Below are 72,089 nucleotides of genomic sequence, written 5' to 3'. Positions count from 1 at the left end.
CATGGATTGGGGAAGGTGATGAGTGTCACGGATCATCACCTTCTCCATAATTAAGCGCGAATGAACATCTTAGATAAGAACAAGCGTGTTTGAATGGAAAACAAAGTAATTGTATTAATTCATCGAGACGCTGCAGAGCTCCTCACCCCCAACAATGGAGTTTAGAGACTCATGCCGTCAAAAAGTATGTAATTGAGATCTGAAAATGTCATGAGGTACAAAATAATTCTCTAAAAGTTGTTTAAATAGTAAACTAGTAGCCTGGGTTTACAGAAAATAAGTAAACTAAGATAATTGGTGCAGAAATCCACTTCTGGGGCCCACTTGGTGTGTATTGGGGCTGAGACTAAAGCTTCTCACGTGCTTGGGCTGTTTCTGGAGTTGAACGCCAGGTTGTAATGTGTTTTGGGCGCTGAACTCCAACTTGTAGCCTGTTTCTGGCGCTGGACGCCAGACTGCAACATGGAACTGGCGTTAAACGCCAGTTTACGTCGTCTATCTTCGCGTAAAGTATGGACTATTATATATTGCTGGAAAGCCCTGGATGTCTACTTTCCTACCCAATTGAGAGCGCGTCAATTGGACTCCTGTAGCTCCAAAAAATCCATTCCGCGTGCAGGGAGGTCAGGATCCAACAGCATCAGCAGTCCTTTTTCAGCCTAAACCAGATTTTTGCTCAGCTCCCTCAATTTCAGCCAGAAATTACCTGAAATCATAGAAAAATACACAAACTCATAGTAAAGTCCAGAAATATGATTTTTGCCTAAAAACTAATAAAATTCTATTAAAAACTAATTGAAACATACTCAAATCTACATGAAATTACCCCCAAAAAGCGTATAAAATATCCGCTCATCATGGAGCTCTGCTGTACCTCAAGTTTCAATATAATTACTATTACTTTTTATTCAATTCTCTTTTATTCTTATTCCAAGATATACGCTACACTTAACCTTGATGAATGTGATGATCCGTGACACTCATCACCATTCTCACCTATGAACGCGCGTGATTGACAACCACTTCCGTTCTACTCTAGGCCGGGCGCATATCTCTTAGATTCCCCAACAGAATCTTCGTGGTATAAGCTAGAAAGATGGCGGCATTTATGAGGATCCGGAAAGTCTCACCTTGTCTGTGGTATTCCGAGTAGGATCCTGGGAATCCGGAAAGTCTAACCTTGTCTGTGGTATTCCGAGTAGGATTCCAGTAATGAATGACTGTGACGTGCTTCAGACTCGCAAGTGCTGGGCGTTAGTGACAGACGCAAAAGAATCAAGGGATTCTATTCCAGTAGGAGCGGGAACCAACCAGTGATTAGCCGTGCTGTGACAGAGCGCGTGAGCGTAGTTTTCACTGCGAGGATGGGATGTAGCCTTCGGCCAGTGTGATGCCTCCAGACGATTAGCCATGCGAGTGACAGCCGCAGAGGACCATTTTCCAGAGAGGATACAAAGTAGCCATCGTCGAATGGTGAACCCCTATACACAGCTTGCCATGGAAAAGAATAAGAAGGATTGGAAGAGAGAGTAGTAAAGTAGAGTTTCAAGAGGAGCACAGCATCTCCATGCACTTATCTGAAATTCCCACTATTGACTTACATGAGTATTTCTATCCCTGTTTATTTTTATTAAATATATTTGATTTTCTAAATTCCATAATTTTATCCTCCTGACCGGGATTTACAAGATGACCATAGCTTGCTTCATACCAACAATCTCTGTGGGATCGACCCTTACTCACGTAAGGTTTATTACTTGGACGACCCAGTACACTTGCTGGTTAGCTGAACGGAGTTGTGACAATAATTGGTGCCATAATAATGATTCCATACAGCAACAAAGAATCCTACATTGAAGTGATCACAATTTTTCAAAATCTTTTTCAAAAATCATATCTTTTCCAATTTTTCCTCTTTTTTGAAAATTCCAAAAATCTTTTTCAAATTATTTTCAAAATCTTTTTCTTATCTTTATATCTAATTTTCGAAAATTAGCTAACAATTAATGTGATTGGTTCAAAAATTTGAAGTTTGTTACTTTCTTGTTAAGAAAGGTTCAATCTTTAAGTTCTAGAATCTTATCTTGTAGTTTCTTGTTATTGAGGTAAGTAATTTTAAATTTAAAAATTAAAATCTTTTTATCTTTTCTATCTTATCTTTTCATCTTTTTATATCTTATCTTTTTAACATATCTTTTTCAAAATTTTATCTTTTTCAAAAATTTGATTTTAAAATATCTTATCTTATCTTCTTATCTTTTTATCTTTTCAAATTTGACTTTAATATCTTTTTCAACTAACTAATTAACTTTTTGTTTGTTTCTTATCTTTTTCAAAACCACCTAACTACTTTTTCCTCTCTAATTTTCGAAAATATCTCATCCCTTTTTCAAAAATTTCTTTTTTATTTTAAATTTTAATTTTAATCATATCTTATCTTTAATTTTCGAAAATTACTAACCTCTTTTTCAAAATTATTTTCGAAATCTCCCTTCTCTTTTCTTCTTCTATTTAATTATTTAATTACTAACACTTCTCTTCACCTCTCTTCATCCAAAAATCCGAATCTCCTTCTTCATTCTTCTACCCCTTCCTTCTTCTACTAACATAAAGGAATCTCTATACTGTGACATAGAGGATTCCTCTTCTTTCTTTGTTTTCTTCTCTTTCATATGAGCAGGAACAAGGATAAAGGCACTCTTATTGAAATTGATCCAGAACCTGAAAGGACTCTGAAGAGAAAATTAAGAGAAGCTAAATTACAACAATCCAGAAAAAATCTTTCAGAAATTTTCGAACAAGAGAAGGAGATGGCAGCCGAAAATAATAATAATGCAAGGAGAATGCTTGGTGACTTCACAAAGCCCACATCCAAGTTTGATGGAAGAAGCATCTCCATTCCTGCCATTGGAGCCAATAACTTTGAGCTGAAACCTCAGCTAGTTGCTTTAATGCAACAAAACTGCAAGTTTTATGGACTTCCATCTGAAGATCCCTATCAGTTCTTAACTGAGTTCTTGCAGATCTGTGAGACTGTAAAGACGAATGGAGTTGATCCTGAAGTCTACAGACTCATGCTTTTCCCTTTTGCTGTAAGAGACAGAGCTAGAATATGGTTGGATTCACAACCCAAGGATAGCCTGGACTCCTGGGATAAGCTGGTCACAGCTTTCTTGGACAAATTCTTTCCTCCTCAAAAGCTGAGCAAGCTGAGAGTGGATGTTCAAACCTTCAAACAAAAAGATGGTGAATCCCTCTATGAAGCTTGGGAAAGATACAAGCAGCTGACCAAAAGATGTCCATCTGACATGTTTTCAGAATGGACCATATTAGATATATTCTACTATGGCCTCTCTGAATTTTCGAAAATGTCATTGGACCATTCTGCAGGTGGATCTATTCACCTGAAGAAAACGCCTGAAGAGGCTCAAGAACTCATTGACATGGTTGCAAATAACCAGTTCATGTACACTTCTGAGAGAAATTCCGTAAACAATGGGATACCTCAGAAGAAAGAAGTTCTTGAAATTGATGCTCTGAATGCCATATTGGCTCAGAACAAAGTGTTGACTCAATAGGTCAACATGATCTCTCAAAGTCTGAATGGATGGCAAAATGTATCCAGTAGTACTAGAGAGGCAGCTTCTGAAGAAGCTTATGATCCTGAGAACCCTGCCATGGCAGAGGTTAATTACATGGGTGGACCTTATGGAAACACCTATAACTCATCATGGAGAAATCATCCAAATTTCTCCTGGAAGGATCAACAAAAGCCTCAACAAGGCTTTAACAATGGTGGACGCAATAGGCTGAGTAATAGTAAGCCATATCCATCATCTTCTCAGCAACAGACAGAGAATTCTGAACAAAACACTTCTAATTTAGCCAATATAGTCTCTGATCTGTCAAAGGCCACTTTCAGTTTCATGAATGAAACAAGATCCTCAATTAGAAATTTAGAGGCACAAGTGGGCCAGCTGAGTAAGAAAATCATTGAAACTCCTCCCAGTATTCTCCCAAGCAATACAGAAGAGAATCCAAAAGGAGAGTGCAAAGCCATTGATGTGATCAAAAAGGCCGAAAGCACAAGGGAGGAAGAGGACGAAAATCCTAGTGAGGAAGACCTCCTGGGACGTCCCTCAAGCAAGAAGGAATCTCCTATTAAGGATCCATGGGAATCTAAGGCTCATATAGAGACTATAGAGATCCCAATAAATCTCCTTCTGCCATTCATGAGCTCTGAAGAATATTCTTCCTCTGAAGAGGATGAAGATATAACTGGAGAGCAAGTTGCTCAGTATCTAGGAGCTATCATGAAGCTGAATGCCAAATTGTTTGGTAATGAGACTTGGGAAGGTGAACCTGCCTTGCTCATTAGTGAACTGAATACATGGATTCAGAAAACTTTACCTAAAAAGAGACAAGATCCTGGCAAATTCTTAATATCCTGTACTATAGGCACTATGACCTTCAACAAGGCCCTGTGTGACCTGGGGTCAGGAATAAATCTTATGCCACCCTCTCTAATGGAGAAACTAGGGATCATTGAGGTACAACCTGCCTTATTCTCATTACAATTGGCAGATAAGTCAGTAAGACAACCCTATGGATTAGTGGAGGACGTGTTAGTAAAGGTTGAAAGCCTTTACATCCCTGCTGATTTCATAGTATTAGACGCTAGGAAGGAAGAGGATGATTGCATCATCCTTGGAAAACCTTTCCTAGCCACAGCAGAAGCTGTGATTGATGTCAAAAGAGGTGAATTAGTCCTTCAATTGAATGGGGACTAACTTGTGTTTAAGGCACATGGCCATCCCTCTGTGACAAAAGAGAGTAAGCATGAAGAGCTTCTCTCAGTTCAGAGTCAAGAAGAGCCCACACAGTCAAACTCTAAGTTTGGTGTTGTGAGGCCACAACCAAACTCTAAGTTTGGTGTTGGGACTATACAACATTGACCTGATCACCTTGTGGCTCCATGAGAGCCACTGTCAAGCTATTGACATTAAAGAAGCGCTTGTTGGGAGGCAACCCAATTTTATTTATCTAATTTTATTTTTATTTTATGTTTTATTAGGTACATGATCATGAAGAGTCACGAAAAAAATCATAAAAATTAAAAACAGAATCAAAAACAGCAGAAAAAAATTTTCACCTTGGAGGACGCACAGGCTGGCGTTCAACGCCAGTAAGAAGCATCTGGCTGGCGTTCAATGCCAGAACAGAGCATCATTCTGGCGCTGAACGTCAGAAACAAGCAACATTCTGGCGCTGAACGCCAGGAATGTGCCTCAAGAAGAAAAGCTGGCGCTGAACGCCAGTAACAAGCATGAAACTGGCGTTCAACGCCAGAAACATGCTTTACATGGGCGTTGAACGCCCAGAATGTGCACCAATGGGCGTTTAAACGCCAGAATGGTGTGCCAAGGCATTTTACATGCCTATTTGGTGCAGGGATGGAATTCCTTGACACCTCAGAATCTGTGGACCCCCACAGGATCACCTCAGGATCTGTGGACCTCATAGGATCCCCACCTACCTCGCCCTCTCTCTCCTCATTCATGGTCATCCCTTCTGTTTTTCATTCAGCACTCACCTCTATCCACTCTTCCCCATAAACCCCACCTACCTTCAAAAATTCAAAACCAATTTCCCACCCATTCCCACCCAAAATGGCCGAATACATACTACCCCCTCTCCCTATAAATACCCTTCCTTTCTACTTCATTTTCACACAACACAACCCCTTCTTCTTCACCTAAGCCGAACCTACCTCTCTCCCTCTCTACCATATTTTCTTCTTCTTCTTCTTCTCTTCTTTCTTCTCTTGCTCGAGGGCGAGCAATATTTTAAGTTTGGTGTGGTAAAAGCATAAGCATTTTGTTTTTCCATTACCATCAATGGCACCTAAGGCCGAAGTATCCTCTAGAAAAGGAAAAGGGAAGATAAAAGCTTCCACCTCCGAGTCATGGGAGATGGAAAGATTCATCTCCAAGAGCCATCAAGACCAATTCTATGATGCTGTGGCAAAGAAGAAGGTGATCCCTGAGGTCCCTTTCAAGCTCAAGAAAAATGAGTATCCGGAGATCCGACATGAAGTCCGAAGAAGAGGTTGGGAGGTCTTAACCAACCCCATGCAACAAGTCGGAATCTTAATGGTCCAAGAGTTCTATGCCAATGCATGGATCACTAGGAACCATAATCAAGGAATGAACCCGAGTCCAAAGAATTATCTCACAATGGTTCGGGGGAAATACTTGGATTTCAGTCCGGAAAATGTAAGGTTGGCATTCCACTTGCCCATGATGCAAGGTGATGAACGCCCCTACACTAGAAGGGTCAACTTTGATCAAAGGTTGGACCAAGTCCTTATGGACATTTGTGTGGAAGGAGCTCAATGGAAGAGAGACTCCAAAGGCAAGCCAGTCCAACTAAGAAGACTGGACCTCAAGCCTATAGCTAGAGGATTGTTGGAGTTCATTCAACACTCCATCATTCCCACTAGCAACCGATCTGAAGTTACTGTGGATCGGGCCATCATGATTCATGGCATCATGATTGGAGAGGAAGTAGAAGTTCATGAGGTTATCTCCAATGAAATCTACAAAATAGCCGACAAGCCCTCACCTATGGCACGGCTAGCTTTTCCTCACCTTATTTGCCATCTATGTTACTCAGCTGGAGTCATCATAGAAGGAGACATCTTCATTGAAGAGGATAAGCCCATCACCAAGAAGAAGATGGAGCAAGCAAGAGAGACCCCTCACGGTTCTCAAGAGATGCATGAGGAAGCTCATCATCAAGAAATCCCTAAGATGCCTCAAGGGATGCACTTTCCTCCAAACAACTATTGGGAACAACTCAACACCTCCTTAGAAGATTTAAGCCACAATATGGAACAATTAAGGGTGGAACATCATGAGCACTCCATCATTCTCCAAGAAATAAGAGAAGATCAAAGAGCAATGAGGGAGGAGCAACAAAGGCAAGGAAGGGACATAGAAGAGCTTAAGAACATTGTTGGACCCTCAAGAAGAAGACGCCACTAAAGGTGGATTCATTCCTTGTTCTTTATTTCTTTCTGTTTTTCGGTTTTTAATAGTGTGTTTATCTATGTTTTGTGTCTTTATTTCATGATCATTAGTATGTAACCATGCCTTAAAGCTATGAATAAATTCCATTAGTCCTTCACCTCTCTTAAAAGAAAAATGTTTTAATTCAAAAGAACAAGAAGTACATGAATTTCGAATTCATCCTTGAATTTAATTTAATTATATTGATGTGGTGACAATACTTTTGTTTTCTGAATGAATGCTTAAACAGTGCATATTTTTGATCTTGTTGTTTATGAATGTTAAAATTGTTGGCTCTTGAAGGAATGAAGAACAAAGAGAAATGTTATTGATGATCTGAAAAATCATGAAATTGATTCTTGAAGCAAGAAAAAGCAGTGAAAAGTAAAAAGCTTGCGAAAAAAATGGCGAAAAAAATAGAAAGAAAAAGAAAAAGCAAGCAGAAAAAGCCAATAGCCCTTAAAACCAAAAGGCAAGGGTAAAAAGGATCCAAGGCTTTGAGCATCAATGGATAGGAGGGCCCAAGGAAATAAAATCCAGGCCTAAGCGGCTAAATCAAGTTGTCCCTAACCATGTGCTTGTGTCATGAAGGTCCAAGTAAAAAGCTTGAGACTGAGTGGTTAAAGTCGTGATCCAAAGCAAAAAGAGTGTGCTTAAGAGCTCTGGACACCTCTAACTGGGGACTTTAGCAAAGCTAAGTCACAATCTGAAAAGGTTCACCCAGTTATGTGTCTGTGGCATCTATGTATCCGGTGGTAATACTGGAAAACAAAGTGCTTAGGGCCACGGCCAAGACTCATAAGTAGCTGTGTTCAAGAATCAACATGCTTAACTAGGAAAGTCAATAACACTATCTGAAATTCTAAGTTCCTAGAGAAGCCAATCATTCTAAACTTCAAAGGAAAAAGTGAGATGCCAAAACTGTTCAGAAGCAAAAAGCTACAAGTCCCACTCATCTAATTAAATTAATATTCATTGATATTCTGGAATTTATAGTATATTCTCTTCTTTTTATCCTAATTGACTTTCAGTTGCTTGGGGACAAGCAACAATTTAAGTTTGGTGTTGTGATGAGCGGATAATTTATACGCTTTTTGGCATTGTTTTTAGGTAGTTTTTAGTAAGTTCAAGCTACTTTTAGGGATGTTTTCATTAGTTTTTATGTTAAATTCACATTTCTGGACTTTACTATGAGTTTGTGTGTTTTTCTGTGATTTCAGGTAATTTCTGGCTGAAATTGAGGGACTTGAGCAAAATTCTGAAAAAGGCTGACAAAAGGACTGCTGATGCTGTTGGAATCTGACCTCCCTGCACTCAAAATGGATTTTCTGGAGGTACAGAACTCCAAATGGCGCGCTCTCAACGGCGTTGGAAATTAGACATCCAGAGCTTTCCAGCAATATATAATAGTTCATACTTTATTCGGAAATTGACAACGTAACTTGGCGTTGAACGCCAAGTACATGCTGCTGTCTAGAGTTAAACGCCAGAAAAACCCTTGGGGGCTGGCCATTCGGCCATGCCTGAACCTTTCACTTATGTATTTTCAACGGTGGAGTTTCTGCACACCATAGATTAAGGGTGTGGAGCTCTGCTGTACCTCAAGTTTCAATACAATTACTATTACTTTTTATTCAATTCTCTTTTATTCTTATTCCAAGATATACGCTACACTTAACCTTGATGAATGTGATGATCCGTGACACTCATCACCATTCTCACCTATGAACGCGCGTGATTGACAACCACTTCCGTTCTACTCTAGGCCGGGCGCATATCTCTTAGATTCCCCAACAGAATCTTCGTGGTATAAGCTAGAAAGATGGCGGCATTTATGAGGATCCGGAAAGTCTCACCTTGTCTGTGGTATTCCGAGTAGGATCCTGGGAATCCGGAAAGTCTAACCTTGTCTGTGGTATTCCGAGTAGGATTCCAGTAATGAATGACTGTGACGTGCTTCAGACTCGCAAGTGCTGGGCGTTAGTGACAGACGCAAAAGAATCAAGGGATTCTATTCCAGTAGGAGCGGGAACCAACCAGTGATTAGCCGTGCTGTGACAGAGCGCGTGAGCGTAGTTTTCACTGCGAGGATGGGATGTATCCTTCGGCCAGTGTGATGCCTCCAGACGATTAGCCATGCGAGTGACAGCCGCAGAGGACCATTTTCCAGAGAGGATACAAAGTAGCCATCGTCGAACGGTGAACCCCTATACACAGCTTGCCATGGAAAAGAGTAAGAAGGATTGGAAGAGAGAGTAGTAAAGTAGAGTTTCAAGAGGAGCACAGCATCTCCATGCACTTATCTGAAATTCCCACTATTGACTTACATGAGTATTTCTATCCCTGTTTATTTTTATTAAATATATTTGATTTTCTAAATTCCATAATTTTATCCTCCTGACTGGGATTTACAAGATGACCATAGCTTGCTTCATACCAACAATCTCTGTGGGATCGACCCTTACTCACGTAAGGTTTATTACTTGGACGACCCAGTACACTTGCTGGTTAGCTGAACGGAGTTGTGACAATAATTGGTGCCATAATAATGATTCCATACAACAACAAAGAATCCTACATTGAAGTGATCACAATTTTGTCCACCAGCTATAAATTGAATCTTTGACTAACCAAGCTCTCACTTAACATACATACATTCTATATAACTCTAGAATCATGCCTAGCTACCCAAAATTTCCCACTTTTTTGCATTACATACTCATGCATCAACTTTCTTTTAATTTTTATTACATATGCATTGATTTTTTTTCATTAACTTAACTTAGCATTGGGGTGATTTTGTCCCCTTATTTATTTAGATATTTATTGAATATTTATTTATTTATTTATTTATTTAAGTAGGAAAATAAACATAGCTTATCAATGCACATGGATTTTTAATTTTTCTAGTTTCACATGAGTAGGTACCCAAATTCCCATTATTTTATCATGACACATTTCCTTATTAACCCTTGTTCCCACAATTCTCCCATACTTAATAAACACACAATTTCTATCTTAAGCTAACTAAAGATTCAATTGGGATATTTAATTATTTTTCCGCTTAAAGCTAGTAATATGGTAAAATATAGAATAAATAGGATTAAAGGCTCAAAGTGGCTAACAAGGGTAATTTAAAGGGTAGGCTTGTTTGGGATAAGTGAGCTAAAACCAAATAATGGCCTCAATCATATGCATGCATATAACACATTAAACATTGGACATATAGGATGAAACAAAATAGAGATTACAATCATAGAGAAGTAAACACACAAGAATAAAATATTTATGGTTAAATAATATAACCATGTAATTGAGCTCAAATCTCACAGGTTGTGCGTTCTTAGCTTTTTAAACTATGTTCCAAATACAACTTCAAACAATTTTAACATAAAAGTTTTGATTTAAATTAGTGAAAATTTTCAAAAATAGGGTCTTAGAAGAAACTTATTATTTTCAATCAAGTAGAACATGTATGCAAATAACCTATTTCTACGCAATCTATCCTATTCTAAACAAAAGAAAAATTAACTAAATATCCTATTTTATTGGTGTTTAGGGAAGAGAATTTATCTCCGGAAGTTAGGTACTGACCGACCTCCCCACACTTAAGGCTTTGCACCATCCTCGGTGCCATCTGTCAGGAACAAAGAGGGGATGGTAGCAGTATCTCCACCATCGGGACCGTCATGGCTCCCTGTGCTGGTAAATGAAGTGGAGTCCGGGGTGTCTGGGTCTTTGTCAGGTCTGTGGTTCCCCATAAGTAGCTCTTTGAGGTATGTAAATCGGTGCTAGTTACGACGCTCTCTTAGTTTTGCTTTGTGTTCCTGCCGATCCAACCTTTCAAGTATTTGATGGAGCAGTTGGTTTGTTGTAGGTGCTTGTGGCGTGGAAGGAGGAATGTCTTCAGCTGGTTCTGTGCTTCGGTTGATAGTGGCTGCTGGAGGTCTGATATATTTCCCGTTAGGGACGTGCTGATCATCCCGTGGAAGCATGGCTTTGGTGTCCCCAGCCCTGTAGGAGACTTTGGCTGCTGAGACAAGATCTGAAACCAAGGCGGGAAAAGGTAGGTTGCCTACAATTTGTACGTGTCCCATAGCATCCTAAATGTGTCTTGGTAGGTTTAGAGGCTGGTCTGTAAGGATACACCAGAGTAGAACAGCCATGTCTGCAGTGAAGGAGGACTCGTGAGTGTTCAGAAAGACGTAATGAGACATAATCTGTGCCCATACTCGAGCCTCCAAGGTAAGTGCTGAAGCCGATATGCCTTTAGGTCGAGAACAATGGTATCCATAGATCCATCTGCTGCCAGGTTGTGCTATAATTCTGAGAACAGCGTCCCAGTCAAATTGGTATATCTGGCGCTTGAGTGAGGCTTCTTGGAATGCGTCCAATCCTTCTAGAGCAGGGGGGAGATCTAAAGCTTGTTGTATGGCCTCTTCAGTTATGGGGACTTGCTTCTGACGGACATAGACAGACTGCATGGTTGGCATGTGAAAACTGGAGTAGAATTCTACTACCCATGAAAGATTATCCTACCGTGGCTGACGATCGAATTTTCTATCGGTAAAGAAATTCACAGATATAATCGCGTTGTAAGTATAGTTTCTAAACCAACAGAGAATCCTTTTGTGCAAAAGTTTTGTTTGTCACTAAAGCAAACCCAATAAAATTTATAACCGAAGTATTTAAACCTTGGGTCATCTTCTCAAGGAATTACAGGGAAGTATGATTTATTATTGGTTATGGAAAAAGTAGAATTTTGTTTTGGGTTTTTTGAAATAAAGAACAAGTAATTTAAATGATAAGAAAAATAAATTAATAATTAAGAAAATCTCTTGGCAAGGTATGAGAACTGGAAATCCTATCCTAGTTATCCTTATCAGGTGTGATAAGAATTGGATTTTGCTCCCACTTAGTTAACCCTTACTAAATAAAAGAAAGTCAAGTGGACTAATTAACTTGATTCCTCAAGTCCTAGTTAACTCCTATGGAAAGACTAGCTTCAGAGGAATCCAAATCAATCAGCAATCCTAATTTCAATCAACTGCTGAGTTTGATAACTCAAGTGTCACCAATTACTCAACCAAAGCCAAAAGAGAAGAAAATCTACTCGAATGAAAATAATTTAGATAAATCGAAAGCATCCATAACATAAATAAAATAAAACAATCTTAAATCTGAAATACTTCAAATTATATTAAATAAAGACATCAATCCTAACATAGAAAAGTTCATAAACCAAATTGGAAAGATAAATAACAATTAAAGTAATAGAATAAATAAAAGTAGAAAATAATATTAAAGGAACATTGAACCTGTGATGAAGAGAAGTAATCCTAAAATTAAGAGGAATCCTAAATCCTAATCCTAAGAGAGAGGAGAGAGCTTCTCTCTCTAAACACTACATCTAAATCTAAAATTGTGAATTATGAATGCTGTCTGAATCGTTCTATGCATTCCCCTACTTTATAGCCTCTAATATGTGTTTTTTTGGGCCAAAAACTGGGTCAAAAACAGCTCAGAAATTGCCTCCAGCATTTTCTAGTACATACAGGTCGCTGCAAAGTCACGCGGAAACCTCGTTTACACGTTTGCGTGGATTGCATTTTTGCCAGGTCACGCGTCCGCGTGATCCATGCATTCGCATCGCATGGCTTCGGGGCAGCTATGATAAATTATATATCGTTGCAAAGCCCTGGATGTTAGCTTTCCAACGCAACTAGAACCGCATCATTTGAACCTCTGTAGCTCACGTTATGACCGTTTGAGTGCAAAGAGGTCAAGCTGGTCAGCTTAGCAATTTCTTCAACTTCTTGTATTCCTTCCACTTTTGCATGCTTCCTTTCCATCCTCTAAGCCATTCCTACCCTGTAATCCCTGTAATCACTTAACACACATATCAAAGCATCGAATGGTAATAAGAGAGGATTAAACATAGCAAATTTAAGAGCAATGAAGCATGTTTTCAATCATAGCACAAAATCAAGACGAAAATTGTAAAACCCTGCATTTTGTATGAATAAGTGTATGAAAGATTGATAAAATCCACTCAATTGAGCACAAGATAAACCCTAAAAATGGGGTTTATCAGTGGCTGTCTTTGTAGGAATTCCCATTGTCTTCGCTCAATGCGGTGCTCAACAAAGTCAGCAATGTGGGTTGGGAGGATGAGAAGGTGCTCATTGTTATAGTTTCTTGCTGCCAGGATGGGGAACATCTGCTCACAGTAGCGGTTAGAAAACCGTCCTTTGCTGGAAAGGCTTTTTCTTTTTCATCGACCTTAATGATCCTCTTGATTCGTTTTGTTGAGGGTTTCACCGCTGTTGAAGATGGCTCTGCCACTAATACTCTTTTTGTTCCTCTCCTTGCTGGTGGTTTGGGAGTTGCTTTCTCCTTACCTTTCTTGGTGGCCATCCTGAAAAAGGGAAGAAGAAAGTAACTTTTAAAAAAAAACTTAAGGGTTATAGCAAGGAAGAGAATAGTATAGGTGATAATCAATGCACGGTAAAGAAGGATGTCGTTAACACATGGTCTAGACTACATGTGAAAAGTTCATTAAAGGTAACATAGCAAGTGCATGTGATGGCAATGAAATGCAAGATGTTTATTGGTATGCTGGCAAAGGCATGAGTAGCATAGATCAATCATTCAATGTCCAAGTTAGATTACCAAGCCTTTCAAACTAATAATCTGTTTGTATTGACAATTAAATTGAATTAATAAAATATAAAAGGGGTTTTGTGAAAAACAGGCATTAGAGTAGTAGAATCGAATAATTTAAAATAATGCACAATGTCATACGGTATTTTTCACAAACACTTAGCATGCATGGTAAATATGTTGTTTGAAAATATAAAATAGAACATGTAAGCAACCCTCTAAGGAAGTAATATTAATTGTCAAACAATTTTATAATAAATCACAAGCAAAAGATAGAAATAAAAAATGACCCAAATAAATTTCTAACACCAATTAAAGGAATAAGAAGAAGGAAAAAGAAAATATAGCTAATGAAAGTAAAAAGGAAAATGAATAAGAAAACATGAATAACAAAATGAAGAATAATAATGAAAAAGTAAAGAAGGAAGAAGAAAAGAACCTTGATAATAGATGTGAAAAAGAAAAATGGGAGAAAGTAAAAAGTGAGAAAGAATAGAGAAGGAAGAAGAAAAGAAGAAGGAAGTAAGAAGTGATAAGAAAAATTAGGATTTGGGGGAAGAAAAGATAAGATATTTGGCTGATCTGGATAAGCTGTGCGCCGCAAATGACGCGGACCCCCGTGAGTGACACGGTCGCGTGGTGTGCGATAAGTTCAGGTGACGCGGACGCGTGGGTCACGCGATCGCGTGGCCAGATTTGTGCGATTGGCGCGAGTGCAGCCTTGCGTTCGCGCAACTTTCTATTTCAAACTCATTTTGCCAAAGTTTAGGGTGACACGGTCGCGTGGTTGACGCGATCGCGTGAATGGCCATACTTTGAAAAATGACGCGAATGCGTGGGGCACGCGGTCGCCTGATAGGGCTGGTGCTTATAGCATCATTCCAGCCCCACTCCATCATAACTTGCTGCCATACACCTCTTTTACGTCGATTTTTAGGAGGACGCGTTCGGGTGGGTGATGCGAACGCGTGAAAGGCTTATTTTCCAAATGACGCGGTGGCGTGAGTGACACGGTCGCGTGGGCATGTTTGTGCCTAAGGCACGCCTCCAGCCACGCTCTCGCGTGACTTTCTGTTCAATTTTGTTTTCTTCCCAACGCACCTGTGACGCGGACGCGTCAGCGACGCGGACGGGTCAGCGACGCTTACGGGTCAGCGACGCTTACGCATTACGTGCATTTTTTTTGAACATATGCAGAATGCTAATGCAAACTATATGCAGCTATATGCAAGGATGATGAGAAGAGCCATTAACATCATAAAAATAAAACAGAGTAAAACTAAAGCTAAAACTGAAACGGAACGATCATACCATGGTGGGTTGTCTCCCACCTAGCACTTTGCTTTTACGTCCTTAAGTTGGACGCTTTTTAGGCTCATTCTGCTTCTATTGGTGGGTCTTCCAAGAGGAAGACCTCCAGTTCCTTATGATCCTTAATATTTTCTCCATGGTAAAGCTTTAGGCGATGTCCATTGACCTTTAGAAATTTGGAGCTAGTAGGATGACGCAGGTGGAAAACTCCGTATGGCTCTGCCTTTTCTACTCTGTAGGGGCCTTCCCATCTTGATCGCAGTTTACCTGGCATAAGCCTCAGTCTGGAGTTATATAGAAGAACTAACTCCCCTGGTCTGAATTCTCTCCTTTTTATATGCTTGTCATGGACAGCCTTCATTTTCTCCTTGTAACGCCTAGAGTTGTCATATGCTTCTAGGCGAAGGTTCTCTAGTTCTGCTAGTTGCAGCTTTCTTTCAGCACCAGCTTTCTTAAAATTCATGTTGCACTCCCTTACGGCCCAGAAAGCCTTGTGTTCCACCTCTATTGGGAGGTGGCAAGCCTTTCCATATACCAAGCGGAAGGGACTCATCCCAATAGGTGTCTTGTACGTTGTTCTATATGCCCAGAGTGCATTTTGTAGCCTGGCACTCCAGTCCTTCCTTTGAGGTTTTACTATCTTCTCCAGAATATGCTTAATTTCTCTGTTAGAGACTTCTACTTGCCCATTGGTATGGGGATGGTAAGCTGTTGCTACTTTGTGAATTATCTCATGCTTCTTCAGTAATCCTGTTAGTCTCCTGTTACAAAAGTGGGTGCCTTGATCGCTCACGATTGCTCGTGGTGATCCAAAGCGACAGATAATATGGTTTCTAACAAAGGAAACAACAGTGTTAGCATCATTAGTGCGGGTAGGAATTGCTTCCACCCATTTAGAAACATAATCTACAGCTAACAGTATATAAAGGTAACCATTAGAATTTGGAAATGGACCCATGAAGTCAATGCCCCAAACATCAAAAATTTCACAGAAAAGCATAATCTGTTGAGGCATCTCATCCCTCTTGGATATATTACCAAACCTTTTGCATGGGGAACAAGATTTACAAAATTCAGTAGCGTCTTTAAAAAGAGTAGGCCACCAGAATCCACAGTCTAGAATTTTTCTAGCTGTTCTTTGAGGGCAAAAATGTCCTCCACTCTCGGATGAGTGGCAAGCCTCTAAAATAGACTGAAATTCTGATTGAGGTACACATCGTCTAATTACCTGGTCAGTACCACATCTCCATAGATATGGATCATCCCATATATAATATTTGGACTCGCTTTTCAGCTTGTCTCTTTGATGCTTAGTAAACTTTGGAGGAAAAAGTGTGGCTAACTAGATAATTAGCTACAGGTGCATACCAAGGAACTACTTCAGATACTACTTGTAAGCTATCAAATAGGAAATTATCATTTATAGGAGTGGAGTCATCCTTAATGTGCTCAAGGCGACTCAAGTGGTCTGCCACTAAATTTTGGTTACCACTCCTATCTTTAATTTCTAAATCAAATTCTTGCAGCAGCAGTATCTAACGTATTAGCCTTGGTTTGGACTCCTTTTTAGCTAATAAATATTTTAAAGCTGCATGGTCTGAGTACACTACTACCTTAGTACCAAGTAAATAGGCTCAAAATTTATCCAGAGCAAAAACAATAGCTAGAAGCTCTTTTTTTGTAGTAGTATAATTAGATTGAGCATCATCTAAAGTTTTAGATGCATAAGCGATTACAAAAGGATCCTTACCTTCACGCTGAGGCAGCGCCGCTCCTACTGCGTGGTTGGAAGCATCACACATAATTTCAAATGGCTGGCTCCAGTCTGGTCCTCTCACAATTGGAGCTTGAGTCAGGGCGATCTTCAGCTTATCAAACGCTTGAATAAGCTCTTATTAAACTCGAACTCAATATCTTTCTGCAGCAATATGGATAAAGGCAATGCTACCTTACTGAAGTCCTTAATAAATATCTTGTAAAAACCTGCGTGACCAAGGAACGAACAACTTCTCTCACGGAGGAGGGGTAAGGTAAACTAGAGATAATATCCATCTTTGCTGGATCTACAGAAATGCCAGTATTAGACACAACATGTCCTAGTACAATCCCTTGTTTTACCATAAAGTGACATTTTTCAAAATTTAATACAAGGTTTGTACTAACACATCTGTCTAACACTCTAGATAAACTATCCAAGCAAAGGCTAAATGAATCACCATATACGCTAAAATCATCCATAAAAATCTCCATACAGTTCTCAATAAGGTCAGAGAAAAGACTCATCATGCATCTTTGGAAAGTAGCTGGTGCATTGCATAAGCCAAAAAGCATTCTCTTATAAGCATAAGTTCCAAAAGGACATGTAAAAGTAGTATTTTCCTGATCTTCAGGAGCTATATGAATTTAAAAGTAGCCTGTATAACCATCTAAAAAATAATAATGGGATTTACCTGACAGACGATCAAGCATCTGATCAATGAATAGCAAGGGGTAATGATCCTTGCGAGTAGCTTGGTTGAGATGCTTATGGTCAATGCAAACTCTCCATGAATTCTACACTCTAGTTGTCAGGAGCTCTCCATGCTCATTTCTTACTGTTGTGACTCCAGACTTCTTGGGCACTGGTGGACGAAATTGTGATCACATCAATGTAGTATTCTTTGTTGTTGTATGGAATCATTATTATGGCACTTATGTGTGGACACAACTCCGTTCAACTAACCAGCAAGTGTACTGGGTCGTCCAAGTAATAAACCTTACGTGAGTAAGGGTCGATCCCACAGAGATTGTTGGTATGAAGCAAGCTATGGTCACCTTGTAAATCTCAGTTAGGCAGATTAAATTTGTTTATGGTTTCGAAAATAAATAAAAAGAAATAATAAAAGGGATACTTATGCAGATTCATTGGTGGGAATTTCAGATAAGCGAATGGAGATACTGTATGGCTCAAGAACGCCTGCTTTCCCACTGCTTCAACCCAATCCTTCTTACTCCTTTCCATGGCAAGCTGTGTACAGGGGTTCACCGTTCGACGATGGCTACTGTGTATCCTCTCTGGAAAATGGTCCTCTGCGACTGTCACTCGCATGGTTAATCGTCTGGAGGCATCACACTGGCCGAAGGCTACATCCCATCCTCGCAGTGAAAACTACGCTCACGCGCTCTGTCACAGCACGGCTAATCACTGGTTGGTTCCCGCTCCTACTGGAATAGAATCCCTTGATTCTTTTGCGTCTGTCACTAACGCCCAGCACTTGCGAGTCTGAATCACGTCACAGTCATTCATTACCGAAATCCTACTCGGAATACCACAGACAAGGTTAGACTTTCTGGATTCCCAGGATCCTACTCGGAATACCACATACAAGGTGAGACTTTCCGGATCCTCATAAATGCCGCCATCTATCTAGCTTATACCACGAAGATTCTGTTGGGGAATCTAAGAGATACACATTCAAGCTCTGTTGCATGTAGAACGGAAGTGGTTGTCAATCACGCGCGTTCATAGGTGAGAATGATGATGAGCGTCACATAATCATCACATTCATCATGTTCTTAGGTGCGAATGAATATCTTGGAAAAAGAATAAGATAGAATTGAATAAAAGAAAATAGAATTGCATTAATACTTGAGGTACAGCAGAGCTCCACACCCTTAATCTATGGTGTGCAGAAACTTGATGAGCGGATAATTTGTATGCTTTTTGGCATTGTTTTTAGTATGTTTTTAGTATGATTTAGTTAGTTTTTAGTATATTTTTATTAGTTTTTAGTTAAAATTCACTTTTCTGGACTTTACTATGAGTTTGTGTGTTTTTCTGTGATTTCAGGTATTTTCTGGCTGAAATTGAGGGATCTGAGCAAAAATCTGATCCAGAGACTCAAAAGGACTGCAGATGCTGTTGGATTCTGACCTCCCTGCACTCGAAGTGGATTTTCTGGAGCTACAGAAGCCCAATTGGCGCGCTCTCAACGGCGTTGGAAAGTAGACATCCTGGGCTTTCCAGCAATATATAATAGTCCATACTTTGCCCAAGATTTGATGGCCCAAACCGGCGTTCAAAGTCACCTCAAGAAATTCCAGCGTTAAACGCCGGAACTGGCACCTAATTGGGAGTTAAACGCCCAAACTGGCACTAAAGCTGGAGTTTAACTCCAAGGAGAGTCTCTACACGAAAATGCTTCATTGCTCAGCCCAAGCACACACCAAGTGGGCCCGGAAGTGGATTTTTATGTCATTTACTCATCTTTGTACACCTTAGGCTACTAGTTATCTATAAGTAGGACCTTTTACTATTGTATTTTCATCTTTTGATCATGTTTTGATGATTGAACCCTCTTTGGGAGGCTGGCCATTCGGCCATGCCTAGACCTTGTTCTTATGTATTTTCAACGGTGGAGTTTCTACACACCATAGATTAAGGTGTGGAGCTCTGCTGTACCTCGAGTATTAATGCAATTACTATTGTTCTTCCATTCAATTCCGCTTGTTCTTTGTCCAAGATATCACTTGTTCTTCAACATGATGAAGGTGATGATTGACGCCCATCACCATTCTCACTCATGAACAAGGTGACTGACAACCACTCTTGTTCTACAAGCATCTGAGGCTTAGTGAATATCTCTTGGATTCCCGATTGCACGATGCATGGTTGATCGCCTGACAACCGAGTGCTCGCCTGACAAACGAGCCAACCATTCCGTGAGATCAGAGTCTTCGTGGTATAGGCAGGACTTGATGGCAGCATTCAAGAGAATCCGGAAGGTCTAACCTTGTCTGTGGTATTCTGAGTAGGATTCAATGACTGAATGACTGTGACGTGCTTCAAACCTGTAACCTACTGGGCGTTAGTGACAGACGCAAAAGAGGGATTCTATTCCGGTAGGGGAGGGAACCAAACCGGTGATTGGCAGTACTGTGACAGAGTGCGTGCATTAGCTTTCACTGCGAGGATGGGAGGTAACTGCTGACAACAGTGAAACTCTACACGAGCTTGCCATGGAAAGGAGTAAGAAGGATTGGATGAAGGCAGTAGGAAAGCAGAGAGACGGAAGGGAAGGCATCTTCATACACTTGTCTGAAGCTCTTACACCAATGATATACATAAGTATCACTATCTTTATCTTTATATTATTTTCATTCATCATCATATACATTTGAGTTTACCTGACTAAGATTTACAAGATGACCATAGCTTGCTTCAATGCTAACAATCTCCGTGGGATCGACCCTTACTCATGTAAGGTATTACTTGGACGACCCAGTGCACTTGCTGGTTAGTTGTGTGAAGTTGTAGTGATCACAATTTCGCGCACCAAGTTTTTGGCGCCGTTGCCGGGGATTGTTCAAGTTTTGAGCAAGTTTTTGGTAACAATGCCTGGGATTGTTCTAGTTTGGACAACTGACGGTTCATCTTGTTGCTTAGATTAGGTATTTATTTTTTTCGAAATTCTTGAAGATGAATTCTAGAGTTTCATGATGATTTGTTGAAATCTGGCTGGCTAAGAAGCCATGTCTAATCTGATTGGACCGAGGTTTCAACTTATCACCACAAGAGCTTGTTGATTTTAATCAATCTTGCTTTTGGAGTAGTGATCTGCTAAGGCTTGGCTGACCTTTGGTCATGTCTAGTGTTTTGGACCGAAGCTTTCTTTGAAAGCTTGGCTGGCTGAGAAGCCATGTCTAATTCCTGGACCGGAGTCTTAGACTAGCATTGCACTGATTCCTGGAATTCTCATTAAGAATTTTGATATCTTTTTCCACTTAATTTTCGAAAAACACAAAAAATTTACAAAATCATAAAAAAACCAAAAATATTTGATGTTTCTTGCTTAAGTCTAGTGTCTCATCTTAAGTTTGGTGTCAAATGCATGTTTTTGTTATACTTTTCGAATCCATGCATGTATTTCTTTGTTTTGATCTTTGAATTATTCTGGCTTGAGTGTTTATATGTCTCATATAGTGTCAGTAGTATACAAACTGCTAAGTTTGGTGTCTTGCATGCATTGTTATTTGATTCTTGTTGCATTTTGATTATTAAAAATCCAAAAATATTTTTTATTTGTGTCTTCTCAAGTCAATAATACAAGGAATTGAAGATTCAGAACATACTGCAGAGGAATTATACAGAAAAAGCTGGGCATTCAAAATTGCCCAGTGAAGAAGGCAGACTGGCGTTTAAACGCCAGCCAGGGTACCTAGTTGGGCGTTTAACGCCCAAAAAGGGTGCATTTTGGGCGTTAAACGCCAGAATGTATACCATTCTGGGCGTTTAACGCCAGGATGGTGCTAGGGGGAGAATTTTGTTTTCAAATCAATTTTTTTTCAAGTTTTCAAAGTTTTTCAAAATCAAATCGTTTTCAAATCATATCTTTTCAATCAAATGTTTTCAAAATCAATTTCTTTCCTTTTTCAAAGATACTTACTGTTCATACCCTGACCGAGCTCCCCAAACTCGGCAAAGTTCATAGAAGGTCCGACCTCATCCCCAGGCCCATGCCTGAGGTCGGACCTCGGACAATAAAGCTAAAGAAGCCCAAAAGGAACGAAGCCCAAGACCTAAAGGCCGAAAAGGCCTAGGAAAGGCGGTTCCACAAAGATAAAGATAAAACTCCCAAAAGGATAAAGATAAGATAAGAATATCTTATCCAGGGAAGATCACGGCCAACTACTATAAATACACTGGAGCACCCAGGTATAACACACACTCTAATTCTACTCAATATCTGCTTGGACCCATGCTAACTTAAGCATCGGAGTGTCATTGCAGGTACCACCACCAACCACTCGGCATACCAAGCTCGGGTCATCAATCCCCCCATCTCGGGCCTCCCTAAGACGACCGAGCTGCGCGTTTCAGGTAACCCTCAGAACATTGGCGCCGTTGCCGGGGACCTGGAAGTCATCCCTTTACCATGGCGGACGACCCTCCCAACAATAACCACGCTACATCAGAACAAGAGGAGGAAGTTGACACCGGAGAACGACCGGACAGCCCTCTATCACCACGCACTCCAGGAGGAAACAAACAGAATCGCCCAAAGACATCACTCCCAAACCAAGATCCCCAAAATCCCGAAAGCTCGGAAATTCTAGAAGCAGTTCGGACACAGCAAAACCGGCTGAAACAACTCGAAGAGGGCGTAAAAAAGCAGAAAGAAACTGAACAAGATCTAAGGAGGGAAGCTCGCAAGCGCAGAGAATTAGAAGAAAAACTACGGAAAATAGAGGCCAACCTGAAGTACCGGACGGAACGCGGCACCACCCCCGAAGGCAATCATGATCCCTTCACACGAGAGATCATGAAGGAGAAGGTACCGCGAAACTTCAAACCGCCCGATATGGACCTCTACGACGGCACCACCGATCCAAGTCACCACCTCAGCAACTTCAGAAGCAGAATGTACCTAGTCGACGCCTCCGACGCGATTCGGTGCAAAGCCTTCCCCACCACCCTCACCAAGTCGGCCATGAAGTGGTTCGACAACCTGCCACCAGGATCAATCTCCAGCTTCGAGGACCTAACCAAAAAATTCCTAACAAGGTTCTCTATTCAAAAGGACAAGACAAAACACGCCCCCAGTCTACTCGGGATCAAGCAAGGTAACCAAGAAACTCTCCGAGAATACATGGAGCGATTCAACAAAGCCTGCCTGGACATACAACACTTGCCCACTGAAGCAGCCATCATGGGACTGGCAAACGGCCTAAAGGAGGGACCGTTTAGCCAATCCCTATCCAAACGATACCCGACCTCTCTATACGAGGTGCAGGAGCGGGCAGAAAAATACATCAACATGGAGGAAACCTCCCAGCTGAGAGACTCTTCTAGAAAAGAATCAACCTACCCGCTCCGAGATCGAGATCGGGAACAGAAGAAGAAAGAAGAACCCAACTCGGACAAGCCGCGGAAGTACCACAGCTACACCCCCTCCGAGTCTCCCTAGTAGACGTCTACAGAGAAGTATGCCACACCGAAAAGATCCCACCACCCCGACCTCTAAAACACAAGAGAGCGGGGAGAGATCGGTCCGAGTACTGTGAATACCACAAACTTTATGGCCATTCTACTAACGACTGCCACGACCTAAAAAATGTTATAGAAAAACTAGCCAGAGAAGGAAAACTCGACAGATACATAGCAGAGAAAGGAGAAGAGACCAAGAAGAGAAGGAGGGGAGATAACGAAGATCGGGCAGAACGAACCTCACGAACCCCTGAAAGACACGTACACATGATAAACGGAGGTTTCGCAGGCGGAGGAACATCCAGATCCTCGCGAAAAAGGCACCTCAAAGAAGTCTACCACATCCGAGAAGACAGTCCCCTGCCCGAGCTACCTATTATCTCATTTACCCGAGAAGATGCTCAAGGGATAATACCCGGGCACGACGATCCAATGGTAATCACCATTATTCTAGCAAACACCAACTTACATCGAACCCTGATTGACCAGGGAAGCTCAGCAGATATCCTGTTCAAAGCGGCTTTCGACAAACTCGGACTTGAAGAAAAAGAGCTAAAAGCCTATCCCACCGACCTATTTGGGCTAGGGGACACCCCAATCCATCCCTTAGGATACGTCTCGCTACACACTACCTTTGGAAAAGGCGAGCAATCTAAAACGTTAAGCATCGACTACATTATAGTCGACGTCACTTCAGCATACAATGCCCTCATTGGGCGACCAACCTTAAACAGACTGGCAGCTATAGTCTCGACCCCACACCTCTGTATGAAGTTCCCCACCACAAAAGGAATCGCTACCCTAAAGGGCGACCAAAAACTAGCACGACGATGCTACAACGAAAGCCTAAGCCTAAAAGGGAAAGAGATCAACACGATAGAACTCGGACGAGTCCAAGCCCGAGAAGATCTTCGACCACAACCAGAGGGAGAAACCGAAAAAGTCCAGATTGGGAGCACACCTGAAAAAACGACAAACATAGGGGCAAACCTCGAAGCGGGCTTAAAAGAGGAACTCATAACCCTCTTAAGGGAGAATTCCGACCTCTTCGCCTGGAGAGCCTCCGACATGCCAGGCATAAGCCCCGACCTGATGTGCCATAAGCTATCAGTGTACCCGGGATCCCGACCTGTCCAACAAAGACGCAGAAAGCTCGGGCCCGAACGCATGCAAGCAATAGAGGAACAAGTACAAGCACTACTAGATGCAGGGTTCATTAGGGAAGTAAAATACCCCCTATGGCTCGCAAACGTGGTCCTGGTAAAAAAGCCCAATGGAAAATGGAGAATGTGCGTCGACTACACGGATCTCAACAAAGCCTGCCCCAAAGATCCATATCCACTACCAAACATCGACGCCTTAGTAGATGCAGCCTCAGGCTATAGATATCTCTCCTTCATGGACGCATACTCAGGATACAACCAAATCCCGATGTACGGACCTGACCAAGAAAAGACCTCGTTCATAACCCCAAGGGCAAACTACTGCTACGTAGTAATGCCCTTCGGGCTGAAGAACGCAGGGGCAACCTACCAGAGGCTAATGAACAAAGTGTTCTCAGAGCACATCGGACTACAACTGGAGGTGTACGTCGACGACATGCTGGTAAAGACACAGGAAGACAGAAACTTGCTGACCGACCTCGCCAGTGTCTTCGGCACCCTCAGAAAACACAACATGAGACTTAACCCGACGAAGTGCACCTTCGCCGCAGAAGCCGGAAAGTTCTTAGGCTTCATGCTGACTCAAAGGGGCATCGAAGCAAACCCGGACAAATGCCAAGCAATACTCAATATGAAGAGCCCGACATGTGTCAAAGAAGTACAATAACTGAATGGAAGACTGGCCGCCCTATCAAGATTCTTGGCAGGATCAGCGATAAAATCACTACCTCTCTACTCACTCCTAAAGAAAGGGAAACCCTTCTCGTGGACCCCGGAGTGCGAAAAAGCCTTTCAAGAATTCAAGGAATTCCTCGGGCGGCCACCAATCCTAACCCGACCTTTAAAAGGGGAAGAGCTCGTACTATACCTCTCGGTCGGACATCGGGCAGTCGCTTCAGCGCTAATACGAGAAAATGATCAAGGACAACACCCCATATACTTCGTAAGCAAGGCACTACAAGGGGCCGAATTAAACTATCAAAAGATAGAAAGATTCGCCTACGCCCTAGTGCTCACAGCCCGGAGGCTCCGTCCCTACTTTCAAGCCCACACCATCAAAGTCCGGACAGACCAACCCATGAGACACATCCTGCAAAAACAGACCTGGCAGGACGAATACTACAATGGGCGGTGGAACTGTCCGAGTTCGACCTCCACTATGAAGCCCGGACTGCCATAAAATCTCAATATCTAGCCGACTTCATCGCAGAATACACTGAGACCCCTGGAACCCCACTCTCATGGAACCTATATGTCGACGGGTCCTCAAACAAAATGGGAAGCGGAGCCGGGGTCATACTCGAAAGCGACCAAGGAACGCGGATAGAACTATCCCTAAAATTCGAGTTCCAGGCTTCAAACAACCAAGCTGAATACGAGGCCCTACTAGCTGGTCTAAAGCTAGCCAAAGAGGTCGGAGCCCAGAGAATCGCGATCTTCAGCGACTCCCAGGTCATCACATCACAAGTAAATGGAAGTTACCAGGCCAAAGACCCAACTATGAAAAAATACCTGGACCAAACACAGGCACAATTACGCCACTTCCCAGAAATACAAATCCAGCACATACCTCGGGAACAAAATGCCCGGGCAGACGCCCTCTCAAAGCTTGCTAGCACCAAGCCCGGAGGCAACAACAGAAGTCTTCTCCAGGAAACCTTACAATCTCCCTCCGTGCCAAGAGAGGAAGAAATACTAAATATATCCAACCAACAGCAAGGATGGATGACCCCCATACTCAACTACCTGAGGTCAGGAACTCTCCCCGCCGAAAGAAAAGAAGCTAAAAGGCTTACAAAGGACGCCCATAATTATACACTAATTCACGACATATTATACAGAAGAGGATTCTCAAATCCCCTCCTTAGGTGCGTTCCGACCTCAGAAACAAAAGGCGTCCTCGAAGAAGTCCACGAAGGCATGTGCGGGAACCATCTCGGAGCTCGGGCACTATCCAAAAAAGTAGTCAGGGCCGGGTTCTACTGGCCGACCTTGCAAAGAGACGCAACAGAGTTTGTGAAAATATGCCCCCCCTGCCAAAAACACGCCAATTTTCACAAGGCACCACCCGAAGACCTTATCAGCATCACTGCGCCATGGCCCTTCGCAAAATGGGGACTCGATTTACTCGGCCCGTTCCCACAAGGACCGGGGCAAGTCAAATACCTCATAGTAGGGGTCGACTACTTCACAAAGTGGATCGAAGCTGAACCCTTAGCCACCATTACGGCTCAGAAAAGCCGCAAATTCCTATACAAAAACATTGTCACAAGGTTCGGAGTCCCCTACTCGATCACAACAGACAATGGAACACAATTCACGGACACAAGTTTTCAGAAATTGGTGGCCGAACTAAAAATCAAACAGCAATTCACATCAGTGGAGCACCCACAAGCCAATGGGCAAGCAGAGGCTGCAAATAAAGTCATCTTGGCCGGGTTAAAACGAAGACTCCAAGAGACCAAAGGGGCGTGGGCCGAGGAGCTCCCCCAGGTACTATGGGCATATCGGACAACCCCACACTCTACAACGGGAGAATCACCGTTCCGACTAGCTTATGGGATGGAGGCAATGATTCCTATCGAAATAGATGAAGGGTCACCCAGAATCATCTTCTACAATGAAAAAGATAACCCGCAGGCACAAAGGGAAGAACTCGACCTCCTCCCCGAGGTCCGAGAAAGAGCCCGGATTCGAGAAGAAGCCTTAAAACGGCGAACGGCCCTCAGATACAATCAGAAAGTTATAAAGCGAAGCTTCTCCATCCACGACCTAATTCTAATCCGAAATGACATCGGAACACAAAAGTCGGGAGAAGGAAAGCTAGCCGCAAATTGGAAAGGGCCCTACAAGGTAACAGAAGTCTTAGGAACAGGCTATTACAAAGTATCCGACCTAGAAGGCAACGAGCTGCCCAGGGCCTGGCACGCCTGTAATCTAAGACGGTACTACAGCTAGAAAAATTTAACCCGAGGTGTACTCTTTTTCCCTACAAGGGTTTTTTAATGAGACACCCGGTTAAAATAAAACACCCGACCTAGTCAAGGGTAAACACTTTGTAAGTATTCTTTCTTTTTAATACTAATCGAATTTTTCTATTTTCTTTTCTCCTTCCTCATGACGAAACAAATCCTAGAAAGTACCCCACCAAGGCGCATTAATTTATGCTCGACAAAACGCAAAAAATCATTTGTCAAGAGACCATACAAGGTCGGCAAAGATAAAAGCGACGAGGTTCAAATTAATGTGAGAAGTTATAAAGTAACTCTGAAAAGGCTCAAAAAAAAAAAAAAGAGCCAAATAAAAAGAGATTACAAAATAACTTAAAGGGCCGACCAACGAAAAGGTCGGACCTAACAAAAGGAGGTACTCAAAGGCCCGAGGTCCGAAGAAAAGCCCGGATCCAAGGAAGAAGCCTCAAAACAAAAGTTTCAAAACGCTAAGCTAAAAAGTTGTTATCCAAAAAGCAACTAAAAAGCATAAAAGCGGAAACAAAAGCCAAAACGCGAACAAGGCTAAAACAAAGGTTTCAAAACGCTAGCTAAAAAGTTGTTATCCAAAAAGCAACTAAAAAGCATAAAAGCGGAAACAAAAGCCAAAAACGCGAACAAGGCTAAAACAAAGGTTGCAAAACGCTAGCTAAAAAGTTGCTATCCAAAAAGCAACTAAAAAGCATAAAAGCGGAAACAAAAGCCAAAACGCGAACAAGGCTAAAACAAAGGTTTCAAAACGCTAGCTAAAAAGTTGTTATCCAAAAAGCAACTAAAAAGCATAAAAGCGGAAACAAAAGCCAAAAACGCGAACAAGGCTAAAACAAAGGTTGCAAAACGCTAGCTAAAAAGTTGCTATCCAAAAAACAACTACAAAGCATAAAAAGCGGAACAAAAAGTCAAAAGCGCAAAAACACCGCATAATAAGCTAAAAAAGTTACTACAAGTAGCTAAATAGCAGAAAGGTGTCCAAAGCGTTCACGAAAAACATCCAAAAAGCAAAAGAACCCACAGGCCGGGTAAAAGGCCAAAAACAAAAGATCACAGAGGATCAAGGACCTTTCCGGTCTCCACATCAACAGAAGGCTGCGGAGGAAAAATGGAAACTGGGACTGCATCAACGACACCGTCATCCCGGTTTAAAACCTCCACGCCAGAACCATCCCCGGCCAAAGTTGAAGTCGGATCCGCAACCGGAACCTTGAGGTCGGACACCGGAGCCTTGGGGTCGGACACCGGAGCCTCATCCTCGGCAGGGGCAGGAACAATCTTTCCCTCCACAACAATGTTATCCGTACTGAATAAGCTCAGATCCAGGTCGGGAGCAAGAACCCGGATCTGATCCCTCAAATTCACAAACATAGCATCCATACCCTTGGCCACATCATCTTCCAGCTCGTAAAAATCATCCCGAGCCGATTGCAACTTCTCCTTCGTCTCCACAAGCTCGGCATACAGCTTGGTATAGTTCTCCGTCGCCACCTTCGCCATCTCCTCAGATGTCTTCGCCGCCGCCACAGCCGCGGTAGCCCTAGTTTTCTCTTCCTCCAAAGAGATCCCCAGCTCAGTAATCCTGGCAGCCTTCAGTTGACTAATCTTATCAAGATCAGACTGAGCCTTCTCAAGTCGGGAGCTGGTCGCACCAATGGGGGATTTCTTGAACTCCTGGGCAATAGCGGCATGAAGACTGGCCATCCGGACACAGCTCCGCGCCATATACTGAAAATGATGCTCCATAGACACATCATCAGTAGAAATAAAAGTCTGAGGAAGAATATGCTGTTCAATCCAACCAAGGGCATCAAAATCCTTGTCATTAAAACCCGCAAGCTCCTGAGAGGTCTTCTGTTTCTTGGGGGGAGGACCCGAGGTCGAAGGCGGGGAAAGGTGACCGGGCCCAGAGGTCGGAGGATCTTGAGTTATAGCTCGGAACTGAGGAGTCGGAATGGTCTTCGACCGAGTCTGAACACCCACAAAAGCCTGCTCCACCTCATCTAGACTCTCAAAGGTATACTTAACCGACACTACATTCTCTTGCCAACAAAGAGGAAAAGAAGGCTCCCCACTCTCATCTAGAAAGAAAGGTCGGACGTCCCCAGCAGCCCGGACCTTGAAATAATAGTTCTTAAAATCATGAAAGGACTCATCGTACAAAGTACAAAACTTCTTTCCCTGGTTAGCCCTAAAAGAGACCCAAGACACCTTCCCTCCACCCGACCCCGGTTTCGTCAACACAAACAGATAGGAAAAAAGAGAAACAGAGGGGGAGACGCCCAAAAACTGACACAAAAGTTGGAACAGCTTTAAAAACGCCCAAGAATTGGGATGGAGTTGCGTAGGGGCAAGATTACAAGACCACAGCACCTCGGATTCCAGGTCAGTAAAGGGAAGTCGGACACCCAGCTTAGAGAAAAAACAATCGTAAGCATAAAAGAAAAGCTTCTCGGAACTTTCTAAAGGCGGGAAGCACACTCTCTCCTCGGACTCCGGGGCTACTAGCTCATAATCCCGCTCAGACTCTCTATTCTCACAAATGCTACACTCCCTACGGAACCTAGCTAAATACTCAGAATCTACAACAGAAGGGACTCTTAGAGGACCAGGATCTACCCAGCCAAGACCACTTGGAATCTTGGTCGACATTGCTTGAAAAACCTTTCGAGACATAAAATTCTTGCCTACAAAGAAGAATACAACAGCAAGCAACAATCACATAAAAGCAGACAGCGAAAACCCATTCAGCAAAAACAAGAAACAAAGATCTTTATAGAAGAAAATGCAGCAACAAAATACCAGAGAAAAGCCCCCCCCATATACAAGCAAACAGAGCAATGGCGGCGCCTCTTTTCGGGGCAACCCAGGCATAGAGAAAAAGAAACAGACAAAGAGCCACACAAAAGAACAGAAGCATATGAGTACAAAAGAAAAGAGACGAACAAACCTAGAAAGAAAGAAAACGGCGAGCTCCGACAGCAAGGGGAACGAAACGGCGGCGCAGAGGAAACCCCGGAAAAACGCACAGAAAGATTTGAGGAAGAAGAACAAAGTGAAAGAAGGAGCGGTGCTCGAAGAAGAAGATGGCGAAAACTTAGAAAAAACAGAAAGGAACAGAATAAACGAAGAAAAGGAGGAAAGGGGCAAATAAATAATGCCTTCACAAAGCCCGAGCGGAAATCGAGGAGAAACGGTAAAATGCAATAAATGCAGAAACGGCCATTTTTGAATTTTGAAAAGAACTACTATGCTCGAGCTCGACCTCTCAAGGACGAACTCGAGCAGGGGCACTGTTCATACCCTGACCGAGCTCCCCAAACTCGGCAAAGTTCATAGAAGGTCCGACCTCATCCCCAGGCCCATGCCTGAGGTCGGACCTCGGACAATAAAGCTAAAGAAGCCCAAAAGGAACGAAGCCCAAGACCTAAAGGCCGAAAAGGCCTAGGAAAGGCGGTTCCACAAAGATAAAGATAAAACTCCCAAAAGGATAAAGATAAGATAAGAATATCTTATCCAGGGAAGATCACGGCCAACTACTATAAATACACTGGAGCACCCAGGTATAACACACACTCTAATTCTACTCAATATCTGCTTGGACCCATGCTAACTTAAGCATCGGAGTGTCATTGCAGGTACCACCACCAACCACTCGGCATACCAAGCTCGGGTCATCAATCCCCCCATCTCGGGCCTCCCTAAGACGACCGAGCTGCGCGTTTCAGGTAACCCTCGGAACACTTACTAACAATTAATGATTTGATTGAACATTTTTTTGCCTTTTCTATTAAGAAAGGTTTTATGTTTGAATCATATCTTTTCTTGTTAGGCAAGTCATCAAATTTTTTTAAATCATATCTTTTCAAATTGTTTTCAAATCATATCTTTTAAAATTGTTTTCAAATCATATCTTCTCAATCACATTTTTTTTACCCAATCATATCTTCTCAACCACATCTTTTTCAAAATAGTTTTCAATCAAATCTTTTTAAATTCTAATTTCAAAATCTTTTTCAAAAATCACTTTAATTCTTTTCCGCTTTCAATTTTCGAAAATTATTAACATCTTTTTAATTGAATTTTCGAAAATTCTCTTCCCTCCTTCCCACATCCTTCTATTTATGGAGTACTACTCCTTCTTAATGCACAATTCGAACTCTATCTAATCAAGTTCGAATTCTTCTACCTTCTCTTCTTCTATTTTTCTTTTCCTCTGACACTTTAAGGAATCTCTATACTGTGACATAGAGGATTCCATATTTTCTTGTTCTCTTCTCTTTCATATGAGCAGGAACAAAGACAAAGGCATTCTTGTTGAAGCTGACCCTGAACCTGAAAGGACCTTGAAGCGAAAGCTAAGAGAAGCTAAGACTCAACTCTCTGTTGAGGACCTGACCGAATTCTTCAAGGAAGAAGAACCCATGGCAGCCGAAAACAACAACAATACCAACAATGCAAGGAAGGTGCTGGGTGACTTCACTGCACCTACTCCTGATTTCTACGGGAGAAGCATCTCTATCCCTGCCATTGGAGCAAACAACTTTGAGCTTAAGCCTCAATTAGTTTCTCTAATGCAACAGAATTGCAAGTTCCATGGACTTCCAATGGAAGATCCTCATCAGTTCTTAGCTGAATTCTTGCAAATCTGTGACACAGTCAAGACTAATGGGGTAGACCCTGAGGTCTACAGACTGATGCTATTCCCTTTTGCTGTAAGAGACAGAGCTAGAATATGGTTGGATTCTCAACCTAAAGAAAGCCTGAACTCTTGGGAAAAGCTAGTCAATGCCTTCTTGGCAAAGTTCTTTCCACCACAAAGATGGAGTAAGCTTAGAGTGGAAGTCCAAACCTTCAGACAGAAGGATGGAGAATCCCTCTATGAAGCTTGGGAAAGATACAAACAATTAATCAGAAGATGTCCTTCAGACATGCTTTCTGAATGGAGCATCATAGGTATTTTCTATGATGGTCTCTCTGAACTATCCAAGATGTCCTTGGATAGCTCTGCTGGAGGATCTCTTCATCTGAAGAAGACGCCTGCAGAAGCTCAAGAATTGATTGAAATGGTTGCAAATAACCAATTCATGTACACTTCTGAAAGGAATCCTGTGAACAATGGGACTAGTCAGAAGAAAGGAGTTCTTGAGATTGACACTCTGAATGCCATATTGGCTCAGAATAAGATATTGACTCAACAAGTCAACTTGATTTCTCAAAGTCTGTCTGGAATGAAAAATGCACCAAACAGTACTAAGGATGCTTCATCTGAGGAAGAAGCTTATGATCCTGAGAACCCTTCCATGGAAGAGGTGAATTACCTAGGAGAACCCTATGGAAACACCTATAATTCTTCATGGAGAAATCACCCAAATCTCTCATGGAAGAATCAAGAGAGACCTCAACAAGGTTTCAATAACAATAATGGTGGAAGAAACAGGTTTAGCAATGGCAAGCCTTTTCCATCATCTTCTCAGCAACAGACAGAGAGTTCTAAGCAGAATACTTCTGACTTAGCAACAATGGTCTCTGATCTAATAAAGACCACTCAAAGTTTCATGAATGAAACAAGGTCCTCCATTAGAAATTTGGAAGGACAAATGGGACAGCTGAGCAAGAAAATTACTGAACTCCCTCCTAGTACTCTCCCAAGTAATACAGAAGAAAATCCAAAAGGAGAGTGCAAAGCCATAGACATGGCCGAATATGGAGAGGAAAGAGAGGAGGAGGACGCCACTGAGGAAGACCTCAGTGGGCGTGTACCAATCTCCTCTGAGTTCCTCAATGAGGAACAATGGGAATCTAAGGCTCAAAATGAGACCATAGAGATTCCATTGGACTTACTTCTGCCTTTCATGAGCTCTGATGAGTATTCTTCCTCTGAAGAGGATGAGTATGTCACTGAAGAGCAAGTTGCTAAATACCTTGGAGCAATCATGAAGCTAAATGACAAGTTATTTGGAAATGAGACTTGGGAGGATGAACCACCTTTGCTCACCAAAGAACTGGATGACTTGTCTAGGCAGAAACTGCCTCAAAAGAGGCAAGATCCTGGGAAGTTTTCTATACCTTGTACCATAGGCACCATGACCTTCAAGAAGGCCTTGTGTGACTTAGGGTCAAGTGTAAACCTCATGCCCCTCTCTGTAATGGAGAAATTAGGGATCTTTGAGGTGCAAGCTGCAAGAATCTCATTAGAGATGGCAGACAATTCAAGAAAATAAGCTCATGGACTTGTAGAGAATGTTTTGGTGAAGATTGAAGACCATTACATCCCTACTGATTTCATAGTCCTAGAGACTGGGAAGTGCATGGATGAATCCATCATCCTTGGCAGACCCTTCCTAGCCACAGCAAAGGCTGTGATTGATGTTGATAGAGGAGAGTTAATCATTCAAGTGAATGAAGAATCCTTGGTGTTTAAGGCTCAAGGATATCCCTCTATCACCATGGAGAAGAAGCATGAAGAGCTTCTCTCAAAACAGAGCCAAACAGAGCCCCCACAGTCAAACTCTAAGTTTGGTGTTGGGAGGCCACAACCAAACTCTAAGTTTGGTGTTGAACCCCCACATTCAAACTCTAAGTTTGGTGTTGGGAGGTTCCAACATGGCTCTGAGTATCTGTGAGGCTCCATGAGAGTCCTCTGTCAAGCTAATGACATTAAAGAAGCGCTTGTTGGGAGGCAACCCAATGTTTTATAGTTAACTATTTTCTTTTGTTATTTTATCTTTTTTGTAGGTTGATGATCATAAGAAGTCACAAAAACAATGAAAAAAGCAAAAACAAAATGAAAAACAGGAAGAAAAACAGCACACCCTGGAGGAGAAGAAGCTGGCGTTCAAACGCCAGTAATGCTAGCTGTTGGGCGTTTAACGCCCAGTCTGGCACCATTCTGGGCGTTTAACGCCAGAAAGGGGCACCAGACTGGCGTTAAACGCCAGTAAAGGGCAACAACCTGGCGTTAAACGCCAGGAATGGGCACCAGCCCGGCGTTTAACGCCAGAAATAGCTCAAAACGTGATTTTGAGCAACATTTGGTGCAGGGATGACTTTTCCTTGACACCACAGGATCTGTGGACCCCACAGGACCCCACCATCACTCTCTCTCTTCTTCCCCCATTCACCAATCACCTCAATACCTCTTCTCCAAAAACCCTTCACCTATCAAATCCCATTTTTCTCTTCACCACTCACATCCATCCTTCATAAAACCCCACCAACCTCACCCTTCAAATTCAAACCACTTTCCCTCCCAAACCCACCCATAATGGCCGAACCTTTACCCCCCTCTCTCCTATAAATACCCTTCTTCAACTCTTCATTTTCACACAACCTAAACACCCTTTCTTACCCTTCTTGGCCGAACACCACCTTCTCCCTCTTCCTCATTTCTTCTTCTTCTACTCTCTTCTTTCTTCTTTTGCTCGAGGACGAGCAAACATTTTAAGTTTGGTGTGGTAAAAGCGTTGCTTTTTCGTTTTTCCATAACCATTTATGGCATCCAAGGCCGGAGAAACCTCTAGAAAGAGGAAAGGGAAGGCAAAAGCTTCCACCTCCAGGTCATGGGAGATGGATAGATTCCTCTCAAGGGTGCATCAAGTCCACTTCTATGAAGTTGTGGCCTTGAAGAAGGTGATCCCCGAAGTCCCCTTTTCACTCAAAAAGGGTGAATATCCGGAGATCCGCCATGAGATCCGAAGAAGAGGTTGGGAAGTACTCACCAACCCCATTCAACAAGTCAGAATCTTGATGGTTCAAGAGTTCTATGCCAATGCATGGATCACCAAGAACCATGACCAAAGTGTGAACCCGAATCCAAAGAATTATCTCACTATGGTTCGGGGGAAATACTTGGATTTTAGTCCGGAGAGTGTGAGGGTGGCGTTCAACTTGCCTATGATGCAAAGAGATGAGCATCCTTACACTAGAAGGGTCAACTTTGATCAAAGGTTGGACCAAGTCCTCACAATCATATGTGAAGAGGGCGCACAATGGAAGCAAGATTCAAGAGGAAAGCCGGTTCAATTAAGAAGGCATGACCTCAAGCCCGTGGCTAGAGGATGGTTAGAGTTCATACAACGCTCAATCATTCCCACTAGCAACCGGTCCGAAGTTACTCTAGACCGGGCCATCATGATTCATAGCATCATGATTGGAGAAGAAATAGAGGTTCATGAGGTTATAGCCCAAGAACTCTATAAGGTGGCGGACAAGACCTCCACCTTGGCAAGGTTAGCCTTTCCTCACCTCATTTGTCACCTCTGTTATTCAGTTGGAGTTGACATAGAAGGAGATACCCCCATTGATGAGGACAAGCCCATCACCAAGAAAAGGATGGAGTACACAAGAGACCCCTCTCATCAAGAGATCCCTGAGATTCCTCAAGGGATGCACTTTCCTCCACAAAATTATCGGGAGCAACTAAACACCTCCCTAGGAGAGTTGAGTTCCAACATGGGACAACTAAGGGTGGAGCATCAAGAACACTCCATTCTCCTCCATGAAATTAAAGAAGACCAAAGAATCATGAGGGAGGAGCAACAAAGACAAGGAAGAGACATTGAGGAGCTCAAGCACTCCATAGGATCTTCAAGAGGAAGGAAGAGCCGCCATCACTAAGGTGGACCCGTTCCTTGATTTCCTTGTTCTTTATTCTTCTGTTTTTCGAATTTTTGTGCTTTATGTTATCCATGTTTGTGTCTTGTGATCATTAGTGTCTTAGTGTCTATGCCTTAAAGTTATGAATGTCCTATGAATCCATCACCTTTCTTTAATAAAAACGTGCTTAATTGAAAAGGAAAGAATTGCATGAATTCTGAATTTTATAATAGTTTAATTATTTTGATGTGGTGGCAACACTTTTGTTCTCTGAATGTATGCTTGAACAGTGCATATATCTTTTGAATTTGTGGTTCATGAATGTTGGCTCTTGAAAGAATGATGAAAAAGGAGACATGTTACTGAGGATCTGAAAAATCATAAAAAAATGATTCTTGAAGCAAGAAAGAAAGCAAGCAAAAACCGAAAAAAAAAAATTATTCGAAAAAAAAAAGAGAAAGAATAAGAGTTGTGATCCAAGGCAAATAAGAGTGTGCTTAAGAACCCTGGACACCTCTAATTGGGGACTTTAGCAAAGCTGAATCACAATCTGAAAAGGTTCACCCAATTATGTGCCTGTGGCATGTATGTATCCGGTGGTAATACTGGAAGACAGAGTGCTTTGGGCCACAGCCAAGACTCAATAAATGGCTATGTTCAAGAATCATCATACTTTACTAGGAGAATCATTAACACTATCTGGATTCTAAGTTCCTAAAGAAGCCAATCATTCTGAATTATAAGGGATAAAGTGAGATGCCAAAACTATTCAGAGGCAAAAAGATAAAAGCCCCGCTCATCTAATTAATACTAATCTTCATAGATGTTTTTGGAGTTCATTGCATATTCTCTCCTTTTTATCTTATTTGATCTTCAGTTGCTTGGGGACAAGCAACAATTTAAGTTTGGTGTTGTGATGAGCGGATAATTTGTATGCTTTTTGGCATTGTTTTTAGTATGTTTTTAGTATGATTTAGTTAGTTTTTAGTATATTTTTATTAGTTTTTAGTTAAAATTCACTTTTCTAGACTTTACTATGAGTTTGTGTGTTTTTCTGTGATTTCAGGTATTTTCTGGCTGAAATTGAGGGATCTGAGCAAAAATCTGATCCAGAGACTCAAAAGGACTGCAGATGCTGTTGGATTCTGACCTCCCTGAACTCGAAGTGGATTTTCTGGAGCTACAGAAGCCCAATTGGCGCGCTCTCAACGGCGTTGGAAAGTACACATCCTGGGCTTTCCAGCAATATATAATAGTCCATACTTTGCTCAAGATTTGATGGCCCAAACCGGCGTTCAAAGTCACCTCAAAAAATTCCAGCGTTAAACGCCGGAACTGGCACCTAATTGGGAGTTAAACGCCCAAACTGGCACTAAAGCTGGCGTTTAACTCCAAGGAGAGTCTCTACACGAAAATGCTTCATTGCTCAGCCCAAGCACACACCAAGTGGGCCCGGAAGTGGATTTTTATGTCATTTACTCATCTTTGTACACCTTAGGCTACTAGTTATCTATAAGTAGGACCTTTTACTATTGTATTTTCATCTTTTGATCATGTTTTGATGATTGAACCCTCTTTGGGAGGCTGGCCATTCGGCCATGCCTAGACCTTGTTCTTATGTATTTTCAACGGTGGAGTTTCTACACACCATAGATTAAGGTGTGGAGCTCTGCTGTACCTCGAGTATTAATGCAATTACTATTGTTCTTCCATTCAATTCCGCTTGTTCTTTGTCCAACATATCACTTGTTCTTCAACATGATGAAGGTGATGATTGACGCCCATCACCATTCTCACTCATGAACAAGGTGACTGACAACCACTCTTGTTCTACAAGCATCTGAGGCTTAGTGAATATCTCTTGGATTCCCGATTGCACGATGCATGGTTGATCGCCTGACAACCGAGTGCTCGCCTGACAAACGAGCCAACCATTCCGTGAGATCAGAGTCTTCGTGGTATAGGCAGGACTTGATGGCAGCATTCAAGAGAATCTGGAAGGTCTAACCTTGTCTGTGGTATTCTGAGTAGGATTCAATGACTGAATGACTGTGACGTGCTTCAAACCTGTAACCTACTGGGCGTTAGTGACAGACGCAAAAGAGGGATTCTATTCCGGTAGGGGAGGGAACCAAACCGGTGATTGGCAGTACTGTGACAGAGTGCGTGCATTAGCTTTCACTGCGAGGATGGGAGGTAGCTGCTGACAACAGTGAAACTCTACACGAGCTTGCCATGGAAAGGAGTAAGAAGGATTGGATGAAGGCAGTAGGAAAGCAGAGAGACGGAAGGGAAGGCATCTTCATACACTTGTCTGAAGCTCTTACACCAATGATATACATAAGTATCACTATCTTTATCTTTATATTATTTTCATTCATCATCATATACATTTGAGTTTACCTGACTAAGATTTACAAGATGACCATAGCTTGCTTCAATGCTAACAATCTCCGTGGGATCGACCCTTACTCATGTAAGGTATTACTTGGACGACCCAGTGCACTTGCTGGTTAGTTGTGTGAAGTTGTAGTGATCACAATTTCGCGCACCAAAACTCCACCGTTGAAAATACATAAGTTAAAGGTTCAGGCATGGCCGAATGGCCAGCCCCCATGATCTGAGAACTATGAGTCCCAAGATGTCTAATACATTAGTTAAATGTTCTATTTATAATAAACTAGCTCCTAGGGTTTACATGAGTAAGTAATTGATGCATAAATCCACTTTCGGGGCCCACTTGGTGTATGCTTGGGCTGAGCTTGATCAATCCACGAGCTGAGGCTTCTCTTGGAGTTGAACTCCGAGTTATGACGTGTTTTGGGCGTTCAACTCCGGATCATGACGTTTTTCTAGCGTTTAACTCCAGACTGCAGCATGTACTTGGCGTTCAACGCCAAGTTACGTCGTTAATTTCCGAAAAAAGTATGGACTATTATATATTGCTGGAAAGCTCTAGATGTCTACTTTCAAACGCCGTTGAGAGCGCGCCATTTAAAGATCTGTAGCTCCAGAAAATCCATTTTGAGTGCAGGGAGGTCAGATTCCAACAGCATCAGCAGTCCTTTTGTCAGCCTTTTTCAGAGTTTTGCTCAAGTCCCTCAATTTCAGCCAGAAATTACCTGAAATCACAGAAAAACACACAAACTCATAGTAAAGTCCAGAAATGTGAATTTAACATAAAAACTAATGAAAACATCCCTAAAAGTAGCTTTGAACTTACTAAAAACTACCTAAAAACAATGCCAAAAAGCGTATAAATTATCCGCTCATCACAACACCAAACTTAAATTGTTGCTTGTCCCCAAGCAACTGAAAATCAATTAGGATAAAAAGAAGAGAATATATTATAAATTCCAGAATATCAATGAATATTAATTATAATTAGATGAGCGGGACTTGTAGCTTTTTGCTTCTGAACAGTTTTGGCATCTCACTTTTTCCTTTGAAGTTTAGAATGATTGGCTCCTCTAGGAACTTAGAATTTCGGATAGTGTTATTGACTTTCCTAGTTAAGCATGTTGATTCTTGAACACAGCTACTTATGAGTCTTGGCCGTGGCCCTAAGCACTTTGTTTTCCAGTATTACCACCGGATACATAAATGCCACAGACACATAACTGGGTGAACCTTTTCAGATTGTGACTCAGCTTTGCTAGAGTCCCCAGTTAGTGGTGTCCAGAGCTCTTAAGCACACTCTTTTGCTTTGGATCACGACTTTAACCACTCAGTCTCAAGCTTTTCACTTGGACTTTCATGACACAAGCACATGGTTAGGGACAGCTTTGATTTAGCCGCTTAGGCCTGGATTTAATTTCCTTGGGCCCTCCTATCCATTGATGCTCAAAGCCTTGGGATCCTTTTTACCCTTGCCTTTTGGTTTTAAGGGCTATTGGCTTTTTCTACTGCTCCTTCTTTTTTCTTTTTTTTTTTTGCCATTCACTGCTTTTTCTTGCTTCAAGAATCAATTTCATGATTTTTCAGATCATCAATAACATTTCTCTTTGTTCATCATTCTTTCAAGAGCCAACAGTTTTAACATTCATGAACAACAAGATCAAAAATATGCACTGTTCAAGCATTCATTCAGAAAACCAAAAGTATTATCACCACATCAATATAATTAAATTAAATTCAAGGATAAATTCGAAATTCATGTACTTCTTGTTCTTTTGAATTAAAACATTTTTCTTTTAAGAGAGGTGAAGGATTAATGGAATTTATTCATAGCTTTAAGACATAGTTACTACATACTAATGATCATGAAGTAGAGACACAAAACATAGATAAACACAACATAAAAACCGAAAAGTAGAAAGAAATAAAAACAAGGAATGAATCCACCTGAGTGAGGGTGGCGCCTTCTTGAAGGTCCAATGGTGCTCTTTGAGCTCCTCTATGTCTCTTCCTTGCTTCTGTTGAATGATTCCTAATAATTTTGGTGTTTCTACCCTTAGTTGCTTCCAATATTTGTGTGGAGGACAATTTATCCCCTAAGGTATCTCAGGGATCTCTTGATTTGCAGCCACATATTCTACCACTGAGCTATGACGGCTTTATATGAGTCTTTCCATCTCCCAAGACTCAGAGGTGGAAGCTTTTGTCTTCCCTTTGAGGTTTCTCTGGCCTTAGGTGCCATTAATGGTAATGGAAAAGCAAAAAAGCTATGCTTTTACCACACCAAACTTAAAATATTGCTCGCCCTCGAGCAAGAGAAGAAAGAAGAGAAGAAGAAGAAGAAGAAAATATGGTAGAGAAGGGGGAGTGATGGTTCGGCCAAGGGTGAGAAGAAGGGGTTGTGTTGTGTGAAAATGAAGTAGAATGGAAGGGTATTTATAGGGAGAGGGGGTAGTGTGTATTCGGCCTTTTAGGGTGGGAATGGGTGGGAAATTGGTTTTGAATTTTGAAGGTAGGTGGGGTTTATGGGGAAGAGTGGATGGATGTGAGTGGTGAATGGGGTAGTTGGGAAGTGTGATATGGGGAAGAGTGAAATAGGATTAGGAGAGTGTGATTAGGATTAAAAGGTAAGGTGGGAATATGGTAGGTGGGGATCCTGTGGGGTCCACAGATCCTGAGGTGATCCTGTGGGGTCCACAGATCCTGAGGTATCAAGGAATTCCATCCCTGCACCAAATAGGCATGTAAAATGCCTTCGTGCATCATTCTGGCGTTTAAACGCCCATTGGTGCACATTCTGGGCGTTCAACGCCCATGTAAAGCATGTTTCTGGCGTTGAACGCCAGTTTCATGCTTGTTACTGGCGTTCAGCGCCAGTTTTTCCTCTTTAGGCACATTCCTGGCGTTCAGCGCCAGGATGTTGCTTGTTTTTGGCGTTCAGCGCCAGAATGATGCTCTGTTCTGGCGTTGAACGCCAGCCAGATGCATCTTACTGGCGTTGAACGCCAGCCTGTGCGTCCTCCAGGGTGCGAATTTTTTTCTTCTGCTGTTTTTGATTCTGTTTTTAATTTTTATGATTTTTTCGTGACTCCTCATGATCATGTACCTAATAAAACACAAAATAACAATAAAATAGAATAAAATAAAATTAGATAAATAAAATTGGGTTGCCTCCCAACAAGCGCTTCTTTAATGTCAATAGCTTGACAGTGGCTCTCATGGAGCCACAAGGTGATCAGGTCAATGTTGTATAGTTGCCAACACCAAACTTAGAGTTTGGATATGGGGTCTTAACACCAAACTTAGAGTTTGGTTGTGGCCTCACAACACCAAACTTAGAGTTTGGATATGGGGTCTTAACACCAAACTTAGAGTTTGGTTGTGGCCTCACAACACCAAACTTAGAGTTTGACTGTGTGGGCTCTTCTTGACTCTGAACTGAGAGAAGCTCTTCATGCTTACTCTCTTCTGTCACAGAGGGATGGCCATGTGCCTTAAACACAAGGTATTCCCCATTCAATTAAAGGACTAATTCACCTCTGTTGACATCTATCACAGCTCCTGCTGTGGCTAGGAAAGGTCTTCCAAGGATGATGCAATCATCCTCTTCCTTCCTAGTGTCTAAGATTATGAAATCAGCAGGGATGTAAAGGCCTTCAACCTTTACTAACACGTCCTCTACTATTCCATAAGCTTGTCTCAATGACTTGTCTGCCAGTTGTAATGAGAACAATGCAGGCTGTACCTCAATGATCCCTAGCTTCTCCATTACAGAGAGTGGCATAAGATTTATCCCTGACCCCAGATCACACAGAGCTTTTTCAAAGATCATGGTGCCTATGGTACAGGGTATTAAGAACTTGCCAGGATCTTGTTTCTTTTGAGGTAGAATTTTCTGAATCCAAGTATCCAGTTCATTAATGAGCAAGGGAGGTTCACTTTCCCAAGTCTCATTACCAAATAACTTGGCATTCAGCTTCATGATAGCTCCTAAGTATTGAGCAGCTTGCTCTCCAGTTACATCTTCATCCTCTTTAGAGGAAGAATAATCTTCAGAGCTCATGAATGGCAAAAGGAGATTTAATGGAATCTCTATGGTCTCTATATGAGCCTCAGATTCCTTTGGATCCTCAATAGGAAATTCCTTCTTGCTTAAGGGACATCCCAGGAGGTCTTTCTCACTAAGATTTTCGTCCTCCTCCTCCCTTGTGTATTCGGCCATATTGACTATGTCAATGGCTTTGCACTCTCCTTTTGGATTCTCTTCTGTATTGCTTGGGAGAATACTGGGAGGAGTTTCAATGACTTTCTTGCTCAGCTGGCCCACTTATGCCTCCAGATTTCTAATGGAGGATCTTGTTTCACTCATGAAGCTGAAAGTGGCCTTTGACAGATCAGAGACTATATTGGCTAAATCAGAAGTGTTTTGTTCAGAATTCTCTGTCTGTTGCTGAGAAGATGATGGATATGGCTTGCTATTGCCCAGCCTATTACGTCCACCATTGTTAAAGCCTTGTTGAGGCTTTTGTTGATCCTTCCATGAGAAATTTGGATGATTTCTCCATGATGGGTTATAGTTGTTTCCATAAGGTTCACCCATGTAATTAACCTCTGCCATGGCAGGGTTCTCAGGATCATAAGCTTCTTCAGAAGCTGCCTCTCTGGTACTGTTGGATGCATGTTGCCATCCATTCAGATTTTGAGAGATCATGTTGACCTGTTGAGTCAACACTTTGTTCTGAGCCAATATGGCATTCAGAGTATCAATTTCAAGAACTCCTTTCTTTTGAGGTATCCCATTATTCACGGAATTCCTCTCAGAAGTGTACATGAATTGGTTGTTTGCAACCATGTCAATGAGTTCTTGAGCCTCTTCAGGCGTTTTCTTCAGGTGAATAGATCCACCTGCAGAATGGTCCAATGACATTTTCGAAAATTCAGAGAGACCATAATATAATATATCTAATATGGTCCTTTCTGAAAACATGTCAGATGGACATCTTTTGGTCAGCTGCTTGTATCTTTCCCAAGCTTCATAGAGGGATTCACCATCTTTTTGTTTGAAGGTTTGTACATCCACTCTCAGCTTGCTTAGCTTTTGAGGAGGAAAGAATTTATCCAAGAAGGCAGTGACCAGCTTATCCCAGGAGTCCAGGCTATCCTTGGATTGTGAATCCAACCATATTCTAGCTCTGTCTCTTATAGCAAAAGGGAAAAGCATGAGTCTGTAGAATTCAGGATCAACCCCATTCGTCTTTACAGTCTCACAGATCTGCAAGAACTCAGTTAAAAACTGATAAGGATCTTCAGATGGAAGTCCATAAAACTTGCAGTTTTGTTGCATTAAAGCAACTAGCTGAGGTTTCAGCTCAAAGTTATTGGCTCCAATGGCAGGAATGGAGATGCTTCTTCCATCAAACTTGGACGTTGGCTTTGTGAAGTCACCAAGCATTCTCTTTGGATTATTATTATTTTCGGCTGCCATCTCCTTCTCTTGTTCGAAAATTTCTGAAAGGTTGTTTCTGGATTGTTGTAATTTAGCTTCTCTTAATTTTTTCTTTAGAGTCCTTTCAGGTTCTGGATCAATTTCAACAAGAGTGCCTTTATCCTTGTTCCTGCTTATATGAAAGAGAAGAAAACAAGAAAAGAAAGAGGAATCCTCTATGTCACAGTATAGAGATTCCTTTATGTTAGTAGAAAAAGAAGGGAGTAGAAGAATGAAGAAGAATTCGGATTTTTAGATGAAGGGAGGTGAAGAGAAGTGTTAGTAATTAAATAATTAAATAGAAGAAGAAAAGAGAAGGGGATTTCGAAAATAATTTTGAAAAAGGGGTTAGTAATTTTCAAAAATTAAAAGTAAAGTGTAATTAAAATTTAAAACATGAAACAATTAATTAATTAAAAAGAACTTTTGAAAAGGGGGTGAGATATTTTCGAAAATTAGAGAGGGAAAGTAGTTAGGTGATTTTGAAAAAGATAAGAAACAAACAAAAAGTTAGTTAGTTGATTGAAAAAGATTTGAAATCAAATTTGAAAAAGATAAAAAGATAATAAGTTAGATAAGATATTTTGAAATCAAATTTTGAAAAAGATAAATTTTTTTTGAAAAAGATAAGATAAAAAGATAAGATAATTAGATAAGATAAAAAGATATGATTTTTGAAAAGATAAGATTAAAAAGATATTTTTTTGAAAAGATATGATTTTAAAAGATATGGTTTTAAAAAGATATGATTGAAATTAGTTTTGAAAAAGATTTAATTTTTAAAATTATTAATTACTTAACTAACAAGAAACTAAAAGATAAGATTCTAGAATTTAAAGATTGAACCTTTCTTAACAAGAAAGTAACAAACTTCAAATTTTTGAATCAATCACATTTACTTGTTAGCTAATTTTCGAAAATATGATGTAAAAGATAAGAAAAAGATTTTGAAAAATATTTAAAAAAATTCGAAAATTAATAAGAAAAAAGGAAAAGATTTAATTTTTGAAAAAGTTTTGAAAAGATAAGATTTTTAAAATTGAAAATTTGACTTGACTTGTAAGAAACAACTAATTTTTAAAATTTTTGACTAAATCAACTCAAATTTTCGAAAATTAGGAGATAAAAAAGGAAAAGATATTTTTTTGATTTTTGAATTTTTTTATGATGAGAGAGAAAAACATAAAAATGACCCAAAACATGAAAATTTTGGATCAAAACACAAGATGCATGCAAGCACACTATGAATGTCAAGATGAACACCAAGAACACTTTGAAGATCATGATGAACATCAAGAACATAATTTTGAACAATTTTTGATGCAAAGAAAACATGCAAGATACCAAACTTAGAAATCTTTAATGCATGGACTCTAACAAACGAAAAATGCATATGAAAAACAACAAACAACACAAAACAAGAAATCATCAAGATCAAACAAGAAGACTTGTCAAGAATAACTTGAAGATCATGAAGAACACTATGAATGCATGGAATTTCGAAAAATGCAAGAAACACAAAATATTTTTTATTTTTATGAATTTCTAATTTTTTTTGGATTTTTATTAATTTTTTTTTTCAAAAATATTTTTGGAAAAACGAAAAAGAAAAGAAAAATTTTGAAAAATATTTTTGAAAAGAAAATTACCTAATCTGAGCAACAAGATGAACCGTCAGTTGTCCATACTCGAACAAACCCCAGCAACGGCGCCAAAAACTTGGTGGACGAAATTGTGATCACATCAATGTAGTATTCTTTGTTGTTGTATGGAATCATTATTATGGCACTTATGTGTGGACACAACTCCGTTCAACTAACCAGCAAGTGTACTGGGTCGTCCAAGTAATAAACCTTACGTGAGTAAGGGTCGATCCCACAGAGATTGTTGGTATGAAGCAAGCTATGGTCACCTTGTAAATCTCAGTTAGGCAGATTAAATTTGTTTATGGTTTCGAAAATAAATAAAAATAAATAATAAAAGGGATACTTATGCAGATTCATTGGTGGGAATTTCAGATAAGCGAATGGAGATACTGTATGGCTCAAGAACGCCTGCTTTCCCACTGCTTCAACCCAATCCCTCTTACTCCTTTCCATGGCAAGCTGTGTATAGGGGTTCACCGTTCGACGATGGCTACTTTGTATCCTCTCTGGAAAATGGTCCTCTGCGGCTGTCACTCGCATGGCTAATCGTCTGGAGGCATCACACTGGCCGAAGGCTACATCCCATCCTCGCAGTGAAAACTACGCTCACGCGCTCTGTCACAGCACGGCTAATCACTGGTTGGTTCCCGCTCCTACTGGAATAGAATCCCTTGATTCTTTTGCGTCTGTCACTAACGCCCAGCACTTGCGAGTCTGAAGCACGTCACAGTCATTCATTACCGGAATCCTACTCGGAATACCACAGACAAGGTTAGACTTTCCGGATTCCCAGGATCCTACTCGGAATACCACAGACAAGGTGAGACTTTTCGGATCCTCATAAATGCCACCATCTATCTAGCTTATACCACGAAGATTCTGTTGGAGAATCTAAGAGATACACATTCAAGCTCTGTTGCATGTAGAACGGAAGTGGTTGTCAATCACGCGCGTTCATAGGTGAGAATGATGATGAGCGTCACATAATCATGACATTCATCATGTTCTTAGGTGCGAATGAATATCTTGGAATAAGAATAAGATAGAATTGAATAAAAGAAAATAGAATTGCATTAATACTTGAGGTATAGCAGAGCTCCACACCCTTAATCTATGGTGTGCAGAAACTCCACCGTTGAAAATACATAAGTTAAAGGTTCAGGCATGGCCGAATGGCCAGCCCCCATGATCTGAGAACTATGCGTCCCAAGATGTCTAATACATTAGTTAAATGTTCTATTTATAATAAACTAGCTCCTAGGGTTTACATGAGTAAGTAATTGATGCATAAATCCACTTCCGGGGCCCACTTGGTGTATGCTTGGGCTGAGCTTGATCAATCCACGAGCTGAGGCTTCTCTTGGAGTTGAACTCCGAGTTATGACGTGTTTTGGGCGTTCAACTCCGGATCATGACGTTTTTCTGGCGTTTAACTCCAGACTGCAGCATGTACTTGGCGTTCAACGCCAAGTTACGTCGTTAATTTCCGAATAAAGTATGGACTATTATATATTGCTGGAAAGCTCTAGATGTCTACTTTCCAACGCCGTTAAGAACGCGCCATTTGGATTTCTGTAGCTCCAGAAAATCCATTTTGAGTGCAGGGAGGTCAGATTCCAACAGCATCAGCAGTCCTTTTGTCAGCCTTTTTCAGAGTTTTGCTCAAGTCCCTCAATTTCAGCCAGAAATTACCTGAAATCATAGAAAAACACACAAACTCATAGTAAAGTCCAGAAATGTGAATTTAACATAAAAACTAATGAAAACATCCCTAAAAGTAGCTTTGAACATACTAAAAACTACCTAAAAACAATGCCAAAAAGCGTATAAATTATCCGCTCATCAGGCACCACTTGTACTGGATTGACCCATACACTATCTGAGATGGGGTAAACGATATTTGCTTCAAGTAGTCTGGTCACTTCTTTCTTGACAACTTCTAAGATGGTGAGATTCAATCTTCTTTGTGGCTGACGAACAGGCTTTGCCCCCTCTTCTAAGAATATTCTGTGCTCACAAACTTGAGGGGTGATGCCTACTATATCCGCCAAGCTCCATCCAATTGCTTTCTTATATTTTCTCAGCACACTGAGTAGCTGTTCTTCTTGTTGAGAAGTGAGTTCCTTTGCAATGATAACTGGGAACTTCTGCTTGTCCTCAAGGTAAGCATACTTGAGGTGTGGAGGAAGGGGCTTTAATTCTAATTTCTGGTCATAGCTAGGCTCTGGATCATCCGGGGCTGGTGATAATGGTAAAGTGTTCTCATTGTTTTCAGAAAGTGTCCCCACACTTGGACCTTGCTCCATGTACTTCTCCTCTAATTCTTCCTGGTGAACTTCAGCTACAGTTTCTTCAATAATGTAGCACTGAAAGATAGAATGATCTTCCAGAGGATGCTTTATAGCTTCATTTAAACTGAAACTCACTGTTCTGCCATTTATCTTAAAGGAGTAAGTTCCTGAGAATGCATCTGATGACGAGTCATCTTAGCCTAGTTTCACTAGTCTTTTTCTTTGTTTTCATTTAGTTTTATGCACTTTCTTAAGCCATAAGTAAGCCAATTGGGTTAAAATTCATGTTATCTGTGACTCAATCAATCATGTATAAAATGATGCATTTTCATGAGATTTTGTGCTATAATTGTCATATATTATGGAAGAGAAACAATCTCATGATTTGAAGCATAGCTTTGATGTTTTTGATTGATTGATGATAGGTGAAACAAAGCTTGGAAGGAGGTTGCAAGAAGATGAAGAATGCCCTAGAGAAGAACCAACGTTTGACCTCAAACGTGAGGTCAAACGTTGGCTACATTTTGGCAAGAAGGAGCATGGAAGAACACCCCTGATTGATGAGCTAATTGAGCCACGTTTGCGCCAACCTTTGACCTCAAACGTTGGGCCAAACGTTGGCCAAAAAGGAGGCATAGGGAGATCCACGTTTGAGCTCACATTTGACCTTAAACGTTGAGCCAAACGTGGATGACAGCATTTTGGGCCTCTGCATAATTGTTCACAAGCAACGTTTGAGTCAACATTTGACCTCAAACGTTGGCTCAAACGTGAAAGTTACATGGCCCGGTTCACAAGTGGATTTCTTCCCAACACCAAGAGCAATCAACGGAGGCCACTATCAACCCAATTCCATCAAGGCCAAGGCCCAATTCAAGGCTTGTAGATCATTAGAAGAAAGTGTATAAATAGCTTAGGATTTGAAGTTTTAGGGAGAGTTTTTGGGAATTGTGATTTTTGCTGAGGAGTTTTGAGAGCTTGCTTGGCATTTTAGAGAGTTTCTGGGAGGAGAATTGAATTCTCTTCCTCTGGGTTTTCTTGTTTACTTTCTTACAAAGCTTTATTTGAGTCTTGGGTGTTGAGAATTGAAGGAATTCTGTTTCAATCTCACCCTGAGATCTCTCTGTTTTCTTATTGAAGTTTCTGGATATTGAACTCAGATTTACTTGTCTACACTGTTCTCTTTTTTAATTTTGCAATTGCTCTTTGGATTTGGATCTAGGAAGGCAGTGAGATCTAGACTTGGCTATCTAGTCTCTTGGGTCCTGAGATCTATTGATTTCCATTTTAATTTCATTGTTTAATTGCTACACCAAGCTTATTTTCCTTTTAAATCTGAAATCTGGTTGAATTGAATCCATCATCTACTCTTCTGCTTACTTTCCTTGTCTAATTTCTGCAATCCCACATCCCACTTCCCTTTTATTTTTCAAGTCATTTATATTTCTTGCACTTTAAGTTTCTGCAATTTACATTACTTGCACTTTAAGATTCAGCTCTTTTTCTTTTTGTTCCCTTTAATTTCCTGCAAATCACCCACTCCCCTTTACATTTCATGCAATTTAGCTTCTGTCAATCACAATTTCACACAATCAACACTTGTTTGCTTGACTAAATCAACTACTAAGCTAAAATTGCTCAATCCTTCAATTCCTGTGGGATCGACCTCACTCATGTGAGTTATTATTACTTGATGCGACCCGGTACACTTGCCGGTGAGTTTTGTGTCGGATCATTTTCCGCACATCAAGTTTTTGGCGCCGTTGCCGGGGATTGAATAGATTGACAATGATTAAGTAAGGTGGTAGTTTAGATCAAGCACTTTTTCTTTATTTTTTTACTAACCTACTAACTGTTTGAAGTTTTGCCTCTATTAACACGCTAACTGTTCGAGACTTTGTCTCTACTAACTCTAACTGCACTCAAGTTACAGAGTGCTCTGTTTTAGTTTCTGGTTCTATTTGTGTTTTTGATTTTGTGATAGGAGGAAAGAGCGATGAATCCACACCTTTTGATCCTGAAACATTTTGGAGGTTAAGAAAAGAGGCAAGAGATAGAGGGGAGAAATGCTGGGATTCAGAAAATCCCCACTGAGAGTTTCTCACCAAGTGATAAAGTGATATTAAACACCCAACAAATGAAGGTGCCTCCACAATTATCTGAGTACTATACTGTGAACCGGATCCTTCCACATGAACACCTAGAGATCATCAAAGAAGAGACTGGAAGAAAGTTCACAGTAAGAAGAGAAAAACTGAGGCACTATAATTTTCAGCCTCCATGATCAAAGAACAAGATGTCAAGCTAGTGACAATAAAGAAGCGCTTGTTGGGAGGCAACCCAACCTGAGGTAGTTTTCTTTCCGTAGCTATTTCAATAAAAAGGCTAAGTAGCTTTATCTATATTGCAAGGAGCTAAGTTTGGTGTTGCACACCAAAACAAAGGGAGAATGAAGAATGCTAAGTTTGGTGTTCCACCAAAAATCTCATTTAAAAACACATTCTCACCTTCTGCATAAAGGGTTGCTAGCTTTAAGCAATCAGAGAAACTACTTAACCAATGTCTAATTTCTAGTTTTTAGTCTTATTGCCTTTAGCAAAGAAAAAGAGTTCCACATATGGTCAATTTGATGCATGAGAACTAATGGCAAGGTACTAAGTTTGGTGTTCTCACACCAAAGTAAGTTCAAAAGCCCACAAATAATTCATGCTTGCTGACCATCTTTCAAGTGCTTGGGGAACAAGCAACTTTCAAAGTTTATTGTAGGCAGTCACTTGAATCTAATGAAGGATTAAGCACCATCAACCAAAGAGACAAAGAGGGATGCAAAGATCAACAATGGTGCTGAGAAGGAGTGAAGCAAGTGAACTCCAACAACAGGTTGTATTGTTAAGTGACTGTCTTATATTCAAAATTGTTATGATTGAAAGTGATATTGTATCCCTGTTTAGTATAATTTTCTTGTAGTTAATAACTAAGATGATTGGTATATCGTAGCACCATATACTTAAAATTTTGCTTGCACCCATGGTTTGAAAAAAAATATGAATAGAAAGCATTTCTTTGAAGAGAAGGATTGAGGAATCAAAAATTTATCATGAGGTAAGCAAAAGATTAAGGGAAGTGGTGGTTCTGGTTGTAAGATTGTGTATTGAGGTTGCATGTTTGTGAAAACCTGCATAGGAGCTCATAGGCAGGAAATAGAATTCAAAGAAGTATTGTGGAGATTCTCAGACATCCTTTGATCCAAGAAGTGAAAAAATAATAATAATAATAAAAAGGGAAGAATGAGAAAGCTGAAGGCTCTGAGTACCAATGGCAATTTATTTGCTAAGTACTTGTGGTGTTTATGTATCGAGCCAAATGTTTGAAAACAAAACACTTAGAAGTCAAGGCTAGGCTCAAGTGCAAAAGCACTCCCTTATGGCCCAAGGCTCTGAGCATCAATTACTAGGCAGGAAAGAAGAAAACTCAAAGAGTTAGTATCCTAGTAAATGCTTGTGGTCGAATTGTGTCAAAGAGAGAGGCTTGAGCAAGTAAATCCTCAGGGGTGCTTCAACACCTAATACCTTAAAACCAACTGGTTTAGGAGTATTGATTGAAAGCTTATTTAAAAAGCCGCTTTGAGACATGACACTTAGAGTCGAGGCCAAAACACAGAAATCATAAGCTGCTTCAAGGTGATTATCTATAAAGAGATCTCCACAGTATCATTTGGGTGAAATTCCTAACACCTAAGACTTTCAAGATGTAGGGACTAATAAACACTGAAGCCCTTGCATAAACATATGATTCAGAGTTCACTCCATTGTCAATTAATCACTTCACTCACAGAGCATTACATGTCATTCTGTCATTCTTCACTATTTTCTATTCTGACAGTACTCATGAGCTTAAAGTCTTTTCTTGCTTGGGGACAAGCAAGTTTTAAGTTTGGTGTTGTGATGACGAGTCATCTTAGCCTAGTTTCACTAGTCTTTTTCTTTGTTTTCATTTAGTTTTATGCACTTTCTTAAGCCATAAGTAAGCCAATTGGGTTGAAATTCATGTTATCTGTGACTCAATCAATCATGTATAAAATGATGCATTTTCATGAGATTTTGTGCTATAATTGTCATATATTATGGAAGAGAAACAATCTCATGATTTGAAGCATAGCTTTGATGTTTTTGATTGATTGATGATAGGTGAAACAAAGCTTGGAAGGAGGTTGCAAGAAGATGAAGAATGCCCTAGAGAAGAACCAATGTTTGAGCCAACGTTTGACCTCAAACGTGAGGTCAAACGTTGGCTACATTTTGGCAAGAAGGAGCATGGAAGAGCACCCCTGATTGATGAGCTAATTGAGCCACGTTTGCGCCAACGTTTGACTTCAAACGTTGGGCCAAACGTTGGCCAAAAAGGAGGCATGGGGATATCCACGTTTGAGCTCACGTTTGACTTCAAACGTTGAGCCAAACGTGGATGACAGCATTTTGGGCCTCTACATAATTGTTCACAAGCAACGTTTGAGTCAACATTTGACCTCAAACGTTGGCTCAAACGTGAAAGTTACATGGCCCGGTTCACAAGTGGATTTCTTCCCAACACCAAGAGCAATCAACGGAGGCCACTATCAACCCAATTCCATCAAGGCCAAGGCCCAATTCAAGGCTTGTAGATCATTAGAAGAAAGTGTATAAATAGCTTAGGATTTGAAGTTTTAGGGAGAGTTTTTGGGAATTATGATTTTTGCTGAGGAGTTTTGAGAGCTTGCTTGGCATTTTAGAGAGTTTCTGGGAGGAGAATTGAATTCTCTTCCTCTGGGTTTTCTTGTTTACTTTCTTGCAAAGCTTTATTTGAGTCTTGGGTGTTGAGAATTGAAGGAATTCTGTTTCAATCTCACCCTGAGATCTCTCTGTTTTCTTATTGAAGTTTCTGGATATTGAACTCAGATTTACTTGTCTACACTGTTCTCTTCTTTAATTTTGTAATTGCTCTTTGGATTTGGATCTAGGAAGGCAGTGAGATCTAGACCTGGCTATCTAGTCTCTTGGGTCCTGAGATCTATTGATTTCCATTTTAATTTCCTTGTTTAATTGCTACACCAAGCTTATTTTCCTTTTAAATCTGAAATCTGGTTGAATTGAATCCATCATCTACTCTTCTGCTTACTTTCCTTGTCTAATTTCTGCAATCCCACATCCCACTTCCCTTTTATTTTTCAAGTCATTTATATTTCTTGCACTTTAAGTTTCTGCAATTTACATTACTTGCACTTTAAGATTCAGCTCTTTTTCTTTTTGTTCCCTTTAATTTCCTGCAAATCACCCACTCCCCTTTACATTTCATGCAATTTAGCTTCTGTCAATCACAATTTCACACAATCAACACTTGTTTGCTTGACTAAATCAACTACTAAGCTAAAATTGCTCAATCCTTCAATTCCTGTGGGATCGACCTCACTCATGTGAGTTATTATTACTTGATGCGACCCGGTACACTTGCCGGTGAGTTTTGTGTCGGATCATTTTCCGCACATCAGCATCCATCTTGAACTTTGAAGGCTTCAGGAATGGTCTTCCAAGCAGGATTGATGATGGTCTTCCTGAGTCATTAGGGGGCATTTCCAGGATATAGAAATCAACGGGAAATGTGAGCCCCTTAATGCTCACTAATACATCTTCAGCAATTCCAACTACTTTAATTATGATTTTATCTGCTAACACAAAACGAGCTGCCAACCTTTTTAAGGGAGGGAGCCTCAAAGTATCATATATAGACAAAGGCATTATACGAACACACGCTCCTAAATCACACATACAGTTAGAAAATATCACACCTCCAATGGTACAGTTAACCATACATGGACCTAGATCACTACATTTTTCAGGTATACCTCCCATTAAAGCAGATATAGAACTACCTAAAAGAATAGTTTCTAATTCATTAATCTTATCTTTATCTATGCACAAATCCTTTAGAAACTTTGAGTATTTAGGTACCTGTTGAATAACATCAAAAAGGGGAAGAGTTACCTCGACCTTTTTGAATATTTCTACCATTTTGGGATCAAGTTTCATCTGCTTTCTGGGCTTCCTTGTAAGTTGTGGAAATGGGACAGGAAGGGCGCTATTTGTAGCTTCTGCATCCCTTGGTGCTTCATTCTGTGGTTGAACTTCTTCTTCTTCAACTATGTCTTCTACGTCCTCTTCCTCTTCAGCATCTTCCACTTCCACCACATCCTCTGCTGGCACGTGTTCTGGTGGGCTTGGCTCCTCATGGTTCCTCTCCTGTAATGTGGTTTCGGACCTCAAAGTGATAGCGTTGATGCCACCTTTGGGATTAGGCAGTGGTTGAGAAGGAATTCCACTGGAGCTTGAAGGTTGATGTGTGGAATTAGGTGATGAATCCATCCGGGAGATGAGAGCTTGTAAAGTGGCAGTCAGACCATTCAAAGTAGAGTTAAGCTGTGTTTGCATGTCTTATTGCCCTTGTGCAAGAGAACGGAGTATCTCGTCATTTGATGAGGAATTAGAATAAGTAGTCTGGGGAACCTGTTTTTGGTTGTTCTGGGGTCCTTGGGACTGTCTTAGGTGAGGTGCCCTGTAAGGTTGGTTCCGATTCTACTGTCTGTTGTTGTTATTGTTATTCCACCTCTGGTTTCTATTGTTATCTCTGTCTCCTCTGTTATAGTTGTCCCTCTAGCCATGGTTAGAATTATCTCTCCAACCTTGGTTGGAGTTGTCCTACCATCCATGGTTGTAGTTGCCACCTTGTTGATTGTATCCTTGATTCGGGCGGTCATAGAAGTTGTGAGTGGTTGCCACAGTGTTATCTTCCTGTTGGAGCTGCAGATATTCATCAGTATAATGACTATAATTAGCACAGATCCCGCATACTCTTTGTGGAACCAACTGTTGGCTTTGTTGTGGTAGGAGAGGCTGAGCTTGTTATGCTTGTTGTTGATTCAACTGCATCTGTTTTAGTAGGTTGGTCATTTCACATATACTCTGTGTGAGAGCAATAGTTTCAGTGCTAGAAGAAACTTCGGCAACAGTATTGGGATGGTTGCACCTCTGTCTGTGATTCCTAGTGGACTCAGCTAAGTCGCTGATCAGCTGCCATGCTTCATCTGCGGTCTTGTACTTTTTCAAAGAACCATTACTAGCACCTTCTAGTGTAGTCTTATCTTGGGGGTTCATGCCTTGAGTGAAGTAGCTGATCAATACTAGTCTATCAATCATGTGATAGGAACATGCGTCTAGGAGATTGTTGAAGCGCTCCCAATATTCGTAGAGAGTCTCGGATTTGCCTTGAATAATCAATGAAATCTCTTTCCTCAATCTATCAGTAACTTCAACTGGAAAGTATTTTTCCAAAAATTCTCTTTTAAGTGTATCCCAGTTAGTAATAGTCGCTTTCGATTGAGTTTAGTACCATTCCCTTGCCTTTTCCTCAAGAGAAAACGGGAAGGCAATTAGCAGAATAGAGGTTTCATCTGCACCATGACGCCTAACAGTAAAACAAGCTGTCTGAAAATTCCGAAGGTGCTTGATAGGCTCTTGAGCAGGTAAGCCATGAAACTTGGGCATCAAGTTGATTAGTGCAGTCTTTAGTTCAAAATCTACAGCCAGATTTGGATGAAGCACTTGATACAGTTGCAGAGTGAAGTTTGGGGCTCCTGCCTCTTGGAGAGTAATTCTCCTAGGTTCTGCCATGTCACCTACACGTGAATCAACTGAATCAGTAGTAAATGAGCTTGTCTCGCTCTCAGATGGCAATTTAGATTCGCCCTCAGATGAGACTGGTGAATCAATAATAATCACTTCACCACCCTCAGAGGCTAACCGACGTCGAGTTTGTCTAATATGTGAAAGAGTTCTTTCAATTTCAGGATCAAATGGGACTAAACTCAGATCAGGCAATGAACGTGTCATTCAATGAGAAAGACATGTAGCTCATGGTAACAGAAATAAAAATGAAATATGAAAATAAAAATAAAAATATGTACACTAATTAATAATTTAGCACACTATTGCAACTCCCCGGAAACGGCACCAAAAATTGATGCGTGGCAGAAGTTAACCAATTAAGAGATTTCAAATAAGAGAACAGTGTTGCACGTATAGCTCTTAACCAGCTAAGATCCACGTCACCAATTTAAAAAGGGTTGTCACAAATTTTAGAAATAGAAATACTGGGAGTATGAGTCCCAGGTCGTCTCCCAACGAGTTGCAGGAAAGAGTGCTAATTTATTAATCAGAAAATTTCCAGAAAGTTTGAGTTGAATAATGAGTAATTAAAAGTAATTGTAAATCAAATCAATTAACTAAGAATTATTATTAATATTAAAAGATCTTGACTGGGAGAATAATTAAGTGGAAGTCCTATCCTTATTGGAATCTTCTCAAGTGTAGTGTAAAGAGGTTGTTGTTCTCACTTGGTTAACCCTTACTAAATAAAGGAAAGTATAGTGATTGAACTAACTCTTACCCGCAAATCCTAGTCCTCTCCCTTGGGGAGGTCTAGCGTTAGTAGGTACGGAATTAGCCAACAACGTCCAATTTAACTAAGCACTTGAGCATTCCAACTCAAGTGTCTCCTCTTAATCAACCCCCATGTCAAGTGGAATTTCTACTCCATTGTCATGGAATTAATAATCATAAAAATATAAGAAGACATAATTAAATAAAATAAAATAGAGAATTAAAATTAATTAAATATAAAAATAACTCTATATATTAATAAATTCAAAATGCAACATAATTATCTGAACAGGGTCAATGAGTAACTAATTAAGAATAAGGGAATAAGGAAACAAACTAAAGTAATGACTTCAACGAAGGTGATGACTCTTCAACATCCAAAATCCAAGCAAAAGCATAAACTTTGAAGGTAAAAGTAATTCTAGATTCAGATCTAAAATTAAGAGTAATCCTAATATCAATGTATCTGAATGTGTGTGGATGCTTGTTGAGCCTCTGCATGTTCCCTTGCTTATTTTGTGTTTCCGGGCCAAAAATTAGGTTAAAACGTGGCCCGAAATTGTCTCCAGCGTATCCTGTAATTTCTGCAGATCGCGCAGGTCACGTGATAAACCCCGATTTCGTGATTTATCTTGTGCTTATATTGGGGGATTTTACCACCTTTTCCCACATTTATCCAATGAAATAGCATGTTTTGTAATTCTCCCTTAAATTATGCTTAAGTATAAAAACATGCTTTTTAGGCCTTAAATTGGTGATTTTAAATTTACTATAATTCTATTCGATGCCTTGATGTGTTTGATGAGTGATTTCAGGTTCATAAGACAAGTATTGGATGGAAGAAATGTGGAGAAAAGCATGCAAAAGGGAGAATGTATGAAGAAACAAAGATTGGGAATGCATCAATGGACGCGCACGCGTACAAGGCGCGCACGCGCAGAAGTGGTTTCGCATAAGGACGCGCACGCGTACATGCCGCATCTGCGCGGATGATGAATTTTCCAATCGACGCACACGCGCACATGGCGCGCACGCGCCGATACCAGTACGAGACCCACTTAAAGGCAAAACACCGGGGGCGATTTCTGAGCTGCCCAGGCCCAAATCCAACTTGTTTTTGAGTGTATTTCATGCAGAATTGAAGTCTAAGCTAAGTGGGAGCAATTAGTTTAGCCAACATGAGCCTTTAGTTAGTTTTCTAGAGAGAGAAGCTCCCTCTTCTCTCTAGAATTAGGTTAGGATTAGGTTAATTTGTTATAGATCCATGTTTAATCCCTTGATCTCATCTTGTTTCCTTTATAATTTTTCATTTCTACATCTTGATCCTCTTAGTTTTCATGTTAATTTCTCTTTTTGCTACCTTTTGTGATGATGAACTCATGTTAGATTTGGTTTACATTTAATGCAATTTAATGTTGATGTTTCCTTTTATTGATGAATTGAGTTGTGATCTTACTTCTCTTGCAATTGATAGTTGATAGATTTTATTATTCTTGCCATTTATGATGTTTACCTTTATTTCATTCTACATGTTTGATGAAATGTTCTCTTTAGTTATTGAGTAGTTTTGTCAACTCTTGGTCTAAACTAAGGGAATTGAGTAAACTTGAGTTATTGGGTATGATGGAATTGGTGAATTGAGAACCCTTGGTGATCAATTTGGCACCCATTGACACTAACCCACTACTAAGCTAATTAGTAGGTAGGTTGGGACTTAAGGGTCGATGTGATCAAACCTATTTGACGTACTTCAAGCTTAGGAGTAGATGTTACGTACTTAAAGCTTTCGAGAAGTAGACTTAATGGGTTGGCCTCTCATGATCATCAATATTTGGTTTGATGACAAGGATGGTGATCTCAGTTACCTAAATCCTAGCCAAGAGTTCTTTATCTTGCTTTCTTTAATTACTTGCTCAATTTATTTTTCTTGCCCCTCTCATGAACCAAAACCCCCCTTTACCCCTTCATAGCCAATACGCATACACTTCATTATTTCCTAGGGAGACGACCCGGAGTGCAAATACTCCGGTTAATTCTTATTAGAGGTTTGTTATTCGTGACACAACCTAAATTTTTTGCATGTGAGGACTTTTTGTTGGTGTAGAACTATACTGGCAACGAGAATTCATTCAATTGAGGAAATTCTATATCAACACAAGAGTCTATGCATCAAAATGGCACCGTTGCTGGGGAATTGCAATGGTGCTATATTATTGGCTATTGTATATATTGTGAATAGCTTGGTTTTTGGTTTGTTTGTTAGTTTTTGCTAGTTTTAGGATTTGGTTTTCTTTGTTTCTTGTTAGAATTTATTTTTGTTTTTTCTTATCACTATGAATTCTCATCACTTTGGCTATGAGTGTGGTTCAAACTATGTTGTAGGAAATGGAAGCTTCAATGAGGATGTGTATCAAGGATTTGGAGATCAAGGGTAGTAGGAGCTTCAAGCATTTGATCAACCTCCATGGCAACAACCTCCACCAATGTACCATGAGTAAGAACCACTCCAAGATGCATACCAATCTAATGTATGTGATGACCCTCATTGTGGTTGTCAACCACAATCATCATATGCAAATGAACCCCCTCCTCAACATAACCCTCCACCATACTCACAAGCCTCATGCCACCATTCACCTCCATATGATTCTAACCCACACCTACCATACCAACCACCATATGAACCATATATAGAGCCACTACCATTCCAACACCAATACTCTCATGAACCACAAAGTCCATACTCACCACCTCAAGAATTTCACCAATATGAACCACTTTCCAACTATAATACCCTTCCCTCAAACAATGAACCCTCTCTTCCACCATCACCTCCCGATGAAGCCCTCATGCTAGAATTGAGAGATCTTGAATCTCATATCTTAAGGCGACACAAGGAGAATGAAAAGAAATTTGAGGAGTTAAGAGCAATGATGGCTATCATGGTAGAAGCCATCGGCAACATAGTCTCATCCCGCCTAAGCCTATGCGATCAAGGCACTCCCATTGTTGAATATGGAGAAGTACCCAAGGAGCTTAGTGAGGGAGTGAACTTGAAGCTCCAAGGTAGAGAAGAGGAGTTAAAGCAAGAAATGCAACAAGAGGAGGAGGTAGAGATCATTGAACAAGAGGAAGTAATGGTTGGAGCCTTAGGATATGTTGAATACATAGAGGAATCACAAATTGAAGAGCCTTCTTCCATGGAGTTTGAAGTTGATGTTGAGGAGGAGAGTGCACAACCTCCAAGGCACAAAGTGATTGAAGAATTGGAAGAAGTGTCCCAAACAATAGGTCCTCCTATTTATGATGATTCCGCATCAACATATGATCCCTTTGAGTTTGAAGAATCCTTCCCCACCATACTTGGAATTGATAATGAGGTAAATTTTACTCAACCTCCTATTTATAATTTGAGTGATGTGGAAGAGCTAGAGGACATTGGTGAAGAAGAAGAATAGGAACTTGAGGAGGTTTGGCAAGAAGTAAAGCTTGAAAAACCTTGCCAAGTGGTGGAAGCCTCTAGGAGAGGATGGACGGGAGTAGAGCGCGCCTTGTCAAGATCATTGGGAACTCCTCCACCTAAGTTGTCATCTAATCCTTCATTTGAGTGGGTAAAACTTCTAACTCTTGGCTTTATTATCCCACTTAAATTTGGTTTCCTTGAGACGGATGGCCAACTTAGGGCGCTTTGTGGAATTAAGCGTAAGAGGAGGATGTTTAGTGGTTGGCGTTGTAAGTCTAGACTCATTATGGTTGAAGCTTCAAGGAGCAAAGGTTGGACTAGTGCTCAATTGGATGGGTCTGGAAGGACAGTTTGGTGCTTCCATGAGAATTCATCTCTCTTGCCACCCGAAGAAAATCACCATGATCAACTCAAGGACGGGTGTGAAAACAAAGTGTGGATCCCGGATCACACAAGGAAAATCAGCTTTGGGAGCCTATGGTTTGTGAAGAACTCCATCAAAGCTTGGAGTTATTAACTTTGAATGATGAAGCACAATGAAAATCCAAGCATTGGTGGATGTTCAAGGATGAATTCAAGCATAAGCCACCTTGATGAGGAGCTCCCTGTAAGTCCAACTTAAGGACAATAAACAAAAGTGCTAGGTGGGAGACACCCCACTATGGTAACATCTTTCCCTTTTCCTCTTTGTAAATATTGGTAATTTAGGTTTAATTTCATGTTTTGTTTAGTTAGTTGAGTTTATTTGAGAGTCTAGTAGGTTGAATAAGGTCTTGTGATGTTTCGGTAGCTGTTTAGAGGTTGGGAATGCTTGGTTTGGTGCAAAAATATAGAAAAATTTTGAAAAAATAGAGCACCATCCAAGCGCACGCGTGCTTCACGCGTATGCGTGAATCAAGCAATTTCGACCATCCACGCGCCCGCGTCATGTACGCGTACGTGTGGATTAAATTTTTCCACTTCCCATGCATTCACCCGAGAGTTGTGCCTGAAGTGTGCCAACTTTGTGCCCCAGGGCACGCGCACGCGCACTTTGTGCATCCGCGTCGACTCTCTGCTTTGCCATGCACGCGTACGCGTCAGCCGCGCATATGCGTCGCTTCCATTTCATCAATCCACGCTTGCGCGCACATGACGCGCACGCGTGGATTGCCCTGTTTCAACCATCTTCTTTTCTTCCCTTCTTTCCATTTCTTTCCTTCTTCTCTTTTCTCTTCTTTTCTTTCCACCCTTCAAACATCATCCAACACTACCAAACATCATATAACACCATTTCTTTTAGTTAGTTAGTTAGTTTAATTTTTGTTTTCCATTATAAGTGTTAGATTACTAATCTTGTTTACTATTTACTGCTACTTATTACTGGTAGGATGTTAGTTTAACATCATTGTTATTAATCGTCATTGTTGGATTTCTTTGTTGAGGTTGTATTTGGTTACCTGGTTTGGAACTTTTCATGTTTAACATTTGTGAACACCAGGTACATGTTACATTGCCTTCATGCATCTTAACTCTTTGAATTGCATGTTTTGGCCACCATGCATTCATTATCTATTGTTAGGCAATTGTATATTATCATTATTTTTTTAGGTGATGCTTGTTTATGGTTTACCCTTATTCACATCACTTATTTCATGCATTGAGATTGTAGAGTTGTGAAATTGGATCGAGAGCTTACCTAGTGACATATTTTTTAGCTTTATAAAACTTTGTGGGCCATGCTTGCTATGTGATTGATTTTCACTTCTATCTTCTTTTTCATAAGTTCCATAGCATCCATGTGTTTCACCTCTATGCGACTTAGGTGTTGCAACAACTTCAATATGTGTCATTGATTGTTATGTGAGTTTCATATACCATTTTGTTCACTAAGTCTACCTACACATCAATCAATGTCCATGCATTATCCAATTTTATAATTGCTTGATTAATTGCTTGAATGCTTTCATGCCTCTTCACTACTTGTTTGGTTGACTTAACCTACAAGTCTTTTGAAGTATTTCGAGCACACTAGAATGAGTGAAATGTGTGTCTTCTTTTGTATAATTGTGACATGGTTTCTAAATACTAGGGTGTGAGTTCTAAACCGCATGCAAGTTAGGACCCACACAGTTATTTTTCATTAATGTCACACTAATTCACACACTCAATTATAGTGATTTACCTCATTCTAACAATCCATGCTTCCTTGCTTGTGCATTTACTTGTCTTATTATCTCTTGTTTTCTATGTTCAGGATGAATCATCATAAGCAAAAACGAAAGCGGGAAAAGAACACGCAGCATCGGTTGACCTACCAGCTGAAGGTAGAAACAAGGAAAGTCGCCGTACCCCCTTGCTCATCTTTGGATGCACCGAGGACGGTGCAAACTTTTAAGTGTGGGGAGGTCGTCTGACCACTCGACATTTCTGGGTGACAAGTTTCTAATCCCAACACTTTTGCATTTTATTTTTAGGTCTTTTAGGATTTTTGGTTGCATTGCATATGTATATATTAAGCTTAGTCAAAATCATGATATTTTCTAAGGATTTTATCTATAGGGCACCCCAATTGATTGAAGAAAAAAAATTTTTTTAGAACTTGCTTGAATTATATACTTTGTGGATCATGTTTTGAGCAAAGAATACAAGCATGTGAAATTTGAGCCTAATTGTGTGGTTACATCATATGACCACTTATTTCATTCTTGTGTGCATTATTCTCTTTCTATGATTGTAATCTTTGATTTGTTTGATTCTTTATGTCCATTATTTTGTGTATACATACATTTAGATGATTGAGGCCATTGTTCAAATAGCTCACTTACCAGATAGCCTACCTTTTATCTTCCATTGTTAGCCAATTTTGAGCCTATGCTTAACCCACTTATTCTTAATTGAAGCATATTACAAGCCTAAGTGAAAAACAATAAATGTCCTTAATTTGGATCCTTGATTAGCTTAGGCTAGTGAGAGTGTTCATCATTTGATTTTGAAAAGGTGGAAACATTGGGTAGAGATAAAAGTGTGTTTTGTATTTGTGTTAAGAATCTTGGGAATTGGGTACATACGCATGGATTAATCATTTGTAAACCATATGCATCAATGTTCTTGTATACATTTTAGTTTGGAAAGAGAAAAAAATGAGAAAAACAAAAGGAAAAAAATATATATATATACAAAAAGAAAGCAATATATATATAGAAAAAAGAAAGAAAAAGAATTGCAATAAAAAGGGGACAAAAATGCCCCAAAGTGAAGTTCAATAATAATCAATGCATATATGTGGTGATCAATTTAGAATGCATGAGTATGTGGAAAAGTGAAGAATATGTAGTTAGGTTTGTTTAGAATTATATAGGTTGTCATAGGTTAGGTGGGAAGTTTAAGTTAATGAAAGATTCAAATCTCAAGCTCACTTGACCATATGCATCCTACCTTGACCCTAGCCCCATTACAACCTATGGGAAAGTCCTAATGATTTTTGTATGCATGCATGAATTAATTGTTGATTGTTAGATGAAAAACAAATCTTGGAAAGCATGATTAGGTGAGAATTGAGTGAATTAACCCCATATACTTGAGTTCCTGGAGCGGATACACATCCGGTGAGGGTTCAATTGCTCAGTTACATGTTTCCACCCATGATCATCTTCTCTTGCAAGTTTATAAGATCTTTCAATGATTCAATCCAATTGTGGTTTGCTTTGATTGCTAATGCTTTAGCCCTTGTGCTTGCATGTGTATTCTTGGAGGTTAATTCATTTTTGACTAAGCCATTGCATTCATATAGATAGATTGCATATAGATAGGTTTCATTTAGTTAGTTTGCATTGAATAAATGTTAATACCCTTTGCTTCTTTCTTGATTTTAGCATGAGGACATGCTTAGTTTAAGTGTGGGGAGATTTGATAAACCCCGATTTCGTGATTTATCTTGTGCTTATTTTGGGGGATTTTACCACCTTTTTTCACATTTATTCAATGAAATAGCATGGTTTTATAATTCTCCCTTGAATTATGCTTAAGTGTAAAAACATGCTTTTTAGGCCTTAAATTGGTGATTTTAAATTTACTTTAATTCCATTCGATGCCTTGATGTGTTTGATGAGTGATTTCAGGTTCATAAGGTATGTATTGGATGGAAGAAATGAGGAGAAAAGCAAGCAAAATGGAGAATGTATGAAGAAACAAAGATTGGGAATACATCAATGGACGCGCATGAGTACAAGGCACGCACGCGCAGAAGTGGTTTCGCATAAGGACGCTCACGCGTACATGTCGCATCCGCGCGGATGAAGAATTTGCCAATCGACGCGCACGCACACATGGCGCACGCGCCGATACCAGCACGAGACCCACTTAAAGGTAAAACGTTGGGGGCAATTTCTGAGCTGTCCAGGCCCAAATCCAACTTGTTTCTGAGTGTATTTTATGAAGAATTGAAGTCCAAGCAAAGGGGGAGCAATTAGTTTAGCCAACATGAGCCTTTAGTTAGTTTTCTAGAGAGAGAAGCTCCATCTTCTCTCTAGAATTAGGTTAGGATTAGGTTAATTTTTATAGATCCATGTTTAATCCCTTGATATCATCTTGTTTCCTTTATAATTTCTCATTTCTACATCTTGATCCTCTTAGTTTTCATGTTAATTTCTCTTTTTGCTACCTTTTGTGATGATGAACTCATGTTGGATTTGGTTTAAATTTAATGCAATTTAATGTTGATGTTTCCTTTTATTGATGAATTGAGTTGTGATCTTACTTCCCTTGTAATTGATAGTTGATAAATTTTATTATTCTTGCAATTTATGATGTTTACCTTTATTGCATTCTACATGTTTGATGAAATATTCTCTTTAGTTATTGAGTAGTTTTGTCAATTCTTGGTCTAAGCAAAGGGGATTGAGTAAACTTGAGTTATTGGGTATGATGGAATTGGTGAATTGAGAACCCTTGGTGATTAATTTGACACCCATTGATACTAACCCACTACTAAGCTAATTAATAGGTAGGTTGGGACTTAACGGTCGATGTGATCAAACCTATTTGACGTACTTCAAGCTTAGGAGTAGATGTTACGTACTTAAAGCTTTCAGGAAGTAGACTTAATGGGTTGGCCTTTCATGATCATCAATATTTGGTTTGTTGACAAGGATGGTGATCTCAATTACCTAAATCTTAGCCAAGAGTTCTTTATCTTGCTTTCTTTAATTACTTGTTCAATTTACTTTTCTTGCCCATCTCATGAACCAAAACCCCCCTTTACCCCTTCAAAGCCAATACGCATACACTTTATTGTTTCCTAGGGAGACGACCCGGAGTCCAAATACTCTGGTTAATTCTTATTAGGTGTTTGTTATTCGTGACACAACCTAAATTTTTTGCATGTGAGGAATTTTTATTGGTGTAGAGCTATACTGGCAACGAGAATTCATTCAATTTAGGAAATTCTATATCAACACAAGAGTCTACGCATCATCATGTGTACGCGTCGTCCACGCGTTCGCGTCATTCAGTGATTTTCCTTGCCACGCGTTTGCGTCATTCACGCCTTCGCGTCATTCGTGCAGATTCCAATCCCCATGTTTGTGTCAGGCACGCGTTCGCGTCGCTGCGATTTCTTCATTTCGTGCGTTCGCGTGAGCCATGCGCTCGCGTCAGTGTTCGCTGGTCATCTTCTTAGTTCCTTATGTTCCTTCCATTTTTGCAACCTTCCTCTCCATTCTCTAAGCCATTCCTGCTCTATAAGGCCTGAAACACTTAACACAGGAATCACGCCATCGAATTGTATAAAGGAGGATAAAAAAATACATAATTAAAAGGTCTCTAGGAAGCAAGTTTTCAACCATGGAACAATTTTGGGAAGGAATTGTAAATACATGCAAATCATATGAATAAGTGGGTAAAGACTTGATAAAACCACACAATTAATCATAAAATAATAGTTTATCAGTTGTCTAAGAAAACTACCATGAATTTGTCCAAAAACAGAGATGAAATACTTTGTTCATGTAATCCATGAATACAACAGGTGCATTCGTTAACCCAAAGGACATTACTGCAAACTCGTAGTGTCCATAACGCATCCTAAACGCAGTTTTCGGAATATCCTCCTCTTTCACCCTTATCTGATGGTAATCGGATCTCAAATCAATCTTGGAAAACACTCCAGCTCCTTGCAGTTGATCCATCATGTCATCTATCCTTGGCAGCGGATACTTGTTCTTCACAGTCGCTTTGTTCAACTGTCGGTAATCCAGACAAAGTTGTATTCCTCCATCCTTCTTCTTCACCAATAAAACTGGCGCTCCCCATGGAGATACACTCGGTCGAATGAACCTCTTGTTCAGAAGCTCTTTCAACTAAGTCTTTAGTTTATCCAGCTCTATTGGAGCCATTCGATACGGCGCAATCGACACTGGTCCGGCTCCCGGTACCAATTCAATCGCAAATTCAATCTCTCTTTGAGGCGGGAATTCAGGAATATCTTCCGAGAACACTTCCGAAAAGTCTCTAACTATCGGGATTTGATATAAGTTCTGGGCATCACCCAAAGCATTAGCAGTCAACAAGATATAACCCTGACACTCTTCCCCACTATAGTGTACCATTACAAAGTTCAGGTAATAACCCTCGGCTATCACTGCTCTATTTTCTCCTTCCGGCATAAACTGAATTGACCGCTCAAAGAAATCCAACAAAACCTGATTCTTTGACAACTAATCAAACCCCAAAATCATCTCTAACTCAACCATTGGTAAACAAATCAAGTCATGCACAAATTCTCTACCCTCAAGCTTGAAACCTACTTGTCTACAACCTGACCTAGTCATAACCGTCTGATGCGGAGTATGTACATGTAATTCAAATGCTAATTCTGACACTTTCAAGCCTCGTTCCTCAACTTTAGCAAACAAAATAAATGAATGCAAAGCTCTAGTATCATACAATACAACCAAGGTCTTATCACCAATAAAACAGTTACCTCTCATCAGAGGATCCGCCTTAGCCGCATCCTTGGCATTCACAGCAAATACTCGCCCTTGGTGCTGACTCTGACCCGCATTCGGGTTCTTCCCACGAGTGCACTCCCTCGCAATATAACCAGGCAAACCACAGTTGAAGCAACCATCTAAACCAACCTTTCAAGAGTCATATGGATGAAAACGTCCACAACGATCACAAGCTAAATCCGAAGAAACCTTACTCTGATTTGCTCTCCCTTTGCCACGCTAAAATTGATCATAAGTGTTCTTTCTAAAGCTTCCTTATCCTTGAGGCGCATGTCCTCCTCTCTTGAAATTTTTTCCCCCGGCTGAAAGTACTTGCCACGTCCCATAGTAGAGTTTCCTCCATGAGTGTCCTTTGACGAAGCTACTGTCTTTGCATATTCCTCCACAACTCTCGCCTTGTTCACAAGATCGGAGAAGATCCGAATCTCCATAGGAGCCACAACAGTCATGATATTGTCCTTCAAGCCCTTTTGATACTTGATGCATTTCCAGCTTTCATAGGTCTCCGGGGCACCCTGACACACCATAGAGAACCTACAAAGCTCCTCGAATCGACTAGTATAGTCCACCATGGACAAAGAACCTTGCTTCAGCTACATAAGTTCCATCTCCTTCGCTTCCCTTGCATACTCAGGAAAATACTTCTTGTTGAAGGCCATCTGGTATACATCCCAAGGGATATCGGCATTCTGAAGCTGGAGCAAACGGCATTCTGCTTGCCACCAATGCTGGGCCTCTCCCAAAAGCTGATATGCAACAAACTCTACATATTGGTTGTTTGGGACATGCTGTGCTTGCAGCGCGCGCTCCATGGCCTGGAACCAGTTATCCGCTTCTGTAGGGTTGGTTGAACCTATGAAACTTGGCGGATGAACCTTGAGAAAAGTAGCAAAGGTCATCAGAGCACCTCCTATATTATCGTTATTTCCTTTAGCATTATCATTCCCGTTTTCTTTGCCATTCCCGTTTCCGTTTCCAGCTGGTTGGCCTAACCTCTACACAACTTGCAGAGTCACAGCAGCATTAGCTTTCATCGTGTTTACAAGATTCGCCATTGCCGCCATGAATTCGGCATGGTTATCGACCGGTTGCGCATTCCTACTCTCGGCTTGTGAACGTGTACGAGCTCGTCCGTGAGTAGCCATTAGGGTTCCTGTCTACACAAAACAATCGATATCAAGGTAATCAGTCTCAATATCAAAAGCCTAGTGCTTCAATTATCCCAAAAAGGCACTCACAAACAAGCATGATATGCATTTATCAAATAGATAACCTAATAGCATCAAAGAAACAGACACAGAGTATGCAATGAAGCACAATCGGTCCATCCCTCAGGCTCACGAGGACGAACCGCTCTGATACCACTAAATGTAACACCCTAATTATCCTAAGCCTTACCTCGTGTCGTAAAGCAAAGGTTAATCAGAGGTTACGACAATTCTAAGCTCATACATATAATATATAGAAAAAATTGATATAGTCTAGATGCCTGATGAAGGTTATAGCTCAAAAATAGGATTTAAAAAGCACAAAACGTACACACGAAGCTACTAACTTAACACACAAGTGATAAACCCCAATTTTGTGGTTTATCTTGTGCTTATTTTGGGGGATTTTATCACCTTTTCTCACATTTATTCAATGAAATAGCATGGTTTTGTAATTCTCCCTTAATTTGTGCTTAAGTGTGAAAACATACTTTTTAGTCCCTTAAATTGGTGATTTTAGTTCACTTTAATTCCATTTGATGCCTTGATGTGTTTGTTGAGTGATTTCAGGTTTATAAGGCAAGTATTGGATGGAAGAAGTAAATAGGAAAGCATGCAAGGAGGAGAATACATGAAGAAATGAGCAATTGGAGAATTGAGGGCCACGCGCACGCATCATGCACGTGTATGTGTGCATTGAAGATTTGCAAGCCACGCGCACGCATCAAGCACGCGTACGCATGAGTAGAGGTTTTGGCCAGCGACGCGCACGTGTGATGCTCGACACGTGACCCACTTAAAGTGAAATTGCTGGGGGCGATTTCTGAGCTGCCCAGACCCAAATCCAACTCGTTTCTAAGGGTATTTCGTGCAAAATTGAAGATTGAGCAAAGGGGGAGCACTTAGTTGTAGTTTAGCATCATGTAGTTTAGTTTCTAGAGAGAGAAGCTCCCTCTTCTCTCTAGAATTAGGGTTCTTAGGATATTTCCATATTAGATCTAGGTCCAATTTCATGTTTTCATCTTGTTTTGTTTATGAATTCTTGCTTCTACACCTTTATTATCTTAGTTTATGATGTTAATTCTACTCTTATGTCTCTTTTATGTTTATGAATACTCATGTTGGATTTGGATCTCTTTAATGCAATTTGATGATTGATGTTCTTTTATTGTTGCTTTGAGTTGTTGATTTACTTTCCTTGCAATTGGTAGTTGGTAGATTTATATTTCTTGCTCATGATGGTTATGGAACTTGTTAATTATTACATTTTGTGATGTTTAATTTTATTGCACACTAGATGTTTGATAGAATGTTTTCTCTAGTTTTTGAGTAGTTTTCTTGACTCTTGACATAGGCTAAGGGAATTGAGTGACCTTGAGTCATTGGGCCTCATTGAATTGGTGATTTGAGAACCCTTGGTGATCAATTTGATACCCATTGGCACTAGCTTACTACTAAGTCAATTAGTAGCTAGGTTGGGACTTATGGGTTGATGTGATCAAGCCTATTTAACGTAGACTTAATAGGTTGGCCCCTCATAATTATCAATATATGTTTGTAGACAAGGATGGTGATCTCAATTACCTATGTCTAGCCAAGAGTTCTTTACCTTGCTTTTATTAATTCTTGATTTATTCTTCTTGTCATTTAAATTCTTGCCCATTTAATTTCTTGCTCTTTTATAAAATTAAACCCATTGTTCCTTAATAGCCAATAATTGACCACTTCATTGCAATTCCTCGTGAGGTAACTCGAGGTTTAAATACTTCAGTTAATTTTCATTGGGGTTTGTACTTGTGACAAAACCAAATTTTTTTATGTGAGAATTGTTTGTTGGTTTAGAACTATACTTGCAACAAGAATTCAATTGTGAAATTCTATACCGACATGACAAATCTCTCTTTATCAAAATTGCGCCATTGTCGGGGAATTGCAATGGTGCTATGTTATTGGCTATTGTACATATTGTGAATAGCTTGATTTTTAGTTTGTTTGTTGGTTTTTGCTAGTTGTAGGACTTTGTCTTATTTATTTCTTGTTAGTTTTTGTTTTTAGTTTCTCTTTCACTATGAATTCTCACCCCTTTGGCTATGAGTTTGGTTCAAACTATGTTGTAGGAGATGGAATTTACAATGATAACAAGCATCAAGGATTTAGAGATCAAAGGTGGGAGGAGCCCCAAGCTTATAAACAACCTTCTTGGCAACAACCTCCTTCCGAACCAAGTTTGACAAAAGTGCTTGAGGATATGACTACTCTCCTCATGGAGATGCGGAAGGACCAAAAAGTATTTTATTCCATCCAAGCTGTTCAAGCGTCACCGCAACATAACTACTCTCCGGATTCTCATGGGTATAATCCTAATCCTAATGCATACCAATCTAATGTATGTGACGACCCTTATTGTGATTGTCAAACACAACCACCACATACATATGATTCCTTCCCCCAACATAATATTGAACCACCATACTCACAAGCCCTTTACCACCAAACACCTCCATATAACCCTAATCCTTATCCACCATACCAACCACCTTTTGAGCCATATGAACCATACATGGACCCACAACGATTCCGACACAATTACTCCCAAGAACCACCTCAATACGCACCATCTCCATACCCTTCCCAAGATAAACCACCTTCCGATTATGAATCCTTTCCCTTAAACAATGAACACTCTCTTCCACCACCACCCCCAATGACGCCCTCACGCTAGAACTAAGAGATCTTGACTATCATATCCAAAGACAACAAGAGGGGACAAAAAAGGAGTTTAAGGAGCTAGAAGCTAAGTTAGCTACAAGAGGGGACGAAAAAGGAGTTTAAGGAGCTAGAAGCCAAGTTAGCTACTGTGAATAAAGTCATTAACCACATAGCCTTCCATCTAAGCTCATGCATTCCAAGTACTCCCATTGACGAATGTGGAGAAGCAATCAAGGAGCATAGTGAGGAGGTGAGTTTGGAGCTTCAAGGTGAAGAAGAGGAGTTAAAGCAAGGAGTGCAACAGGAGAAGGGGGTAGAGATGATTGAAAAGGAAGGAGTGGTTGAAAACCTAGGAGATGTTGGAAGTCCATGGGAATGTTGAATTATAGTGCCCTCTTCCAAGAAGCTTGAAATTGATGTTGAGGAGGGTGTACAACCTCTAAGGCATATCATAGTGGAAAACTTTGAAAAGGTTGATCAAGAGATGGATTCTATCATTGATGAATTCTTATGTACAATTGAATCCTCCCCCATTGGGCTTGACATGGAGATTAAGGAAGAAGATACCTCACCTTCCATACCCTTGGTAAGCAATGAAAAAGAGATTGAATTGGAAGGAAGCCACCAAGAGGAGGAGGTTGAGCAAGAAGCAAGCTCTATCATTGAAGATGAATCCACACCAACCAATGAGTCTTTTGGAATTGATGAACCTCCCTCATTGTGCTATAAAATTGATGACAAGGAGGACCATGCACAACTTCTGACACATGGTTTGAGCAATGAGAGGTGTATAGAAGAAGTTGGTGAGCAAGAAATTGAACTTAAAGAAGCTTGCAAAGAGGTGGAAGTTGTAAAGGAAGACCACAAGGGAATGGATCTTGCATTGGCTAAGTGTGGGGAGGTCCCCCTCCTAAGTCACTATCATCCAACACAACATTCAAGTGCGTAAAATTTCTATCCCTAAGCTTTACTTTCTCACTTGAATATGGTTTGCTTGAAAATGATGGTCAACTTAGAGCCCTTTGTGGAATTAAGAGTAGGAGAGAGTTGTGTAGTGGTTGGAGACATCACTCTAAGTTCATGATGGTTGCATGCTCGAAGTTGAATAGCAATGGTTGGTGTAGAACCAAATTGTATGGGTCTAGGAGAATGTTTGGATGCTTAATTGAGAATTTACATGCCTTGTCACCTAAATTTAACTATGGTAGTCAACAAGAAGATGGGTGCAAGAACAAGGTTTAGGACCCTGGTATTCATTTCAACAATCAAAATTCTTGGGGCCTTGTCATTTACTTAAGCATACTTGAGGGCTTTATGCGCCTAATTTGGGATCCCGGTGGACATTGGAGATGCAAACATTGGTGGGGATTCAAGGATGAATTCAAGTATAAACCACCATAGCAAGGACCCCACTATTTATGCCCTGGGTCGAGCTGTCTGACCCGGGATGTTTAGCGACAAGGCGACTGACCTCTTCAGGTCAGACTATCCGACCTCTTCTCAAAGAGCTCGACCAAATTGCCACGAAAGCCCAATAAAGGGCGCAGATAGAGAAACACGACCAAAATCCAAAGGCATCCCAAGCCTATAGGGATAAGGGCGGTTCCCTTGAAGATAAGATGACCTCACTCAAATATAAGATAAGATAAGCTAAAATAACTAACTTATCTTATCTAAGAAG

General features: G+C 40.5%; 2 protein-coding genes and 1 non-coding gene across 3 annotated transcripts; all 3 read right to left on the bottom strand.

Moving 5' to 3' along the window:
• Positions 1-15,108: 15,108 nt before the first annotated feature.
• Positions 15,109-54,032, bottom strand: LOC130981185 (uncharacterized). Its single transcript, XM_057904803.1, has 3 exons — positions 53,556-54,032; positions 47,453-47,646; positions 15,109-15,805 (listed from the first exon to the last, which is right to left on the bottom strand). Exons 1-3 carry the CDS (start codon positions 54,030-54,032, stop codon positions 15,109-15,111), a joined length of 1,368 nt encoding a protein of 455 aa, XP_057760786.1.
• Positions 31,984-32,091, bottom strand: LOC130951307 (small nucleolar RNA R71). Its single transcript, XR_009073918.1, has one exon. It is a non-coding gene; the product is annotated as a small nucleolar RNA R71 (small nucleolar RNA).
• Positions 54,033-65,840: 11,808 nt separating the features above from the next.
• On the bottom strand, positions 65,841-67,063 carry LOC130981177 (uncharacterized). Its single transcript, XM_057904798.1, has 3 exons — positions 66,686-67,063; positions 66,288-66,620; positions 65,841-66,197 (listed from the first exon to the last, which is right to left on the bottom strand). The coding sequence occupies exons 1-3, from the start codon at positions 67,061-67,063 to the stop codon at positions 65,841-65,843; spliced, it is 1,068 nt and encodes a 355-aa protein (XP_057760781.1).
• Positions 67,064-72,089: the final 5,026 nt, after the last annotated feature.

The sequence above is a fragment of the Arachis stenosperma genome, chromosome 1 (assembly GCF_014773155.1).
Source record: "Arachis stenosperma cultivar V10309 chromosome 1, arast.V10309.gnm1.PFL2, whole genome shotgun sequence".
NCBI lineage: Eukaryota > Viridiplantae > Streptophyta > Magnoliopsida > Fabales > Fabaceae > Arachis > Arachis stenosperma.
The sequence above is the reverse complement of the archived record's forward strand: the minus strand, read 5'-3'. Positions and strand labels throughout refer to the sequence as shown.

Coding starts and splice junctions, on each gene's coding strand:
- LOC130981185 (XM_057904803.1), bottom strand. CDS start 54,032: ATGCAAACACAGCTTAACTCTACTTTGAATGGTCTGACTGCCACTTTA. Junction 47,647..53,555: donor TTTTTGATGTTATTCAACAG/GTACCTAAATAC, acceptor TCTATCTTTCAG/TGCTACATTATTGAAGAAAC. Junction 15,806..47,452: donor CCCCTTCCTCCACACCTCAA/GTATGCTTACCT, acceptor CTTTTGTAACAG/GAGACTAACAGGATTACTGA.
- LOC130981177 (XM_057904798.1), bottom strand. CDS start 67,063: ATGGTGGACTATACTAGTCGATTCGAGGAGCTTTGTAGGTTCTCTATG. Junction 66,621..66,685: donor CAAAGGGAGAGCAAATCAGA/GTAAGGTTTCTT, acceptor GACTCTTGAAAG/GTTGGTTTAGATGGTTGCTT. Junction 66,198..66,287: donor CTAGGTCAGGTTGTAGACAA/GTAGGTTTCAAG, acceptor GGGTTTGATTAG/TTGTCAAAGAATCAGGTTTT.